Source organism: Fundulus heteroclitus, chromosome 6 (genome assembly GCF_011125445.2).
Source record: "Fundulus heteroclitus isolate FHET01 chromosome 6, MU-UCD_Fhet_4.1, whole genome shotgun sequence".
Lineage (NCBI taxonomy): Eukaryota > Metazoa > Chordata > Actinopteri > Cyprinodontiformes > Fundulidae > Fundulus > Fundulus heteroclitus.
Genome location: NC_046366.1, coordinates 10,635,520 through 10,707,394, shown reverse-complemented (window position 1 = coordinate 10,707,394; position 71,875 = coordinate 10,635,520). Strand labels below are relative to the sequence as shown.

General features: G+C 37.8%; 1 protein-coding gene across 1 annotated transcript; it reads left to right on the top strand.

Moving 5' to 3' along the window:
* Positions 1 to 11,153: 11,153 nt before the first annotated feature.
* On the top strand, positions 11,154 to 65,751 carry slc6a9 (solute carrier family 6 member 9). Its single transcript, XM_012877330.3, has 13 exons — positions 11,154 to 11,460; positions 45,183 to 45,339; positions 49,914 to 50,045; positions 50,251 to 50,527; positions 52,684 to 52,816; positions 52,925 to 53,059; positions 53,154 to 53,257; positions 56,595 to 56,832; positions 58,900 to 59,034; positions 59,130 to 59,229; positions 61,182 to 61,282; positions 62,996 to 63,166; positions 64,711 to 65,751. The coding sequence occupies exons 1-13, from the start codon at positions 11,419 to 11,421 to the stop codon at positions 64,963 to 64,965; spliced, it is 1,980 nt and encodes a 659-aa protein (XP_012732784.1). The 5' UTR covers positions 11,154 to 11,418; the 3' UTR covers positions 64,966 to 65,751.
* The last annotated feature ends 6,124 nt before the right edge of the window (positions 65,752 to 71,875 follow it).

The window sequence follows — 71,875 nt, the reverse complement described above, 5'->3', positions numbered from 1 at the left end:
GGTTGACGACGATCGGCGGGGAAGAACTAACTGAGGAGGGTTTATATGGAGAGGCTGGCAAGTGGAAAGAGTCCGAGCTGATTAGGAACTGACAGGTGTAGATGATTAGGCAGAGTGGAGTCGGAGCTGGGCAGGAGGAGGAAGGTGCTGGAAAGTTTCTGACAGGTAGGCCAGGGGTCCGTTCTTCGTACGTTGCTTAAACATCCAGATCAAACGAGGACATCCAAGATGATTTCATCCGGCTAATCATGATCGGCTAATTGGGTTCTTCAAAACACACTGTTATTTATGATTAGTATGGCTGGATTGAGTTATCTGAGAACTGCACGTTCATGCGTTGTTTTAAAAGGGGAAATGTATCGATAGTAGAAACATTGATCAGCAGCGCTGCTATGGCTGTTCAGCATGGCCAAAGAACGCCCACAGTTTTTTCTCCCAAGCAGAAACACGAGCTTGGAAGGTTATGCCAAATTTGTGTAATTAATTAAAACGAACACCTCAAAGTCTGCTAAAGCCAGGAGAGAGGGCTGGCAAAAGTAGTAGCAAACAAATTAATGTGTAAATACTGTCCAGGTAGATGTTTCTATCACTTTCTACAGTATGAATTTTTGCATTTTAATAATTTGATATTAACTTTGTTCTTTTATATCAGAGCCTCCACGGGAGCCACTAGAACATGGGGACAAGTAAAAGCGAAATACAATAATATTCTACAAAATGGTAGCCTTTAATTATTATACTTTATTTTAAAAAGGCACTTGTTATGTCAAGAGATCCAAATTTCAGTGTCATTCCTTAGACACGGGAAGTAAAGGACACGTGCAAATGGGAATTTTAACAAAAAAAAAAAAATTTATCCATATTAAATGAAAATCTTCTATTTCAAGTCATCCACAGTTTACACGGTAAAACTGTATTGCTCCGTGTTTAGATAATCCATCCATAGTTTTTTCTAATACAATGTACGACTCGACAGGAAGCAAGCCTTTCAAAGTAAAACTAAACTTCACAATAAAATTGCCGCCGAACAACTCTTCTTACTGAACATGATAAAAATAAAAAGCAAACTATCATACAAATAACTGAAATATTTTAGATTATGGCTCCAACATCACGTTTTCCTCTTTAAAAAGCCATGTTAAATGATGTGTTGTCTGTTTATAACAGCCACCAAGAAAAATCTCTCTACAATACACTGTTTCGCTGCGCTAAAGGATCCTGTCTATTGCACAATACGCAATTAATTTGAAAACTCTGCAAAATTATCTTGCAAATTCCGCAACAGGTTGCTGTCGTAAAAATGGACATGGCTACGGCAGACTTCCCTATTTCCTCCGCTTATACAGCCGTGATCTAATACTGTTTACATGAAATACTGCTCTGGAGCAGGCTTAAGCTGGCGCACATTTGCTATGACAACAAGTGCAGGATGAGTTTCGAAAGAACCAAACGATCCAAGATCATGCCAAATCGTCAACAATGAAATCCTGCTAACTGAGTTAGCGACGTACGAAGAACGGGCCCCATGGGTCCGTTCTTCGTACGTTGCTTAAACATTCGAGACACACCTGTTGTTTACGATTAGTATGGCTGGATTGAGTTATCTGAGACAACTGCGCGTTCATGCATTTGTTTAAAAGGGGAAATGTATCGATAGTAGAAACATTGATCAGCACGCTGCTATTGGCTGTTCAGCATGGCCAAAGAACGCCCACAGTTTTTCTTCCAAGCAGAACACGAGCTTGGAAGGTTATGCCGAATTTGAGTCATTAATTAAAACGACAGGGAACACCTCAAAGTCTGCTAAAGCCAGGAGAGAGGGCTGGCAAAAAGTAGCAGACAAATTAATGCGTAAATACTGTACATGGTAAATGTTTCTATCACTTTCTACAGTATGTATTTTTGCATTTTAATAATCTCATATTTACTTTGTTCTTTTATATCAGAGCCTCCACGGGACCCACTAGAACATGGGGACAAGTAAAAGTGAAATAAAATAATATTCTACAAAATAGTAGCCTTTTATTATTATACTTTATTTAAAAAGGCACTTTTTTTTAATTCAACAATTGCACAGTTTACATGAACGTTCCTCTCCAATGTAAAAATAATACATTGTGCAGTTTCCACCAATTGCGGGTATAAAACATAAATGAAGCACAAAACATAAATTAAAAAGCACTTGTTATGTCAAGTGATCCAAATTTCAGTGTCATTCCTTAGACACAGGAAGTAAAGGCCACGTGCAAATTGTGAATTTAACTAAAAAATTCTTTATACTATATAAAAAACGAAAATCTTCCTTTTCCAAGTCATACACAGTTTACACAGTAAAACTGTATTGCTCTGTGTCTAAATAATCCATCCATAGTTTTTTTTGAATACAATATACGGCTCGACAGGAAGCAAGCCTTTCAAAGTAAACTAAACTTCACAAATAAAATGGCCTGAACAAATCTTCTTACTGAATATGATAAAAAATAAAAAGCAAACCATCATACAAAATACTTAAATATTTTCTATTTATGATCTAACACCACTTTTTCCCTTTAAAAAGCTACTGTTAAATGATGTGTTTGTCTGTTTATAACAGCCACCAAGAAAAATCTCTCTACAATTACACTGTCGCGCTGCACTAAAGGATCCTGTCTATTGCGCAATACGCGATTAATTCGAGAAGCTCTGAAATTATTCTTGCACCTTCCGCAACAGGTTGCAGTCGTAAAAATGGACATGGCTACGGCAGACTTCCCATCTCCTCTGCTTATAAAGCTGCGATTTAATCCTGTTTACATGAAATAAGCCTGATCACGAGCAGGCTTAAGCTGGCGCACATGTTGCTATGACAACAAGTCCAGGATGAGTTTTGAAGAACCAAACGATCCAAGATCATGCCAAATCGTCAACAATCAAATCCAGCTAACTGAGTTAGCGACGTACGAAGAACGGGCCAATGGCGTCTCTTTGAAATGTACATAGTGTTTTTTTTTATTTCTAGGGGTACATCTGACTTGACACATACTGCTTAAATCCAGTATTGTTTTTGCTGACAATATTTTCATGTGGAGAAGATGCTAAAGTGCTAAGCTAACATTAGTGTATTTGCTTTAAGTTTTATTTTATGAGTTGTTGATCATTTGAAGCATGTTTCACTTTGGTTTTAAGGTGTGTGTTATCGAAACTTACAGAAAAAGTGATTTGCCTTTTAAATTTTGTGCTTTGCCTTGATCGACATATGTTAATTTTATTGACTTAAAATTCAACTACTTTCTGCACTTCTCCCCCAGGACAGCTAGAATATTAGACCTGCAGAAAACAGGTTGAGTGAAAAAAAAACACAGCAGAAAATGCAAGAGTCTCTCTTTCATCATCGATGATGCAATTGTAAAGGATAAAATAAACTGTGTGGACTCTTGGCAAAACCCCAGATTTGTTGGTTTCAACCAAACAACGTCTTAAACCTATGATGCAGTTTTTGAATTAAAATGTATGCACACAAAATAGGCCATAAATCTGTTAAGTTAGCAGCGCAAATTGGGGAACAGCACGGCTGCAACCAATAAAACCAACGGAAGTAAACCGGGCACAGGTATTGTGGGGTTTATTTCCAGGACTACAGTCATTTTAAAAAGCCTGGTTCAATACCTGGAACATGCTACATTTTTAAGGTTGAGTTAGAACATCTGGTTTCAACTGTAAAGCCATGGATGCCTTTCCTTCATTGCCAAAGTGATGTCATGTCATTTCTCCTCTGTTGTGAGCAAATTTGTGAATTGTAGACTTATTGTTTCTCATTCCTGCTGGAAAGTGAGGAAAAACATCGTCACAATGCAATACTTACACTGACAGTTGTTCACATGCCGTAAGCACTGACCTTAGGTTTATAATAGAAAATACAAACAAACTTTCACTAAAATTGAATATTTGCAACATATCACTCAATTGTTTTTTTATACTTGTTGGCCTTTAAAATCCCAAAAGCTATTTTTGCAACAGTGACAGAAGGGCATTGGAGAGATACTGTTTATGTGTCAATTATACAGTGATATTTGAAACTGTGTTAATGCGGATATGAATACTTTGAAAACAAGAGAAGAAAACATGAAAGTGGAAATGAAATTGAAATAAGCCTGGAAGAACAAGCCTCTATACTTCTTATCCCAAAGTGGTTTTCCTTATCCTCTCCTCTGGCACTGAAATGTTAATCTGATATGAAATATCATATATGTCATTGATTGACAAGTTTTCCTACTCTCAAAAGCCCTTTGAACAAAAAAGGATGGTGACTGATGTATGTTTTACTTCATGTTTCACAATCAGTTACTCATAGCATTTTTCTGAGGACAAATCTCAGTCCCAGACACAGACAGGACCCACAAATGTGATGTCCAAAATACTTTACCAGATCAGTTTTGTTTTTGGTAGAAATTATATTTTTTATTTATGGAATTCACAAATAGTGAGCTTATTCATTTTTGAAACAAAGGTGTCAAAAAGGGAGCTCTGGTGTAAGGAAGAAATAAATGCTATTTATGCTGGTCACGAAGCGTTCCAATCTGAAAATCTGATTGAAATTGGTTTTTGTCAGACATTGTTAAACATGTCCATTAAACATTGATAAAAAAAAAATAATGAGAAAAACATTTTAACAAGGGCAAATTATTTTAAAGAAACCAAAATCAGAAAGACAGAATAAAATGGGGAAAAAAACATTGGAATGGAACAAAGAATAGGCAAACACAAGCAAACTCACTCAGATATCAGTTGTATTACCTGCTAGGACTGTAACAATTACAAGGACACATATGTAAGGCCAAGCTCCTGACAAGTAGCCTTCACAAAGTTCCAAAGTTTTATTTATTAACTTTTATTTAGCAAGGTGAAAACACTGAAATTGAAACTCAAGATGTCTTTTATAAGGGTGACATTGTCATGAGTCAGCAACATGTGTCATGATTATTTAACATTTCCAAAGGAAAAATTACAAAATATATGTTTAAAAAGTTTTTTTATTGGTCAATAATTTAAGAACTCCAGACAGTGCCTGTCAGTGCATATTAGCAGATAGTTATTTGTAGCAAAGAGCATAAATACAGTGAAGCTAATCCAAGAAGAATCTTGTAAATCTGGTTACAGTTTGCTAAAGAAAACATTGACTGGTGAAAAGAGAAATATTGCAACATGTAAGAGGTTAACAAAGCCAAGTCTTTTCTTTTGTGAATCTAGAAGCCACCAATAGTTTGTCCGGGAAGCCCCAAATTCTGAAGCATGGTGGTTTAGGCATCGTGGACCTTGGATCCCTGGTATAAATATGTCAGGATACTCAAAACGGTCCTGTTATCTTATGCAGAACAGAAAATACAGTTGAAAGCCAGCAGGAGTTTGAAAGCAACATCCCCAGAGACAGGCGCTCTGTCTTGGCATGGCAAGTCTTCGACCCACCCGGTCGATCAGCCGCAAGCCAGCAAGGCAAGCTGGCTGTGTAGGAAGGGGGGGATGTTCAACCGCGTCCGAAGCACTTTTAAAACTAAGCGAATGTTAATACACCGAGCCGATATTTCAGGTTTCCACACCTAACTTCTCATCTAAAAACTTTTTTAAAAGTCAATTTATGTCACAGAAAGCATAATATATTCAACTTATTCACAGCTTTTCACGCCTCTCCACCATTGCTGTGTCCGATTTAAACAATCCTCCTCAAAAAAACAATGAATCATGGATAGGAATTAGCCACAAAGGATATGCCGGACCCATACTTCAAATGTGGAGAAAAGAAGCCAATATTTGTGGGCCGTATTTAAAGGATCCTTTGAATTTGGACAGCCTTCTGCGATTGCCGTGACCTAACCTGCCTTCATATTCGGTCTAAGAAGGACTCAGCCCCTGAATTTGGACAGACCCAATGAAGTTGAGCTTCTTTTAAACACCATATTAGAATATAAAATTAATAAAAATCAAGACAATGTCAATTGGGAAGCATGTCAAACCGACGGTGGCAGCATTGAATGGCATTGCGCCTCTGTAGTGAGAGAGAGGACTGTTTATTCTCTTCTGCCCCTCACTGTATTGCAGCAGTCGGGCTTGTACAAAAATACAAACAAAAAGTGTCTGAAGCAATATAAAAATGGGCATCTCTCAGACAAAATTCATTTTTAACTCCACAGTGGCCAAGTGTATAAACAATGGTCGCAGATGTGTGACGCAAAGCAGAAACATCCGTCGCAGACCGTGATGCACCGGACATTAGTATCCGTCTTTTCATGTACACACGTAGGCTCAAAACCGAAGGGTTTATTAATCACCACTTTGTCGGGAGTTTTTAGGATCATTCATTATAAGGGATGTGCTATAATCCAGTTTATGTGTGGCTAAAAGGCATAACTGCGTAATTTTGTTTTCTTTTTTCACCAGATATCCTGCTTTGTGTGGACCTGAGATTATTTTGAGCACACCTGAACATACTGTGCACAACTGTTATATAGTTTGAGTTACCTGAAATTTACCTCCCTTAATGGATAGCAAGCATGCTATCTCTAATCTGCTTTTTAAATTTCTCAGATAATGCTGGTTACTATTCTGATAATGTTTAGAGTCTGAAGGCATTACATTTGCTGAACTACAATAAATCAAATGGGTGCAAATGGAGAAAGGGAATAGAAACTAAACAGTTTTTCAGTGTTTCTAATATTCATGAGAACAAGTATAATAAAGGACGTAGGGTAGTCTGCATCCATTTGTGAAGCTCTGCTCATTGATTACCCTTCTTTGGCACAGTTAAGAAAAGCAGTTCCAGTGGTTTACACATTTCCAAAGGTTTTAACAAATTTAGTGTCATATAATGGATTATATAACCAAATACTGTTTGCCCTTTTGCCAGTTAATAGTTGTTGGCAAGGGTTTTGAACTTAACTGAAAAGAAAATTGTTTCTGACCTTATTGATAGGCTCAGAGAAAATATGAGAAAAATTCTCAATTCATTGCATTGCACTTTAACAACAGAAATAAAATTTTATAAATAATCTGACCATATGAACAAAATAAACACCAGAAACAAATTAATAAGGGTTTTGGGTTAAAATTAAATGATATGCTTTTGCTTTCTGTTTGACTTCTAATAGTTTGGAAAGTCCAGCCTGCTCAGCACTATTAAAATGATTTCAGCACTTTTAAATGTTAGAATAAAAGGTTCTGATTGTGCACATCTTTCTCCATGTCCCAGAAATTCTACAACTGTAACAAAAAGCATTACAAGTGAGACAAAAAACTGTCCCTTGATGATAGCAATAGCATCTGTGCATCTTTAATTAGACTTAAATGAAATAACATAGTGACACAATGGTTAACATAACAGTGCCCCCCCCCCCCCCTTCACAGGCAAAATGCATCAGTCACAAGTGACTATTATGTTTGTCATAAGCTGATTATGAATACAAAGTAAATTCTCCTTGATTTCCACTGATAGTTAAAGTCTATTTGCCTAAACCAATAGAACTTCCACCAAAGCTTCAACCAAATTAAGTTTTTTTTCTTCTTTTCATTGCACTGTATAGTAGGCCATACTGTCTACTATACAGTGCTGTTATAAAAGTTTGCTTTCTGCAGATCAACAAACACCCCTGGATATCAGTAACCTGACCCTCGCCAGATGAATTTCGTTTATCTCCGCCTAGCTTCACTCACGTCCATCTGGGACATCTTCCATAGAAAGTGATTTCTTCAACCAATTTTATTGTCTAGCCAATCAGGACGCAGGGCTGGAGTTTCATAGATGTGACGTAGTGGAGAAGCGACCGTGACGTGAGACTGTTTTGATTCAGATAGCAATGGCGGCTCTCATTGAGGAAGCAAGAGCTAACATTGATGCTGCTATTTCTTCCGTGTTGTCCAATCTACCTAATATTGTTTCATTAAAAGAACATCAGAGAACGGCTCTGAAGGCTTTTGTTTGTGGAAACGATGTTTTCGCCCTTCTCCCGACTGGATTTGGCAAGTTTGTTTTCTGAGGCGCGTGCCCGCAAACCATATTAGGAGGCTTTTAGTCCTCGACGCGGTCGGCCCGGGGTTGACTCCGACCCGCAGCGCTTTGCCACCTATCTTCCCCCTTCTTCCATTCAGCTCACTGTCAATAAAACGTGTGCCACTAGAGCTGCAAACACATTTAAAAAAGTTTAGTTTTTTCCTGCGTCGCTCTCACAGCGTCACGGGTTGGCTTCGGTGTGAGTGGTTGAAATTGCACGTCAATAAAGATGACAGACAAGTGGCTTATCCAATCATATGCAAGGATTTTTGATAAGGCCCAGCCTTGAATAAAGGCAATTCCTATGGATCAGTCCCAGATGGATGTGAGTGGAGCTAGGCGGAGCGAAATACATCTGGCTAGAGTCAGGTTAGGATATCAGACCAAGATAATCAAAGTAGAATAAAAGAAAGTTATTCAAATGATTTATTCATTTATCAAAGGGGAAAAAATATCCGAACCAACCTGGCCCTATGTGAAAATGTATTTTCTTCACTTGTTATTGTGACTTAACTCTTCAATTCCCATGTCAGAAAACTCAGTTTTAGAATCAAGAGATCATTATACAGAACCTGTCAGAAAAAAAACATGAAAAAGGCCAAATATCTTGAAACAATGTAACTGATATCTATCAGTCTGGTTTACAAACCCATTTTTATGGTTTTGAGACGCCAGTGAGCCACAGTTAGAGTCAATATCCATAAATGGTGAAAACATGGAACAGTGGAAAGCCTTACCAGGAGTGGCCAAAACCCTAATTATTTCAAGAGTGCATTGATGACTGATCCAGAATGTCACAAGTTAACGCAACGTTTGCGTTCATTATTCAACAATAAGAAACAGACAAGACAAAATTGCCTCCTTGGTGTCATTTCCAAGGCCAAAACTACTGCTTATGAGAATAAACGGCAAGGCTTCTCTCACATCTGCCAGAAAACATCTTAATACACTTGAAGACCTTTGGGAAAGTATTACATGGAATGAACAAACAAAAGTAGAACTTTTTTGGAAGTTCTACAGCCAATTACATCTGGTATAAAACTACCACAATATGTCTAAAAAAGAATAGTGTCTTAAGATTGGGACTTTACGTAAGCTCAAGAGCACTTGGGCTGTGCAATGAGACAATTATGAATTAAATCGAAATGAGATGCTTTAGCAAGACCTTCATGCTCAAAGATCCTCCAGTGTCTGAATTAAGACAATTCTGCAAAGAAGAGTGGGCAATAATTCTGCCAATGCAATGTGAAATATTAATTGCCAGTTATCACAAACACTTGATGGCAGTAGTTGTTGCCAAAGGTGGCACAGCTAGTTATTAGATGTATAGCCAACAAGGAAACCACAATGTGAGTTAAATGTGCAGTATTTTAAATCTTATAGTTCAGAAGCTTTTGCCCATCAGTTTAAGTTAAAACATATTTGAACCAAACACAGATGAATAAATATTTCTCATCAAACCAAATAGCTCTCACTTGTATTCTTAATCAGAGACTGTGGGTTTGCAGTTGTACATTGTATGTCTAAATCTTTTTATTTTATTCAACATATTTTACTAATTGAGAAAAAACAATATAGCGATATTGGTATTGCTCAGACAGACCATCTCACATTTTTTGATAGATCAATACTATTTTCCTAACTGTCATTACAGATTGCCTTTTCTCACCAAAAGAGAGTATAGTTATATTAATCAATTAAAGTACTGCAAAAATAACTAATATTTCTTGCCTTCAATGTATAACCTACAAACATGAAATATGTCATTGCCAAAACACATTATTCCCCCTGTTGAACAGTTTATGTTTACAATGTATCAACATATGCAGCCGTCTGAAGAGAGCGTTTCTTTTCTTTGCCCTTCAGTGCTTCCTCTCAGCACTCTGAATAGGGCGGGTAAATGTTAATGAATCTTTTATTGCATCCCTGTGAGATTCCGTCACTTTTAATTGATGGACAAATGAATAGTATCCTGTCTGTGTTGCTTGTCTCATGTTAAACATAACTGGAGGGCCTCCACTCAAGCGGCAGCAGCTATTGTCCAAAGCTATCAAACACCCATTAGGCCAGGTGCCAATTGCTTGTCAACTTTGGACATAGTTCACAGCCACATTCACTTTCACAATTAATGCTAAGTGACTTATTGAGTGATGGCATCTCATACTGCCCCATGAGTGATGTTTTTGTTGATTATCTCAATCACTCCTCAATTAAGAATGCAGTTTTACCCTTCAGCCTCTTTGCTCTTTTTTTGTTGTGGGCGGCCATTAGCCATACGGTGGCAAACAGACACAAAAATGTTGGCACCCAAACGGCGGCTCAGGAGGGAAGAGCTTAAATTTGAAAGGGTGGTCACTCTGTGCACACATTGCTGATGAGGCGAAGGAGGTGGGCTTTGGCGTAGGCCGGCCTCTCGGTGTGAAATGGTGGGCGAGTGGAGGGCACTGGCAATGTCAGGGTGTAAAGACGGACGAGGATTTGGAAGAGTCAAGTACTGCTGAAAGGGAAGTTGTTGGTGGTCTGCAGAGTTGCAGCAGCTGCCCCTGAAAACAAATGGAAGAAATAAGGGAGACAGAAAAAAAAGGGGGATAGGGGGGCAGTAGAGTCCGGTGGAAGGCGTGCAGACTCCTAACTTTTTTTTGTCTGTTTGCGTTAATTTGCTGAGAAAAAGAGTGAGGAAACTTGGCCAAGGCCTGAGGGTCCCCCAGACCTCCCCCCATTTTACGCTGGCCAGCTAAAACTTGAAGTTGAACACCCCCGCCATCACCACCACCATGGGTCCTCCTTTCTCCCACTTACTTGTTCTGTATTCTGTCTAGGTGCTGGAGTGACAACGAGCCATTCATTGTGGAGGTAGAGCAAAAAGACTCTGGATCTTGCCTGTGTCTTTTTTTGGGAGACGGTGGAAGTAGGGGGGTGGTGAAGTGGGAGGTGGAGAGCTGTAGAGAAGGAGAGCAAGAGTATACTCCTGAAATGGAGAAATGTGAAAGATAAATGGCAACGTAATGAGTTTGAAGAAAAAATAAGGGAGGGTAGAGTAAAAAGTAAGGTGCAGAGGGAGTGAGAGATGGAGGAACAGACGGAGGGAGGGAGGTTGGGATTGAGGTTTGAGGCAGAACTGGAAGCACAGAGGGAAGGGAGGGGGGTGAGAGAGGGATGGGAGAGAGAGTGGACTACCATGCCGAATGAGCAAGAGAGGCGGAGAGGAAGCAGAGCTCCATCAGATGAAATGAGGTGAAAGTAATTCAGGCATTAATCAAGCCAGGGCAAAAGGGAGGGTATACTGTGTTTCCCCCCCCCCCCCCCCCCCTTTCTTTCGCTGCGGAACTGAAAGACAAGGTGTGAATGAAGGAGCCTACAGTGGCCAGCAGAGAAGCACCACTGGGTCACAGCATCAAATCATGTCTGAGTCGAACACCATCACTGCTTCCACTGCAGACCAGGTCAGTCTAAGCTGTCTTCATAATTTTATCTTGTCTTTTAGTTGCAAGTGTGTAAATATTCATCCAGCATTAGCTGTACCCTCACACCAGGTTGAGGTCCGAGAAACATCTTCTTTAAAGTCTTTGAAGAAGTAAAGGGAAAAAAAGTCCCTAGTTCCGGTGGGATGTATATCATCTTTAGATCCTAAATCGGAAGTTGTTAAGAGGAGTTTCCAAGAGCAACTGAGTTAGTGTGTGTTTCTTGGACTTTCAAAGCAACGATTGTTTTGCTCGGAGCTGCCTGGACAACGGTACAGGGTCCTGAAAGAATTGAATTCATCAAGACGAGCTATTGTCTACGTCGCCTTATTTTTCGGTGATCATTCAGGGGGTCGGTGACGACTCAATACCCCCAACACCACGTGAGGGGGGGAACGCAGCTCTTTAAAACCCCGACCACGTGTGGCGGCCCTGAAAAGTTTCATAAGTAATTGCAGTGGGAAGTCCGGGCAGTGCTGTGAGAGATGGGGTTGGTAAGGAAGTGGGCTGGCCTGCCGTGTGTTTGAAAAAGACCAATTGGGTTTAAAAGAGAGAAGAGAAGCAAAGGTTTCAAGAAAAGGCAGATATTTATACCCCCCCACCACCGCCACCTCTAGACGGCGCTTTAATTGCATGCTTTGGCACATCATCCCTCGCTCCGCTTTCTTTTATTAACAGTCAACTGACTGAAACAATTAAATCCTGTGATCTGTCTAAGATAAGATGTACAGTAATTTCCATTATAGCAAGTAAAGACAAAAAGGACTGTGTGCATACTGCTGCGTGTGTTTGCATCCGACCTCGCTGCCGGCATACATTGTTAGCCAAGTCCTTGTCTCCTGTTTCCGTCTGCTACTCTCAAGGCTGAGTCAGCTTGCTGTAGTTTTGTAGGCACTCACACACACACACATCCTTACCTACAAGCATTTACACAAACGCTTTGAGCTCTTTCTGTGCTCACACAACAAATACAATAGTACAACAGATGCCCCAATTGCTTACACACACAAATTTAGGGGATAACAAAGCTGTTGTGGGTGGAAGGATGAATTTATTTAGAATTACAGTGTGTGACAATCTTAGTGTTTGTGTGTGTGTGTGTGTGTGTGTGTGGGGGGGGGGGGGGGGGTTGGATCGTGTGTGTTAGTTTCAGTGTGCTAATGCAATAAATGTAGACAATTTTGATCTGTTAGCTGGCGGGTACCATATTTGACCAAAAGCTTTGACTGACAGGACTTCAAGTCTTTCAGAGTACTGTTGCCTGTCCATATGGATCCAAATTTAGGTTTGTAATGACTAACTTCCTTTACTTAGTCTTCTGTCTAAAACATACAAACAAACAAGAGGATGGATATTCCTACCTTACTCGTCTCTTTATATCATTTTTAATTTAAAATCATTCCTGTCTTTGAAAGTTAAATGACAGCTATGGACCTCCAAATATGTTCACATTTTGATAATAATAAATCATATTTTTCTCTACATGAATATTGTTACTGAAACTTTGAATCTATCGCCTGTCTTATATGCAACTTTCATATAGTTCTTATAGAAGCACCAGTCAAAGTTCTGTGGTCGATCTCCAAGAAGAACAAATATCATATAAGAAGATAAAAAAAACACTCAAAATTATTTTTTAAGCATTGTTACTGAGAATTACCATTCATTTCATTAAGAATTAAGCTGATGTCATGTCGCGGCATAAGAGAGCAATCATTGTAAAACTAGGTTTACCTGTTATTCTAAAACAAAGAGAAAATAATAATAGATGTTACATTTTTAACTGGCTTTATAATCCTATATTAGCTGTTAGTGCAGTCGGCATGGCTAGCATCATTACAACAAGAGTGTGTTTCCTGGAAAATACTGCACTAAAAAAAATCATTCAATAAGTTAAAAATGTTTCAGACAACCGCTACGTTTGAAGTGTTCTTCACAATCTCCACCTGAAAGTGTTGTCAGCGTGACCTGGTAGCTTTTGTGTGTACACTGATCAAAGAAAGTTGCTTAGTTGCAATTTCTGACCGACTCCTAAACAATCAGGGCTGGTAAAATTGTATGATTCTGGTCAAAAGTCAGCTTCTTGGTCTGTCACTAATATTTTTTTGTTCCCCTGCAAGTTACTTACATCTAAAATATGTTAGTGTTAAAACATCAAACTTTCATCAGTTAATTTGTTTTGCCAGTTCCTGAATTCATCACATTTTCCTTTATGTAGATATCTGTTCTATAAAGTACAAACCAGCTGTAGGAATGAAACATTTGGTTTTCACTAGTTCAGTTTGTGTATTGTGATATATTGATGTTATTTTAATGTCATATGTAAGCCCTTTGGTTAGTAAGATATTTTTTCATGCTGAGTCAAAATAGGCTTTGCTAATATATTAAAATTGTAGTAACCTCAGAATCTAAAGTTATATCTGGTGTAAATGTAGCCATATGTGTCATGTTTGAGTGTAACATTTGTTTCCCTCACCACCAAATCAGCACTAAGTAATAGTTTGGTCTCATCGGTCTTAGATTGTTGGAAAGAAAGAAAATGCAGGGTATTTTTAATCCCCATGATTTGGTCATAAATATTTGTGATGGTACTGGTTGGGATGGATGCAGTGACAGTGAAACTGTGAGGATAATAACTGCTCATAGCCAAGTGTAGTTTTAAAATAGCTTTACCTTGAAAAGAGTCATGGCTGTTATGAGAAATGTATAGTTCTTTTCAGCCAGCTGAGAAGCAATGAACTGCATGGCAAAAATGCTGGTCTCTCTTGTACTTTGCTGTCTCATCAAGAGGACTGTAAGTCATAGCAAAGGTATGATGGGAAAGTTTAGAGCTTAAAATAACTTTTTTTTAAAAACCTTCACATACCTTGATACAGCTAACCAGCCTACAGGTAAAACTCCTTTACATAAAAGTACAATATTTTTTTTCCGTCAATTATCATTATACATATACTGATATATTCCAAACCTTTGTTTCCTGTAATTTTGATGATTATGGCTTACAGAATGAAAAATCAATCAAATTTCATTGTCTCAGAAAATTAGCATACTGTCAAAATGTTCATCATTAGAAAATCATGGTACCATACCCTAATCAGCTAATTAAAGCAGATTCCACAATTTTTCTGGAAGTTTCTCCCAGTCCCTTTTTGAATAACTGCACATGCGCACAACCATCTTACCTTGCTCTTTCGCTCCTGGGGATTGCGTGAAAGAAATCTCTCAAACCTCTCTGGTCCTATTTATTTCTCCAGAGGCCTTCCTCTTCTTCTCATAAACTTGTACGAGGTTTATTTCTCGTGACTGTCAGCCATGTTCAAAGTATACAGTGAGATTAATGGAGCTACAATGAATGGCCAACACCAAAGCTAACTGCTAAATTAACCGCTACGTTAACCGGATACATAAACACTAGAAGTGCACATGCACAGACAGGAAGCGGAAACTAGCAAGGAACGTAGACACACACTGACGTTACGTGAGCGCATTAGAATGATTGGCATGTGGTGGAAAGACGATTTTACGCAGTACAACGAAAAGTGTTTCTGAGCAAGATTACCAACTATAGCTTTACCTCAAAACACATGCAAAGATTTCCTGAGCTTTTAAACAGTCTCTCGCTCTAGGTCTGTGGGCTACACAATCACGGGAAAGACTGCAAGTGGAAAAATGTCCAGAAGACAGTCATTGATGAAGGTTATCGCTGACGAAGCTGGTTGTTCACAAAGTTCTGTATCCAAACATATTAACAGACAATTGAGTGGAAGGAAGAAGTGTGGTTGAAAAAAGGGCACCACCGACAGAGAGAACTACTGCCTTGTCCTTGAGGATTGTCAAGCAAAATCCATTCAAGAATTTGGGGGAACTTCACAAGAAGTGGACTGAGGCTGGAGTTAGGGCATCAAGAGCCACCACACACAGACGAATACTAGACATGAGTTACAAATGTCCTCATGTGAACCAGAGACTGGACTCTTGCACAGTGGTTGAAAGTCCTGCTTTCAGATGAAAGTAAAATTTACATCTCATTTGAAAATCCTGGTCCAAGAGTCTGGAAGAATAGTGGAGAGGCACAGAATTCACATTTGGGATGCCATGCCATCTGCTGCTGTTGGTCCACTTTGTTTTCTGAGGTCCACAGTCAACACATCCATCTACCAGGATATTCTAGAGCACTTCTTGCTTCCCTGTGCAGATAAGCTGCATTGTTTTATTTTCCAGCCGGACTTGGCACATGCCCACTCTGCCAAAGGTACCAAAAGCCAATGACCATGGTGTTCCTGTGCTTGACAGACCAGCAAAGTCCCCTGAGCTGAATCCCATAGAAAATCTGTGGGCTGTTGTCAAAAGAAAGATAACAGACAAGGAGACCGAAAAAAACAGATGATCTGAAGGCATCTATTAAAGCAATCCAGGCTTCCATTACACCTACGTAGGGCCACAGGCTGACTGCCTCTATGCCACGGCGCATCAATGCTTTTTGCAAGAGGATGCCCAACCAAGTATTCAGTGCATAGAAATGGACAGACTTTTCAGAAGCCTGACATTTGTGATGTGATTAATCATTTCAGAAACCATCTATTGTGAACAGATTTGTGATAACCATTGAAATAAATGCTATGAGTCAAACTGCTTTAATTATTTATTTTTCCATGTTGAAGGAGCTGCTTGATAGAATCTGAAAAATGTTTGGATTTTAATTGCATCATCATATTTTATTGTAACTCAATAAGTCAGTTTCAGAAGCAGTATTCTTTGGCATGTTTGCAGAGAAAGCTGAATACTTTGGCTTTTCTTTCTTTTTTCTTTGGGGTTTATTCTTGTTGTCACAGCAAAGTAGCTCAGTTACTCAGCAAATGCTCCAAATCAAACAGCAAACGAATGCCACTAGTGCAAGAAGCAATGAATGAAAAAACATGATTTTAAAATGCTTCAAAACTTATCTTAAAGAGTCGGTAAAAAATAATATAAGCCTATTTAAGACATTTTAAGGCCTGAAATTAATACAAATAAATATGTTTTGTTCCCTTTTTAAGTCATTGTAGAAGCCTAGATAGTAGATGTATTGATCTTTTTTTAATTTTATTTAAATCTATACCATAATTTCTTCAATAAACTTTACCAACATCTTCAAATACCCCCAAAATAGTTAGGATTCATGTCTCAGGAGGAGTGACCGAGCTACTGTATAGTCCTAAACATGTTCCAACATTTCTTTTATCATTTTGCCGCTCACAGCTGTAGCCGGATCTCAGAATGTGGAGACAATAGTCTGAGGTCATGTGCATGATTTCAATATATGCTTGACTAGTAATTGGAGTAATAAGAAGCTCGGACGGATCCAGTAATTGCTGACTGAATGCCAGTGATTGGCTTTGATGTGCTTTTACTGAAAAACGGGAAAAAAAACAGACAAGCTGTAATTACCCTGTCATTAGTTTAAATTGGTGTCATTTAGAAAAAAAAAAAAAAAACTTGTCATCAACTTACATGGACATTTACATGAACGTTTCATACTCTGAATTTCAGAGTGATGCAAGCTGGTAGATTACACATCAAATAAAGTAGTTTCAGGAACTTAACTGATTGTTGTCTGTACTTAAATAGATTTTCTGGATAACAGAATGGCAACAAAATTAATACGACATGTTGTGTAGAAATGACCCATTCTTTCACTTTAGATGCTTTCACGTAGAGTGTTACAGCACTGCAACTCTTGCCTTTTTTGGTAATGTCATTTTACAAGAGTGTACTTCAGACATATTTAGCCTATCTGTGCTGCAGGCTGTCACACTTTTAGTGAGGAATGGTATAGATCCTCCTATATTCCATTTTAACCTAAACATGATGAACAGAGCATAGACTGATAATCTGGCAGGGATATTTTAAATAAACATAGCCAGAAAAGTGATATGACTAATCAAATGTGAAGCCACCATGAACATCTTATATAAATTTACGCTATTTTCTGCTCATTTTCAGTTCAACACATTACATCTGGCATGGGAAGCCAGCAGGGGCCAACACACAGACAGACACACAGAATGACATATTTCCCTCATCTGGGGGCAGGTGTTGCAGTTTATGGAGCGCAGTAAAGTAGCTGTATTTACTCTGAGCCAAGGTTTGGCAAGCAGGAGGGAACCAACACATGTGGAAAAAGGAAACAGAAATAGACTGAATAAAGTGTTTGTGTGTGGCTGTGCATGTAGGTGCCCTGTGTCCATGTCCCTGCGGTGGCTCCAACCTCAGGTTTGCCTGCGTACTTTGCTTAGTTTGGTTTCGGGGCTCACAGCTGCCCTGCTAAAGTGTTCAGTCATACACAACACAAACTGATGATACATGCTCTCTGTGGATAAACAGTGTTTTCCTTTGCTACTTTTTATATGCCATGTTCCCAAAACTCAAGTTTCAAGTTTAGGAGCACTAGATCTTTGGATTCAGTTTTAATTTGAGTGAGCATGTCATAATCTGCAGCAAGGTTGAACGTGGTTGGAGTTTTTCCATTCGACTGCGGACTGGGAAAGCTTTGTGACTGCCAGTTTTCACCAGATATTATTTTAGAATTGTAATTATTTCTTCACTTAGATACTTTTATGTTCAATGAGCAAAAATGGCTGATTGGCATCTCTAATAAAGTTAAGAGAAATAGCCTTAAAGTAATATATTTATAGCAGTAGTATAATCTTACACAGAAAAGGAAAACTGAATCCAGCTTTTAATGTGAACAGATATTCAGTATGGGGGAAATACATTGTTAAGAATTAACTGTTAAAATAAAAATCTGTGATTTCTCAATTAAAGGAGATAGCTACAAGTTTAACTCCTCCCGGCCAGGAGCAGCAAACTCCAAGTGGCATTTGAGCCCCTTTGCTCCCACCAATGCTCAAAGGCTTGACCAATGTTTACCCTCATTTGGCATCCTTTATTGTCTGCTTGATTCTGAGAAATGTAACGCTGAGACGAAGCCATTTCTTTAGTATAATATTTATATACTATATAAATATTTATCACTAAAATTAATACTTTTATTCAGCACCACTCTAGATGTTCTGTGGATGTAGTATTTTTGAAAAAAAAAAATCGTTTTGATGAAAAAGTTGTAGCTATGACCTTTAAGATGTCTAGAAAATAAATAGAATGGAGGCATTCGTTCTATTCGTTCTAACAGTACATTATTTACAATGTACTGTTTTTATATTTGTGTGTTTATTAGTGTTTGTATCAAAGTGTCTAGGAAGTTACCTTCTGTTTCCCAGGGTAAAAATATCTTGTTACACAAAAGCCAATTTCTGGTAGGCACGCTTTAATATAGAAAAGACAAGTTATTCAAGTAAGGCATTAGTAGCTACTTATCAAACTTGGCCCTGTGGTTATGGTATATTGTCAGAGCAATAATTAAAAAAGTTTAAAGCAACTGGAACTGGGGCAAATAATGTTATTTTCTTATCACGTACATTAAGTAAGTTTGCTGTTAGTTTGTTACTGTTAGTGAACTGCAGCAAAGAGTGGTACCTTGGCATCACCAAGCCTCCATAGCAACAATTAGCAACAATTTATTTTTAGGCCTTTGCACATGTTACCAGGGCTGCCAATAATGGTGGGGGCCCCTGTATACTTGTTCACTTTAATACCCCAAGGGAATGGATAATGTGCTTGCGTTTAATAGTCTAAGCAAAGTTCAGCCTGTAATGAAATGTTGGGGCACCAGATATTAAATTTCTATAATATTTCTTGTCTAAGTGAAGTCTGTTTAAAAAACAGAGTTGTGTCTCTCACTAGCTTGTTAAAAACTTTGTATGTTACATAAACATATTATTTTGAGCTATGGATTTGTAGGTGTGTGCCTATAAATTCTAACTGGATGTATGCAGAGTTTAACACTCTGTATCTATTTTAGGAATGCTCATTTGTGGTAAGAAAGGAAGCAGTTTTTTTATTTGCCCTGTAGTATTGACAGAGTTTTCTTGGTGGGTGAAGGACAACACCTACTTACAAAAGCAATGAAGAAATCTCCATCACTTACACATGATTCTAATGGCAGCGGTAAGCATAGTTGGTACAAAACTTTCATTTGCCAGGTTTCATTCAAGGATTCTATGCGTATTATGAAAAGAATTATGGAAATGGCAAAATTTGAAATAACTCCCTCAATTTTACAAAAAAATAAATAAACTAAAACACTGTAGTACCAAATCACTGCCAGCACTGTCCCTTTGCTTTTTCTGATGGACTACTTAGATTTCTGTCTTTTCTGTGTACACTGAGACAGAATTAGCTTTAAGTTTAATTTATATAAACATTCATGTAGAACATGTTTATCTTCTTGTTTCTACTATTCAAAAACAGTAGATCCCTAAGCAAATTTTATCTACTGATGCATGGATTTAACTACAACTAGTAATGCTTTATCTTATGTGGTCTTCTATTTTGAATCATCCTCAAGGGTCACAGGCTGCAAGCCTAAAATATATTTTGTTGTTGTTGTTTTAGCAAGATTTGGTGAAGTTTAAACAAGCACATATCTCCCACATGTCTTAAAATTAACCAAATGTTTGGCAGAGAAAAGAATACCTTTTTTGTCTGATTGAATATTTAGTCGTACTTCTCCATTAAATACGTTTGTAAGGCAATGTATACATTTAGACAAACTATTCTGTCTAAAATGAGAAATGATGGTTAAGTAGATAAATTACATAGTTTCAGATATCAGCTAGTGATAGCAGGAAAGACACTGAATGGTTTTGGGATGGGTTAAAAAGGTAAGGCCTTTAACTGGATCAAAGGTACATTCCGTAGGCTTATTACAGGTCTTTATTTACATCAGTGGTTGTTATTTACCAATTTGCAATAGCATTAGGTACAGTTTGATTTCTGTGTCTTAAAAAATCTAAATGTTATATAAGCTTCTTGTCTTCCATTACCTACTCCCCACTTCCTTGTTTGTCTTACCCTAAAACAGTAAAATAAAGGATAAAGAAGAAAAAGGCAGACTCAAGACTGGGTTTGCTTGCTTTGTCTATTCTAAATCTGTATGTTAGAGTTACATTGCAGCAAGGTCAGTAATACTGCTTATACTTTCCTCAAGCAAAGACACTCCCATCAGTTCAGGTTATTTTTATTTATCTATAGTAATTTACAACACTATGGAATTCCAAGACAACTCCTGGTTTATAAAACTGAGGTCATAGCAAGGGTGAATGTCATCAGGTACTGTCATCATGGTACACAGTCATGGACAAAATTGTTGGTAGTTCTTTGTTGATGAAAGAAAATCCCACAATGATCACTGAAATAACTGAAAACTAACAAAAGTAATAATAAATAACAAAAATAATACTGAAACTCAACCAATAAAATCAGATATTGCTTTTGAATTGTGGCTAAACAAAACCACAGAAAAAAACAATGAAACTGGCTTGGACAAAAGTCATGTAGCCCAAGAAAAGATTGAAAATAATTTGACCGTAGTGACATGTTAAACTGAGGTGTGTCCTCTAATTAGCATTATAGAAGTCTTCAAGCTTGTAACCAGTCAGTCTGTCTATTTGGTGACATGGCGTGTACCAACATGGATCACAGGAAGCGAAGGGTAGAACAAACATTATAGACGGTTATGTTAAAGATAAAGGCAATCTCCAAGCACATGACTGTAGCCAACCTCCCTGGATTTGGCTGCACAAACAAAATGGATGATATCTGAAGAAAAAGATAATACAAGTGGTAACCAAAGAGCCCAGAGAAAACTCCAAATAAATTAAAGGTGACATCCAAGGTCAATGACAGTGTCAGATTGCACCACCCATCACTGTTTGATCCAAAGTGGACGTTATGGGAGACATCACCATTTAAAACAAATCATAAAAAAGCAAGATTGGAATTTGCCACATTGTATTTGGTAAAGCCACAAGCTTCTGGGAGAATTCCCTTTGTTGAAAGTTACAACTGTGTCCTCATGCTTGACCGGCTCGGTCCCTCACAGACATATACGACCAAACTGGAGCTTTTGGGCAAGGCGCATCAGCTCCATGTTCGCAGACACAAAAATAAAGCATACTAAGAAAAGAACACTTTCCCTACTGTGAAGGGTCGATGTCACCCAATTGTACCTTTCTAAAATCATCAGACTGTTAAAGCAGAAATATACTGAGGGAGAAGTGAGAATTGTGTACACTGATTTAAAACAAAGAGGCCCCTTTCACATCAGCCCTACTGTAATTTTCTTACTTGCAGGGGAGATGAGACTGCCTGATCTGCTTCAAAGGTTGCCTTACAGAAAAGGGCTTTTTGAGGAATTTTTTTCCTCAGCCATGGCGAGAATGACGATACAGACTTCAAAGCGCAAAACCACAGACATTTGACTGCAGTGAAATTATTTTTATAGGTTCTCTCACACACAGTAGTTTGATCAGGGGCTGTGAACAAATTTGGTAAACCAAACACTCTTTAGTGACAGAGCTTTCAGTATATGTAAAATAAGAGAAAGCTTCACTAAATCCACGACCTGATTTAGGTTATCAAATACAGCACATTTGTCTCCATATAAAGATTAAGTGTTTTTTTCATTATCTTTTGTTTCCTTCAGGCGTTTCTAAATAGTAAAATTACACTACGGCTTGACCCACTCTGTCCATGGTGGTCCTTAATATTAATGTTGTCACAGTTTGAGAATTAACTTTTCCCTTTACTTCCTCTAAGAAAACCTTCTTGTTTCCCCCGCATCCATCCAGAGTAGCATCCATCTTTCTGTCTGAAAGATGGATGCTACTCTTCCTCCTCGTGCCATATATCTGGGAATGTGAAATTTGAAATAATCAGAAGGAGTTGACTTTTATAATAACATAGTCCTCTTGCAGCCAGGTTTCTGTGAGACAAAATAAATCAATGTGATTATCACAAATCTATTCATTAACTAACACCATGTTTGAATAGGGATACCTTATGTTCAGTTTCAGCTTTAATAGTTTTTTTAGTTCAAGTTGAGTCTTAGGAATTTTTAATAAATTCCTATGATTTGCTAACCTGACGCCGCCAGATAGATTTGCTTCGCATATCCATCTGGAAACCTTCCGTTGAAGTAATTTTGGGAAGGGGCGAAAATACTGGTTAGCTGATTGGCCTATGTTGGTGATAGACAAGCCAAATAAACCAATCAGATCAACGAAGCATATGACGTACTCGTCAACATGCTTCGTCGTCGCTCTGTTGCGAGCGACGACGAAAACACAACCACAAGCCAAGCTACTGTTGCTGCTGCAGGTAAAGGCTCGTTAGCTCAGCAAAGAAATACTCTGTAATTCCGATAAAACTTGCTCGATAGCCACGCTAACGCTAGTTTCATCGGCTGAAGCCGCCATGTTCTTTAGACTGAACTGTCGCGCTTCTTGTTGCGTCACACCTTAACCCACCTCAAAGCCAACGCTGATTGGACGTTCGTTTGGTGAACGGCTCCAAATTTTCTTTAACGGAGAGTAGCCAGACTGATCTGCGAGTGAAACCTTGAAAGCTCGCGAGATCAGGATGGTCTCACGAGGCTAATGATTTGCTGCTTTTAAATCAGTTTTTAATGTATTTGGTTTTGACCATGGGCAAGACACTGTCTCAATGGGTTGGTAACAGTACAGAACCTGCAGAGAGGTGTGTTAAAGTATGGCTCTGCTTCTTGTAGTCCGTGAGGCAGAATCTGTAGGATGACCTTTCGTATGAACTGTCAGGGGGCAACTTTCTTCCACCAGGATAAGTTGCTACACATAGTAGTGATCTCAAAACACCAATGTTCCCACATTTTCACTTGCACATTAATAAGAAATTAATGTGCAAGTCTCCTTAAGGAGACGTCTTACAGATTCTGGGCCACGGACTATTGGTCTAGACCAGGGGTGTCAAACTCATTTTGGTTTAGGGGCCGCATACAGCTTAATCTGATCTCAAGAGGGCCACACGAGTTAACTCATTGCAAGATTAAATAGAACTAATAAATGTGGACTTGTTGTTTTTTATATTAAGTTAATTTCACTTTTACACAATATATTATGAATAACCTTAGCGTTTTTAAGAAAAGTGTGTGCAATTTCAACAATACTTTTACTCAGTTAAACATTTACTTGTGCATTATGCATAAGAACTGATCACAGTGATTATACAATGTTGAAAAACATTTATTCACATTTTTTGGAACTTAAAAACACTGTCCTGCATGACAAAATACATCAAACGGATAAAAATTAAGAAATTATTTTAATTTTTCCACACCTGAAGCTTAATCTGCTAATTAAAACACAGCGCCCCTCATGGACAATATAGGAACTGCATATTTTCAATTAAACAAAGTACATGTTTTTTTTTCAATAATTGTTTTATCATTCTCTTCCTTTTATCTTGTCCACTTGTGAAAGTCAAATCTGATGAGCTCTTTGTGGCATCTTATTGCCACATTGCCAGACAGGACACTGGAAAAAAAAAAAAAAAATATATATTATTTTTTTTATGATGATAATGCATTTAGCCACAGGGCCGGACTAAATTGTTCGGCGGGCCGGATCCGGCCCGCGGGCCGTATGTTTGACACCCCTGGTCTAGACCCTGGGTTGTTGGCATTGTCTGTGGTTGTCTATGGAAGATTGAAACTGAAAGAACTAAAAATAAAAGCAGAAATATATAGGATCAAATAAATATATCACCAAAATTATTTAAAAACAGTGATTTAAAAATGCTTTAATACATTTGTTGGAAATAAACAGAAAAACAAAACATACGAAGTTCGATTAAAAAACATGGTAAAGTAAATAAATTAGATAAGTTTTAACAAAGACAATAAATTACATTATATTTTTGAAAATTCTTAAAAATGAATTGGTACATTTTAAGTGTATTGGTTTATTTATTGGACAATTTACATATCTCTGCTTTGATTTTTAATTCTGTCAGAGTGTAAATTGCTGATCTTTAATATGTTACTGTATGCTTAAATTTTGCCTGTCAATTAGTTCATGATAAAGATAAATCTTTCTACAGTGACAATTAAAAATGATTTTATACAAAAAAACAAATGGGTCTCTGGTGCATACAAAATTTATATTTTTACAGTGTAACTAAGTATCTGGTTATTTAGTGGCGGCTGGTTTATTTCATTGCCTGATTGTTTATTAGCTGACTGAGCCATCAGCTCATTGATATTCTCCTGCACTGACTTGTACCGCAGAAAAATAAACAAACGTTGCGTGGCGCAGAATTGTGCAGCTAGAAGGGGGAACTCGGACCGACAGAACCCTGTCACTGGGCTGTTCAGCAAGCAAATAACAGCTGGCAAATAACAGCTGGCAAAAGCTTGCTGTTTGGGGGTTTATTCACTGCCGACAGGAGCTTGACATTTTTACATTGCTCTCAAACATTCGTTTCGTACTGTTAGCTTAGCATGTAGCACTGTTAAGCATGTTTTTCTTTTTGAGGAAAATTCCTCTGATCAATATATTTTTACTCAAATAAAAGTAAAAAGCCAAGAAATTACTCAAGAGTAAAAAAGTATTCAGTAAGAAAGCTACTCAAGTACTGAGTAACTAATTATAATAGCTGATGATTTGATATTTAAAATGTATGTGATAGACAAACAAAAATATAAGGTTATGTGCAAAGTCTGGTATTTTAAAGACAAAAATGAAAAAATATACAAATAATAACATAATTGCAAAGTAAATACAGGCAGAAGAAACGTTTGTAAATATTTTTGTCTCTGGTGCCTTTTTGGTCAAAACAAGTATTGTTTATTCATGAAGTTACTCGCAATAGGTAGAGTAGCCAGAAAACTTTACTCCAGTAAGAGTAGCGATACCTGAGTTATAATATGATTCAAGTAAAAGTATAAAGTAGAGTGCAGTAAAACTACTCCTAAATGTACATTTGGTTCAAAAATTTACTCAAGTAAATGTAACTAGTTTCTAGCCTCCTCTGGTCAGTTTATATTGATTTTGACACAAATCAATACCATTGAATAATATATATTTTTTTTGGTATTGATTATATTGAGGGTGCTTTGACGACCTTAGGTACAAGTAAGAAGAAAGGAATTAGATAAGGAAGAAAGGAATGAACAAAATAAGGAAGGAACAATGCATGGATGGGATTGAAAACAAGGAATGAAAGGCTAGAAGGAGGGACACAAGGAATAAAGGAAGGGGCACCAAGACACCAGATTTGAAGGACACAAGAAAGGTAAGAACGTGGGAAAGAGGGAGGTTACTGGGAAAGAAATGACAGTCAAAAAAGGACAAAATGAAAGACAAAAAGAACTAACACAGGGCACAAAGTTTGGAAAGGCAAAAAGGAGGAAGCAGAGAAAGAAAGACATGTTGACTGAAACAAGAAAGGGTACAGGGAGGAATGAAAGGGAAAAAAGAAAGAAATGGAAAAAAAGAAGAAAAAATGTATACAGGGGATGAATGAAGAACATAGGGGACTGTTAGAGATAAGGAGGAATGAGGGAAGGACACAGAAGGAAAGACAGATTTTAGACATTGGGAGAAGAAATAAACTTAGGAATTCTGAAAATGTATAGGTGTGGAAACCACTAAAACCTAATCTAACGCTTTTCCAAATAAGTAAATACTATTTAAAATTTGAAGGAAAAATAAATGATAAATGAATGTGAAATTGTTTTCAAAACAGTCATTGCAAGATCTGGGTCCTTTGTATGATTTAATTTATAGTATAATCAAACATTATACAATTATATGGATACTTCATTTTTACATGGAGACAACAGTTTAAACTCGGCAGTATGCAATGAGGGCTAAACTAAACAGTGAGAAAAGAAAAACCTCATATCAGCATTTAATTTGGTAACTATGTATTTGGAAACCTAACGTTTATTTAATGAACTTTGTGGCTGCACAGAGCAAAGCTTAAATCAATTCCAATTATATCAACATCACAACAACCAACCTCCCTCCACAGCTAAAATGATACACGGCCCTGATCTGCATGTATCACATTTACATTTCGTTGTGCTGCAAGTTTTCGAAACAAGAATAAGTTTAGGCAGAACTCTGAAACTGGGTGAGGAGAAAAAGGCTGATGAGGCTTATTCATCAGCTTTGTCATGGATTTATAGGAGGCAAACACCAGGGGAGAAAAGGAGCTGATGACGAGGCTCGGCGAGGCAGCATGTTCACCGTGTTAGCAAGGAAATACAGAGGGGGTTAGGGCTGATAATGCTTATTGAGGCTGCGTGTGTGAATGTGTGTGTGTGCTCTGGGTTAGGCTGCACATTTGCTTTGCAGTATGAGGGATTAGTGGTGGCTTCATAGACAAGATATTTGTTAACACTGGCTCCAGGGGAGAAGGCAGGGAGGGGAGCTAACAAGAAGGATGTCACAATGCTGTAAATTTATTAGGTAGCATACCAGCAGCAGTAACAGATCACTTTGATTAAATCTAGGATGCTGTATTTCTATAAACAAAAAAGAGACATACAGTTGAATTGGTAACAAAAATCACCAACAACAGAAATGTTTTTCAAAGCTGGCTCATCTGCCTTTCTTATTTTTGGAATAATTGTTTAATCTTAAATCTTTGACTTTAGACAATGTAACTTTGACAAAAAGTTCTTCAGTTCATTGCTTTTCCTAGATGTGCTATATTGTCTTCCCACTACTCTTATTTCAGAGAATTTATCTAGAATTTATTCAATTGTTTACATAAATCGCTGCTGCATCTTTATCCTTTATCCTGAAATTTACTGCAATTTACTGTGATTTTTCAAGCTGTATGCAAACGAAATTCCGTTCTGTACGCACTTTGTGCATACAAAAAGCTGTCTAAGTCTAAGTCTAATATAGTCCGAGGAAGAGCATTTATACTATTCATACAATTTTAGGGGACAAACCAACACAAAGTAGCATATCATTTAGAAGTGGAAGGAAAAAGATACCTGGATTTCAACTTTTTATTAAAATGAGCATGATGCTGCCACCACCATGTTTCAATGTGTGGTGGCAAGTGTGTTGGGGTGATGCGTAGTGTTACAGTACTTTTCCTCCACACATAGGGTTTTGCATGTTGGACAAAAAGTTATATTTTGATTTAATCTGAGCAGAGCACATTCTCCAACATGTTTGCTACTGTGTGTTTTGGGATAAACCGAGGTACACTGAATAAGGGACTTCTTATTATTTGTTTCCACAATAGCTTTTTATCTTGCTGCTCTTCCATAAAGCCCAGATTAGGGGTACGCAGCTAATAGTTGCCCTATCTTTGTAAGAAATTTGAAAACCATTTATCTTTCTTCCGCATTACAATTATGTAGATGCTAGATTGTATCAAGCAATCCAATAACATCCCAAATGAAGAATGAATACCTTTGCAAGGAACTGTCACTCCTCTCTGTAGATGCTCTTTGTTGCTTTGGTGGCCATGTTTTAGAGTTGGATGCTTCTTGTTCATCTCATCTTAGTCAACTCATGAATATTTCCTTGTACCTTGTGCTTGATTCGTAGCCTTTGGGTCAGCAGTAATTGCAGCACCTTTATTTGTTTCGTATCATATCTGATGGAACATGGCAAAAGCTTGCTGAAAAAAATCTTAAGTTTATCAGCTCCAAATGATGAAATGTGGTAAACTAAACTTTGATTTTAAAACAACAACAACCAGGCATTACTATTTGGAGAAATATTTGGAAACAAACTAGAGATCTAGCACGATCCAGTTTTTTCCAATCCAATCCGATACCAATACCTGGGCTAAACATATCGGCCGTTACTAATCTGATACTAGTGTTGAATGAATAAACCGTGTACTGTGCCATGCGAGTGAAGTTATCTGGCTTGAAATAAACATTGTTAAAAAAAGTTCCTTAATATAGAATTTACTAACCCGCAACTTACGCATTGCAGATGCTGCACGTTGTTGGTGTATCAAGTTTGAAATGTTTCCAAATAGTAGACTTGGCCTTGCTCCATGTTGCTCTGTGTTTGCTCATCGCTAGCTGCTTTGCATGCTCCGCGAAACCGCTGTTGCAAGCATACAATAGAAGTGACTAGATTGCAATATCTGTATTGCTGTGCATGATATTAATAAAAAAAGAAATGACTGGATCAGAATGTTAGATTGTTATCAATCATCCGATACCCAATCCCACTAATTAGTCAATATTGGACCCGATATCCGATCTGGGTATCGGATCGGTACATCTCTAAAAAATGTAATAATATAAATCTGTTTTTATCCTTAACTGAAAAGATTGCACATGCTCTCAGAGAGTGCTAAATGCTACATCTTGCTGCTATCAGACTATACAATGCTGCACTATATCTGTAACTATAACTGTAACAACTAATGTGCAATTCTATTTAATACACTGTGCAATAACCTGTGCGATAATCCTGAAAAGAAGGGACTTCTGCTGTTATTACCACTTTAATGTACGTCAATACATATGTATATAGTCACCGTGAATGTACATATTTTCTAAGGCTTTATTTCCTTTTTGTATTTTTATTTTTCTCATTTTTTGATCCACTGTATATATGTGGACACACTGTATATACCTGATGCACCTTTTCCTCCTTTTGGCACCTTCTTTTGATTATTGATTACTGAGTCGATGTGACAGGTGAATTTCTCCAATGTGAGATCAATAAAGCCTATCTTATCTTATGTTATCTTATCATCATCAGGATTTTGTCTGACACGTTGTCATGTGATAAAAGACCTTCATTGCAACCTAAAAGAGGAAAGTAATTTCTTTAGGTTTACATTTTTTTAAATAATCCCCCCATTTTTGCTGCAGTTAAAGGCTGGTATTCCTTTGGAAATGCTGGAGAAATGCAGGAAATCGTCATGTTTTAGGAGAAACTAGATCAGAACTTTTTTTTTTCCTTGGAAAGTTTTTTTAGGAATGACTCAGTTGTCAAAACTGTCATAGTGCAGTAATTAAGCACTTTTGAACTGTTGCTTTATTCAGCACATCGTGTCAGCTTTATAATCATACCAAGTCTGCTACTTGAATTCTCCGTCTACAATTTATGGTATGGAAATACTACTGCTTGAAGACTATTTACACAGCATTTGCTAAGGCTTCTGGCGATTCCGGATGCAGTGTCTGAGCCCTGCACTAAAATAAACAGGCTGTGAATGTCTGGGAGACTCTGTGTGTTTGTGAGTGCTGTGTTGTGTCAAGGAGAGGAGGGGTGCAGGTGAACAGCTTGCGAGGGCCAACAGTTCCGCGGGCCAGTCTCGCGCATCACTTGACTGCCATACGATGAAGGCCTATGCACAAATGAACTTGTTAAGCAAATGAGTGAACAAGCAAGAGAGGTTGGGGAATGGAAGAGGGTGTATTCAGCATTGGATGGGTGCACAGTTCCTGCTAAACCTGCCTGCTTGTCTGCACATATCAGCCGTCCCCGGCCCTTGGCCCCCCGTCTCCAACTCTCTTTCTGTCACATCTTCTCTGAACCTCTCAGTGTCTGTCTCTATTTTAGTCAGCCACTCCCCAGTCTCCCAATCTTTTCTGCTGAGGCTCATGTAACATCATTGTTTAATCCAAGAACAACCTATTTCTGAGGCTTTACAATGTCTTGACAGGGTACTGTCATCCCACACTTGTAAATGAGGAGCTGAGCACAAAGATCTGGTATCTGCAAATAATAGCGGTCACCAAAACTGTATCTGCTTGTTTAAGGCTTGTTTACCTTACATACACATGGGTCTGGAAATTTAATGTTCTTTTTAGGTAATCTGATTTTATCATTAAAATACAGTATGGCTTACATATAGAGAGATTCTAATGCTATGGAGACTTTGACTGAAACTACAACAATAATAAAACAAAATATACATAAAAATGTTTAGCAGCAATTTGCTGAAAGAACAACCCACTTAGAACAGTAATTATGCTTTTACATCACCCCAATGTGAAGCGTAATTCTGCCCCCAGATAAATTTTGAAAAATGCTACCAACGTGGGGATGAGCGGTGGGGGTTAAACCTGGCTGTGGTCAGGACAAGGGAAAGTGACATGTTGAGACATGAAGTGACGAGGTCAACACTGGTGGTTTCACCACAAATCGGTCTCTTGAGTTGGAGGATTTCTCACCCCCCTCATTACCAGAGGTTGAGGGAGGCTTTGTGGAGCCAAGCAAACCTGAGCATTATCAGTTTGAGCTGCAGTCTCAGGGTGCTGATTCAGCAATGTTTGAAGCTGGCATTGCTGAGGCAGTGGAGGACAGAATGGTGGCAGATTCTGAATAGTAGTGGTGTTAGCAGCATCATTGCTAACATGGGATACTGTTCAAAACTAGTAACAAATGGTAAATACTATCTATCAATGCTCGCAATTCAAACTCCTGTGTCTAACTCACCACGGGGCATTTCTGACTGAGATGCTTTTAAACCTGAATGCAGGGCTATGATGACAAAAACATGTACCATTTGAAGCAATTGGAAAAATCAACTGCATGTTTTGCTATGTTTCTGCTATGTTTTTTTCAGAACACACAAACACACACACACACACACACACACACACATATATATATATATATATATATATATATATATATATATATATATATATAGAGAGAGAGAGAGAGAGAGAGAGAGAGAGAGAGATAATGTGTGTGTGTGTGTGTGTGTGTGTTTGTGTACTATAGCTGATGGAACTTAACATCTGCTCATGCAAGAGTGCATAAACTAAACATCAACCTTTAGTGTGAGCGGGTTGTTTTTGTGTTTATGGGCCAAATAGAGCAAACCGCAATGATGATGTAAATACATGTAGAGATTCAGATACATCTTTGATTCTCAGTACTTCTCAGTACATGATCAAGTCTAAAGGTTTTATCAGCGTATCATTTCAGAGGATATGCATCTGTTAACGTACCTTTGGTACAGATTTTAGACAAGTAATCCTTACCTAATAATCGTAATGCAAGGCTCATCATGTGCCTTATTTTGCCGTGAATGCATAATTTAGCTCACATTATGCTCAAGTAGTTTTGTCCCCATATCTTCATTCACAAACTGCTGAAAATACAGTGCTTCAGATGGACTTCCAGGTTAATTCAGATCTTGCATCCCTAATTATATTTCTACCTACTTTTTAATCCCATATATTGTTGTTATTGTTTCTGAGTAACCAAAAAAACTATATAAGGGCAGCAGAGGTTAATATGACAGTATATTTATATATTCTTCTTCAAGTGGAAGATGAAAGTGTTCTAATATACAGCTTATTTTTAAGGTGAGGTTAATTACGCTGTTGAATTTGCATGAATTATGGTTTCCTAATTAAACTGCTTCACAGATGGGTTGTATATTATCTTGCATTGTGAATATTTGTAGTTTTCATTTCAAAATCTGGCTTTTGACGTCTGCTTTCACTTATTTTATCACTGCTGTGACACATGTTACTGCTGTGACAATATTAGAGACAAGAACATTCCACCAGGACATTTTACCGCGTTGCTGCTGTGAATAATTAGAGTAGTATTAATGTTGACAGCTTCAATGTATTAAACTAAATTTTGGATATATTTAAAAGTTTTTTTTTGTTAAACAATTTTCTAACCTGTTTTGATATTTAAACTAGTCTTAATCTGTTGTGGATAGAATTACCTGGATTTAGACATTTCAACTCCCTTTTATCAGTTAGTTCATAACTAGAGATGCACCAATCGGAAGCTCCAACCGAATACCCTCAGTAATAGCTTCCAACTCCTGTTCCTAGTTCCTGTTCCTTGACCTTTCATGGGGTCAACAGTAAAAACTGTTATCGTGTGGAGGAAAGGTGCTTTGGACTGCTGTGCTACCAAGTGTGTGATCTCTTCTCTTCGGACATTTTCATTAATTTCCGTGAGGTGGAAGTGCTGATATGTCGTGTCAAGCAAAGAATTGTGGGATACCTAAAGGGTTCTTAGCACTGGTAAGGGGCGTTCGGGGTTCCTAGGCAAAACTAACCTCGGGAGGGAGCATACAGACTACTTTCCCTACCTCCTTCCTTACAGACTGCATTATTTGGACGGCACTTATCATGGCGACCGCTGATGCACTTCAGCTTTGGCTAAAGAGTCCTTGCTCTATAAGGGTATTCGTATTGAGCCTGAATTTTGCAGCTAATATCCAATCTACGCATTTTGTAAAGGTTGTCCTGCTGATACATATTTTATCCGTTACTTCCATTACAATTGTTACAATTTGCACACCAAGGATTTTTGTTGTCCTGGTAGTTTCAGATTATTTTCCAAAAAAATTGGGTCTTTGGGTTTCCAACTGACCTGTCACCTGTTAGAGCAAGCTAAACTGAAAATCAGCTAGTCCAATTTCTCTGTATTCAAGTCATCGTTTATCGTCCCAATTAGCAATCAAACAGGCCAGCACTAACTCATACAGATATTTGCAGACAAAATACAGTTTAAAATGGCACTGTTGCTGTTCATGATCCCCTACAAACATTTCAAAACATTGTGGCGGGTTGCCGGTTTGATCCCCCGATCCGACTGGTGGTGGTCAGACATTGGCCTGCCATACATCGGCCATACATCGGTCTTGATCATGTCAGCACTTTTGACATGGTCAAGTCTTACAGTTTTATCAGCATATAATTTGGGAGGATATGAAATGTATGGCAGCCTCGCCTCTGTCAGTCTGCCCTCAGGGTGTGAATGTGTGTTTGAATGGGTGAATGACTGTAGTGTAAAGCGCTTTGGGGTTGTCGGACTAGTTAAAGTGCTATACAAGTACAAGCCATTTACCATGTTTACCATTTCTCCTTGTTACCTGTTATTCAGAGTTATTCAAGATTTAAATACATCTGTATTGTAAGATTCTTTTTTCACTAAAGATGTTTGTTTCGCTGACTGACTCAGTGCTTGAAGAAATGTATCTTGTAAGTGACCCTTAGCTGAGTCTTTTCCACCTTTTATCTAACAGCATCCGTCTCTCTCTCATCTTGCTCCTGACACCCAAGCCATTGGACTCAATTAATCAACCATGGAAGGGGATTTATTCATTCGCTGCCCAATGGCATCCTTTGGTATGTGGCCCCAGTGGTAGCAGGTTGAGAAGCTACGGTCCACACTGTCTTTAGGCCTATTACTCACACCTCACAGCCCCCTGATAAAAGATGCTTTCAGCTGCCCAGTTTTGGGGGGATCCGGTAGGCTTTTTGAGCCATAATAGCCAAGTGGATTCAGTCAGCACAGACAGACATGTTTACTAAACTCTGCATAGGTGCAGCAGGGGAGATTATGTGTGCCATTTGGAATAAGTGGAAGGGAGACCATTGGCTGAGAATCCTGGACTAAATGGCAACATGTTGTGTTGTCTGTTTGACAGGAATCTTTTCAGCTCTTTGCACTGGCTGTAATGTTGGACTTAACATAACAGGGAGAAGAGAAACCTAATGTGAGAATAGATCCAAAGCTACTTATGTGAATCAGACCATTGTCATCTCGCTCAGCCATGAAATGTAATCACCTCCTTTACACCAACATATCTGATATTCCTCCTATTCCTGAATATCTCAGTATACCATATAAATGATGATCTAATAGCATGTATGTTTATTTACATTTATATAGCTAACTTTATAAAAGCTGCTTTATAAAAGCAGGGTTCCTCCATAGTTTAAAAAAGTCTGGTAACATATAGAGTTTGATTTATGTATTTAAAATAAATGAAAATGTAGGGGGAAAAAAACTTCTGTTGTAAAACTGTATTGCTTATCCCATTCTTTAGTTTTAACCGTCCTTTCACCCATTCATCTGGACTATGTCTGAAAGCTGTAAGGGATTTTTGTTGGGAATTTAAAAAAAATTATATTACCTTTTTTCATATCTAGAGTTTGAACTGGTGAGATAAGCCCTACAGATGTTTGTTCTTGATAACGTCTTAATTAAAAAATAATAATAATAGTGAGGACTGAGAATGGGTCATAGTTGCAACTGAATTTCCTGTTTGTCCTGTCGTTACATAACATTTGTCTCTATTTATAATAAAAAAAAACAATGAGAAAAGCTCAAGGGTAACCAACAGACTATTTACTAGACGTCTGTGCTGAGAGAATGTCCCGAGTTCAGAAACAAGGTCCACAGCTGTGTAGTCAGTGGCTTGACAAAAATATCCACAACAAACAATTGAAACTGAAAGATATGAACAAAACAGTTTTCAACATGGTGATGACAAAAATATCATGATTAAAGACAAAATCATTGAGTTACAACTATTAAAGCCTACACTTATATTTCAGCTTCTCTATTTTCCACTGGAGAAAAACTGGTGAAATGTCTGCACTGTACTAATAGTGTGCTCTGATCCTGCATATGTATGTGCAGAACATATGATTTGCCTTGAGCGAAAGTAAAAAACTTCCATGACCATGACTCTACACCAACATCACTGCTATCACATCTAAAGATGCCCTGTACAATTAGATTGGGAATCTCCGATTGGTGAAAACACCATGTTCCAGCACATCCAGGTTGTGCTCACAACACTTTTTAGTGTGAATGCTGTTACTGAATGAAGAAGACTGAGGGTGTTTTACATTAGACCATGTAATTCAAAGATGTGAATGTGCCTGCAATCACACTGCTCCTAGGAAAACAACGGCTAGCTACGGCTCCGGCTGCGTAAAATGACGCTCGCAAGAACAGAAGTTTATATCACCCTTTCTGTTGCTATCCCTCATAAATGATAAAAAATCAGCTATGGTTTTTGTTTTCCAGAACATAAACTGTTATCCATGCGCATAAATATCTTATTTCATTTGCCAATAGCCCCACTGTTTCCTCTGGTTTCCATTTTGCCTTTTTGCTTTCACTCAAGTTAGCGTAAATTGGCGGGTGGAATATATTCTGAAATTCACCGGAACTCTCTCATGTCTGGCGCCTGACTTTTCTTGTTTGGCTTGTGAAAACGGGACCGCTACGGCGTCCGGCATAAGTCAAAACCTTGGGGAATTTTCTGCAGAATTTACTGCAGAGCCGCACTGTGCCTGATGTGACTGTACACACTGATTTTAACAATTCGGGTTCCTTGCAGCACCCGGACCGAATCTGTGGACTCAGTGTGAGCCCGGCGAGAGGCTAGCTCTCCAGAAGCTGCTAGAAACCATTTTAAATATTAATTGAAAGTCATGTTTTTTCTATTAAAAATAGTAAAACCCTATATTACAGGAAGTGATCTCTCAAATACCTGCTCCTAATGTTAATCATCCATAACCGCTCTTGGCAAGAAGGCTTGAGGATGAATATATTGAGTGCTGTTCTTATCTTTTTATATATTAAAGCTCCTAAAGGAAAATCAGGATTGGTTACAACTGGTATAAGGAGGTAAACGAAAATCGGAGAACCAGAACAGGGTACACAGTTCTGATTGGTACATCTCTGCAAACAACACAAACCTGCATTTGTTTGCTCAGACAAGCTGTGTGAACCTTCACAGCACACATTTTCAACCAAGATAGCTTCCCGTGAGAGAGAAACGAGAAGGCTGGTCGTGTCAGTAAAATAGCATCCATCCACAGGAGGAGCATTTAATAAAATTCTTTCAGACAGCAAATGACATGCACAGTGAGCAGTTGCACAATTTTAACAAGTCACGTTTCTGTTGCGATTATCAGGCTTCTGCAGAGCATCACACGTTACCGACTGCTTTCAGTTGGCAATTGTACGAGACGACGGTACTAATGGGTCGCGTTGAAGGTGGAAGTATTACAAGAATCTGTCAAATAAGAATAAGAAGTGCAAATAATGCTGCGTGGTAATATTGTCTGGAGGGGGAGCTTGGGAGGTGTATGTGTAATTTTTTTTTATTTTTTTTTTTGCACTACCTGTAAGGAACTTTGCTTGTTCTGCTATGATCCAGCATATTTTTCTACTTACAAGAGTTGACTTCATCTGGTTAAGGAATGTCTCACAAGTTTGTTCTGTTTTCTTTCAAACATGCCTGCTGGGTCCTTAATTTTCTGCTTTCGGAAGGTTGTTTTTCTCTTTTGTTAAATTAAAATCTCAATTTAAAGTAGCTGCCACGCTTTTCTTTTTTGGCTTGTTTTAAAAACAGATTTTTAAATCTGTTTTTATTGAAGAAAGAAGACAATCATGGTGGGAGTACTATGCTGCTTGGAATTTTTTATTTGCTACATGTCTATGAATAAAGATATGTGGGGAGAACCATGAGGAATACGTAGAGGAAACAAATGACAAATGTTAATAATAATGAAATTCTTCATAAATAATATGCACTGGATTAACTTTGTGATTAACATTTTTTTATACTGCTGAGAAGACTGTACGCAGATATCTAAATCAAATATCCAAGAACCTTCGGAAACAGGTGCAGGAAAACTGAAATCTAAAAAGTCTTGCACTGATTGACCTTAACCTTTTTGCAATGAACCAAGGGATAAAGTCTCAAAATTAACACCAAATAAGCTTGTTACTGTGGCCAAAAAAGCTTTAACTTTTCACTTTTTTGAATAGTGGATAGCATTGTGTTTGGGCCACTGTTCTGTTGTGCTCCATCTGAGCTGTGAGGGAAGGGAAGAGATGACGCCGCTGTAGAAAGAGAAAATATGAAACACATTAAAGAACAGCTAACTACTACGACTTCAATACAACCAGTGTGTTCATAAGTTAAATTCCACCAACCTGTTTGAAAACACTTCATGGATCTGATATTAAGTATTTATATTAGTTGTGTCACCTGGTAGTAGGGTTAGGGGAATCAAGAATCAAGTGTAGTATTTTAGGAAGCTTAGTTAAAGCATTGGAGCAGATATTGAAAGCAAAGCAGAGGTATACATTAGAATCACCTAATCTACATAGAAGGAAGCATTTATTCTGTTTGCATTATAACTGTGGATATTTGAAAATGACGTGCGTCTGGATAAACCGCTCTGATCCCAACTCATGTCACACCTAGCACATAGAGTCTGAGTCTGCACGGAGCCGATCAGCAGCTTTGCTGGTATTTCCATCTGAAGCACTGAGCTGGCATTCTTTTTCAGATCAGCTCAGCAGGGAGAACAGTTCGTAACAGGAGATTTGACAGACTGCTGATCACAAACCTGTGTGAATGTTTTTGCCCAAAGCCAATGAAAAAACCCCAGCTTTGATCAACACATAAATATTTTTAAAGTCAGGATATATATATATGTGTGTGTGTGTGTGTGTGTGTGTGTTACCATTTCTGCCGGATTTATCTAGTTGGTACTGATCTTGCAGAACTTTGCAAAAGCATTCATACCCTCTGAATCTTCATATATTATTTCAGTAGAAGTAGAGACGTTGTACTAATTGAGGGAAATATGGATGGAGCTAAATCAGTATAATCCTATAGGAAAACTTACCTCCTCCCCTATTTATACCACTGATTTTATCTCTCTCTATGTTGGATCCTCTGTTTTGTTACCTCCCATTTTCTCCCCGTATTTCTGGTGAGCTTGCACTCTTTGACTTTTGGTCACTTAAGAAACTATTGTTCACCCTTTTATGAGACTCCTGTATGCTGGTTTGGGTTGGTTAAGTTTTTTTAATGAAGGAGCAAAAATAATAGCCTCTTGATGAGCAAACCTGGTATAGACAAATCATAAAAGTCCTGCAGCTGTAATCACAAAGTTGTATTGCTCTGCAAAGTATTGACTTATTGAAGGCTGAATATATGCATGCCACACTTTTCAGATGTATTTGTAGAAAATCTTAAAAAGCATGTATGATTTTCATTAATTTGGCACAATTTTGCATTAATTTGATAAAATCCCCCATAAAAATCTATTCACGTTTCTTGACAATATTCTAAATAGTGGAAATGTGTTGATTGCTTTACAAAGAATTATAAGTGATGATATAACAAAGAAATAAGCTGGTCAGCTCTTAACTTTGATTGGCTGTTCTTATATTCAGTCTGTTATCCTCTTATAAAAACAGCAGAAGTAAGTAAAATTGATATGAGTTTTAGCAAGGTCAGAGCTGTAACTTCAAAGAGATCTGGGGGGAAATGCTGGAAACTAAAAAGATAGCCCAGGAGAATCATGTGACACATGAACAGACGACAGAGGAAAGAGGAGGATCTGTATGTCTGACCAGCTGACAGACAGATAGACAGACTAAGAGGTCCAGGGAGCTAACACCGCAGGCTATAACACCTTCACAAAGAGAGACACTGTGGTCAGACAATGATGTCATGAAACAAATTAGTATTTACCCGTGGGGTTCGGCTGGTTAGCATGACACAGTGTTAGTCATCACTTCGAGTTCATCATAATGAGGTTTATTAAACATTTCCCGCAGGTTTCAACATGTACCACCATTCCACCATTTAATAACAGCCCATCAATCATGTAAAAACTACAATTATTGCCAATTAATTACCGAAGAATGAGTCATACTTGTTTAAAGAAAGTGGTTTCTCTTCTTGACGCCACAGCAGCAGAGTACATATGCATAACTTAAGGCCACCTTGTTCAAAATATGTCTGCTTCCAGTAGACTCCTGTTCAGAAATCATTTATTTGTCTATACTAAGCCAGTCTTAATCTCATAACTAGTTTCCTTTCTTCCCCTTTGTATTTCAAAGTCTACCATAGATAAAACTACAGTAGGATCTTAATTCTATATATATATATATATATATATATATATATATATATATATATATATATATATATATATATATATATATATATATATATATATATATATATATTAATAAGAATATCCCTGTCAGGTTTTTTTCATCCCTTAATCCAAACTGAGTCATTAACCAAAAGGCATTTGTTAACAGAGTCCTTGTACAGTATTATAGTCCTAATTTCAAGTTACCAAAAACAGTTATTTTCATCAAAACTTTATTTATACAGGTTGTCTTATGGATACACGAGTTCACATTTACAAGTGAGACCTGTTAGCATATATTTCAAACATATAGGACAATTTAATATGTATGCCTTTAAGCTTGCTGAATAACAAAAATAAATAATTGCGTTCCAGATGCTGCAGTAAACATTTTTTTGAAAGCGATGGTTGTTTTGTTTCACGCTGAATAAAGTGGCTGAACACATGCTATTCCAACTTCCGTTAACATGATCGAGGTGGCTGGCAAAATATTCTGATAATACATCACCTATGGCTTTATTTTCTGTTTTTAAACACGTAAAAAACATGATGCAGTATTGCAAGCCTTCCACATTAAAAGGATGGGCAGAAACATTGTCAAGTATAAGGAGTTGAGTTTGACTCGGGACTACATATAATCTGACGTGATTGGCCAATTACTATGCTAATTACTGGGATTGAATCAGAACAGTCCTAGTATGTATCACCAGGTTTCTAGTTTCACAATTCATCTTTTGCCCAAATATGGCAACTTTTCAAGAAGAGTGTGTTAGTGAAGATAGTCTGATGTTTCTAATGTAGAGTTTTTGTTCATGTTATGAAGCGGTTTAATATTTTTGTGCCTGGTTGATGTGAGGCACTAAGGCTCAGCACAAAGACTCATGCTTAAGTATAATTTTGATAATGCTGATGCTACTTTGTGGTTAATTATAAAAAGAAAATTGATTTTGATTTTGATTGATATCGATTTGCCTCAGAATTATTTCTACACAGACAAATGCTTTTAGGGACAGAGGTGGATGCGTTTTAAGAATAGGTTAGGAGAGTTATTACAGGGTAATAAAACAGGATTCCTCCCGAACAAATGGAACTGTTCTTGCTTTTCTGTCACATGCTTCAGATCATCAGACAAATATTGATATCAAATAACCAGCTTTAGATGATCTTTTAATTTGTTATAAGAAAAGCTATCCAAACCAATCACCATGTGTGAAAAAGTTACCACCCCTCAAAGCCAAAATATGGCTGTGCCACTCTTTACAGCAACAACTGTCATCAAACATTTCTTTACATCATTCTGGAGTTTTGGTCAAATCTTATTTGCAGCTCCATATATAATTCAGTCACATCAGCTGTTTTTTAAGCATGAATGCCTTTTTTAAGTTTGCTACACGTTAACTGAAATGGACTTAATTCCTGACTCTTATCAAGCCTTTATTTTTTTCACCATTTAGATATAGATTTGCATTTCCTGGAAGAAAGGGAATGAGAGAAGAATTCATGGTACCATTCATTAGTCTACTTTGTGTTGTCTGACAAGTTCCTTTTACGTGATTCCTTTATTCTACAGTTCTTCTAGGAATCAGACTTTTGTTTGGCTAGTGTAATGGAAGCAAAAATTATAAGGTTACCCACCCATCCATCGTCTACTGTATTCCTGCCAATCCAATTGGGGGGGGGGGGGTCCAGTCACTGAGCGAGAGACAGGGTGCCAGTCTATCACAGGGCAACACAGAGTCACACAGGACAAACAACCGTGCGCACTCACACCTAAGGGCAATTTGTAGAGACCAATTAACCTAATTAAGCTTTTTGGACTGTGGGGGAAGCCATAGTACCTAAAGAAAACCCATGCATGTCTAGGAAAATAAAGATTTGAACATAGACCTTCTTGCTGCGAGGCAACAGCGCTACGAGCTGAGCCACCATGCAGCCGTAATGAGGTTAATCACAGTTAATTTAAAAAATTTACAAAAAGGGTAATTACTTTTACATATAGGGCCATGTTGCTTTTGATAGCTTTTTCTCTTAAGGGATGTTTGGAAACTGCATTTCGTGTTTACTCAGCTTATTCGTCTGATATCAACATTAGTTTGAGGACCTGAAACATTTAGTGTGACAAAAAAAACCTGAAGAAGTTTTTAAGAATCAAATACTTTTTCACAGCATTTTCGTAAGGCGAGGCTCTGTTTTTCTGTGTCAGTGTGTGTGTAAGCTCAACTGTCACTGCGTCAGGACACAGTGTCCTGTAAGATACCTGAATATAGTCAACATTTCCTTTCAATTCACTGACAGTGCTACTCGCTTCAGACCCCACACACGTTGTGTGTGTCTGCCTGCCTTGAGCACATCAGGCTGATCTTCGGAGAACGAACACCAGAGATCCGAGGGTCATTGCTATTCCTGGGGTTTCGTCTCCTGCTCTTGTTTGTCTTGTTGCAGAGCTGAGGTTCAACCAGCCAAGCTGTGTGTTTGTGCATGTGTGTGTGTGTGTGTGTGTGTGTCTGTGTTTTCTGCACACACCCACACCTGGTTGCTCATACGGAGATGTCGGCACAAGAAGTACTGTTGATATGAGCAGGAACAAGCGCACAGCTGCACACTGGCTCCGCTGCTTCTTGTTCTTCCAAAGTCAACTCCGGACAAAGATGTTGTAAGGGCCGACCCGCTGTGACGGCGGGATCTCTGCTGGTGGCTCAAACCCACGCACTGCTGCGGCCGCTGGTTCACTCGGAGGCTCCCCTCGGCGGCAGAGCTTGTTTGCTGATCTTCCTGTCTGTCACACCTGCAGCACGAAGACCCGTGGAAAGAAAGGTCAAGGATGCTGGAGAAATTCTGTTTGTTTTCCCTCCTGACATCCTCGCACAGCTAGACTCACAGACAAGAGCTTTGCGGAGAATATGGCAGCTGTTTACGTGGTTGTTGCTATTTTTCCGGATGCTTTTGTGCTCATGACCATGATGCCTGTGTAGGAGCCGTGTTCATTAGGAAGATTTGGTCTTCAGAGAAACTGTAGTACTTGATTATAAGCCTACATTGTTCACGGTACAATAACATTGAATATAGTATATCATATTCTCACAAAACTTGAAACAAAAACTGCTTTATTTATAACGGCAAGACAGCATATATGCTGATATAATATTCTGATTATTATAGTGACGTTAATGTTATTTCTAATCTTTCTTTATTGCTTTTTTTGATTAGAACACAGGTTTAAGCAGAAATACAGAGTAGAAACCCGCTTTAATGCGTGTTCATGAGTACTTGCTGTGCCGAATCTTAAACCTTTTTCATTATTCTGCTCTTGACAGAGTAACGCTGGCGTAACCCAGTCAATTTGCCGGGTGATTCAGTTAAAGCTCATCACTATCTGCTCAGGCTAACACCTTACCAACTGTGGTTTTAAAAGCGTGCTACTTTTACAAAGGCGATGAGAGGTGCTCCTTTTTTTTTTTTCCACCCAAGTTGTCCACCGATCTGCTTATCGGTGTATGAATGTGTGCGCGTTAGTGAGTGCGACTGGGTGAATGTGGCTCTAGTGTAAAGCGCTTTTAGTGGTCAGTATGACTGGAAAGGCGCTATATAAGTTCAGTCCATTTACCCAATAACTGTCTTTTGCCATCAGCAATAAAAGCCACATTTGTCTCTCTTGTAAGCAAAGGGGAAGTGTAGGACCCCCCCCCTCCCCTTTTAGCCAGCAGACACACAGTACAGAGTGACAAGTAAGGGGGAGCTGCAATGCATTGATTTATGCTCCATACACCCAGAGAAAAGTCACTATGGCGCTCACTTTGATACTCGTATCTGGCCCAATTCAACTCCTGCCATACTTTTAAGTAGTTTGTGAATTTCATTATTATTCCTTTGTACATTTGATAATGGATATGCTTTGGCTGGACAGCCGGATTAAAAGTTTGTAGTTTCAAAGATTTGGTCTTTTATTAAAATCTATCAAACAGTAGAAAGTTGTGTCACGCATATAGATAACAAAATTAATCAAAGTCCAATATCCCAATCCTGATTGCTGCAAACATGTAGATTTCTATAATTCAAAGTCATTTTAATGAAATTACAGAAAAGTATTGAATTAAATAAGTTTTCTGTGGTGAGCATAGAGTATTGCAGCACCGTCCTCCACCTTCTTGTTGCTGCACACTGCTGGTCAGCTAAATTAAAAAGTACTACAACTTTAAGGAATACTTTTAGCTATGTTATTCTTTTAACTTGGAATATTATGTAGCAGCTTTGGGGACTTTGCATCATTTCAATATGTTCTCAACTAACACCCCATTGTTACCATATTTTGTTACGTCTATTCTGATTGCAGCAGATCAGAGTTTCTACACAGTCGAAAGGTTGGAAATTCCATCATTTTATTTTTCAAGTCTGGAAATATATTGCAGTTTTCTGACTTTCTTCTCCGTTCAATGATCTACAAGATAAAACCAAAGTCTGAAAAAAGTTGGAATTTTTTAAACGGAAAATTTGCTGGATTGCTCTGGAACCACGTACAGACAGTCATGGCATGGTAACTAAAGAAGGGCCACCTATCATATCTATTAAGATGCCAGTGTTTAACAGCATCTGGCAAGCAACTAATAACATATATGTTAAATTAAAATGAGATTAGGTAAAATCAGCTTGTGTTATTCTCTGAAGAGCGGAAAATAAACTAGTTACCTTACTCTTCACTGCAGGGTGCCTTGCAAAATTATTTAGTTTACTGCTTATATGCTGACAAGACTGACTTTGGCTAGATTGTATTCAGGGGTATCAAATTCAAAGGTGCTGAATACATATGCACACTACATTTATTACTCATTTGTTGAAAAAAAATGATAAAACCAAGCCTTGTTTTTCTTTAAAACCATAATATTGTCCAACTTAAAGAAGCTTTCATGAATTTTCTATAACAGTCTGGATGTCTTTGATTGTAATGTGATGGAAAGTGAAAATGTTCAATTGGTTTTGCGAGGCACTTTAAGCCCTTGACAACTACTGCATTTTAAATATCTATGCTCTGTTTGCTTCCTTGCTCTAGTTTAAAATCGAAGTAATACAAAATGAAAATTATGGATAACAATATACTTGTAATAAGTAATGTCAATCATAAAATGATTTTATAAATGCTATTTAAAAAGTTTGTATAAATTCCATGATAGGATGCTATTTTTACTCAGTGTCATGATACCTTGACAACACTGACACCTCTGCATTGCAGCTGCAGCCTGACAACGGCTGAAAGCTGCACATCCAAGTGTGCTCTCAGTAATTTTCCTAGACAGACTGGTGATGCTAACATCAAATCGATATGAAAACCTTAAAAAAAACCAAAGGGCATTTAAAGATTTACACCTTTCTTGTCCTTAAATACTAAACTAAAACATTCTGCTCACATGCCCTGGCTTATCAGTTGGATAATTTCACCTTTGTGCCATTTCGCTCCAGCTTTGGCTCAACTGAATCGGCAGAATTCAGTCAGACGATATCGGATTACTTCCAGCTTGTGCATGACACCTCGAGCTCTACCTCAGTGCTCTGAGTTAGCATTATTTATTTGTCAGCAGCGGCACAAGGGCCATCATGTGAGCCCTCACGGACACAAACAGGGCCGACAGACACAGCTGAGGGTGTAGAGGAGGTCACGGGAGAGGGACCATCTGATGCCAGCAGATGGAGTGATGGAGGGAGGAGGGCAGAGGAGAAACTGGGAATCAGGGCGGCACAAAGCGAATGCTGGGAGGCTTTTCTGAAGGCACTGATTTCACTTCCCATCCTTTCTGCTCCGGCGAGCCCACCTTATGCTACACTTTGGGGCAGAGGTGGTAAAAATATGCGATAATCCGTACACTTAAATAACTGAACTTATTCAGTCAACTTAGCAATGAGAAAAGTCATTAAATTGTTATTTAGATGCACCCAAATGAAATTCTGAACTATCAAAAGTAAGAAGGATTCCCATTTACTGGATCAGTGTGGTTTATTATGTGAATTGTGAAGCTGTCGGACCTACCGCAGCAGCGCTGTCTTGGAAAGACGCTCGCTTTCCTGTCAGCTAATGTCACCTCTGTGTCTTTCTCTGTCTCTGTTGAAGAATGGAGCAGTTCCAGGGGAGTCTGTGAAGAAAGATGAAAACTCTCGGAGGGGAAACTGGGGCAACCAGATCGAGTTTGTCCTCACAAGTGTGGGCTATGCAGTGGGCCTGGGCAACGTCTGGAGGTTTCCCTACCTGTGCTACAGAAATGGAGGAGGTACGCATTTACCCTTCGATAAAACTGTAGCGGTGTTACAGTACACCTGTGTTACCGATAGGTTGGATACTTAGAAAGTAATTTGGTTTCATTTTATACATTTGTCAAAGATGGTAAGGACACAGTTCAGTGAAAAAACTGGTAGTGGCAGCATTATGCTGTGTGGTGGTTTTATTTTTCAGCAGTGACAAGGAAACTTAAATTTTCAGGGAACTGTCAGGCCTGGAAGAAATCCTGTTAGAGGCTGCAAAAGATTTCAGACTGGAGCGGTTGTTCAGTTTCTAGCAGAACAACAACCCCAAAACATACACCCAGAGCTGCGGGGAAACAGTTTAGATGAAATCATATTCAAACTTAAAAGGGTCCAATCAAATCTAAGACCCAAAAGACTTTAATTTGATTTTCAGGGATTATCTCCATGCAGCCTGACTGAGTTTGAGCTATTAAAGAAATGACAAATTGGGAAAAATGTCAGCATGATTTTAAAATTTGGTAAAACGTATCCTTATAGACTTCTGACTGTATTTTCTCATCAGAAGGTGTCTCAAGGAACTAATGATGCAAGGGGGCTGGATATCTAAGCAACATTGTTTTTTTTTCAGATTTTTATGCTATTAAAGAATAATAGACAGTTGGGGAAGCTAATTTATGCTTCAGACTCGGATATGAGGGATTTTTTTATGGTAGAAATAGTGTCAGTAAGATTTTGGACCTGAAGGACCTGGTTACCTTTATCGCATATTTTATTTTTATTATTATAATTTTTTTTTTTATTGAAAGCACAAGTACTTCAGATAAAAGAAGAGATTAACTTCAGTCATTAATGTCATTAAAATGTCACAAGTTAGCAACGACACAGATTTACGTCTGAGACTAATGTTTGCTTTTTTTTATTTTATCCCATATGGCAGAGACATGCCCCTGAAACAACAAAAGGCCAGATTTAAAGTAATCTGAGAATCCATGTAATCCCGAGAAACTGGAGCAGCAAAACAGTCCTTCGCTAATGACCCATATTTATAGAAAAAAAAACAAGACTAGTGGCTTCAACTGTTGCAAACAAAGTCTCTATTGTTTATTTTTTAATCTTGCATATTAGCCAGGGGCCTTTGATCCTAATGTCACATTTAGTGTGTTTAGTGTAGGGCCAAACTGCAGACAAGAGGTAGGGATAAGAATAGAAGGTTTAATAATCAAAGTAACAGAAAACAAAAGGCATTTTTCATGAGGACAACAGAACAGAAAGCACAGGCAGAGCGATGAAGGAACCAACAATGAGCAATGAAAAAACCAGGGAGCTTATATATTGAAGCAAGGAGGAGAAGTGCCACAAATTCTTATTATTTTTCTGACATTAAAAGGTGAGCTTGACTATGGTTATATGGAAAAGCTGTGGCAGAGAAAGAGTAGGGAGTCTGAGGGAGAGACTCTAATTTACCACAGAAAATTCAAAAGGAGCTTAACTAAACACAGAGAACTAACCTTACACTCGACAGAATATTATAGGGCACGATCTGAACACAAGCAACACATTTCTGAACACCTCTCTCCTTTTTCTTTTTTCAGGCTCGTGATCCATGGTAGTTTGCAACCTCAACTTCCTGTTTATTATGGCCATGATAACCTCTGATGAAATTACGCTTTGCATAGCCTGGTTAATTCACTCTAAACCAGTGCATGGAAACATGCCAAATTTGCATTTTCTGTTTTCCGTCATTTTAAAAGTTCACTCAAAATTAGCAAGACAAATGGATGAAAATGGGGCTACTGAGAACACAAGCTAAACAAAAATGAAATAACTAATAAGACATCATTTAACGACAATAAAGAACAGAGAAGAAGAACTGATAATTAAAACCCCTATTGACAATATTCAAGAAGACAAACAATGAGTGAACAACACAAATGAAAACCAAAGCCTAAATGTCCAAGGATTATGACACCTAGATTTGTTTCCATTCATAAATAATTGCAAAGTAGACATGGATGCAACTCTTGTGCATTTCTCCACTTATACTGGAGCAAAATTTGACTAAATATTGGGAGGTTATGCTGACATCCAGTTAACGTAGTCAGAAAGTAATAGAGAAATGCTCAATCCTGGTAACGGAGTTTCCGCTTTGATTTAATTTCAGAATCTTCTTGGTGTTCCTTGCTTCTCAGGGTTAGCAGATTGCATTTGAACTTGAGACTCACTCTTTGCCCATAATCATGTGTAAATTAAAGTATTTGCATGGCAGGATTATGTTAAGATGCTGGCCAATTAATTTGATAATTTCAGTAATACTGTGTATTTTCTTCCCATTCAGTTTAGTGAGAGAAAAATGGTACCTTTTTAGCAAACAAAAAGCTTTTGAAAAGCGTGTTGTACATGCGTTACTTGCCCCCTTTATACTGACACCCGGGGATAGAGTTCACATGTATGCAATTTTAACATCATTATAAATTCAGGTGTTCCACAAACTGCCACCCAAATCTTTGCAGAGCTGTTTTGCTGTTTAGTAGTGGGACGGTATGGGTCTGATACGCAGGAAGGTCCCTGGTGGTGCTGCTGTGCTGATGACAACTTGTCTTTACCATGCTGCAGATGGGTATAAAGGGCAAGACTGATAAAAAAAAAATAATAATCAGGTCCATAAGAAGATGTGTTCTGAAAGTGCTGATCAAACCTCTGTTTTATGTTCTTTTCAGTAAAGCTTTGTTCATGTTATAGAGGATGAGCAAACAATGAGGTGTAGCTAATTTGTAAGACTATAACCTTTTGTTAGGATGTGTGTAGGATACAAACATTTAGAGTATGCTCAACTTGTGATGGAGAGTTGCATTTCCATGTTCTGACTCTGCATCTGTCGTCCATTTATGTGCGAATACACGCCTGTAGGAGCCATGCAGTGGCATGCAGAAGGATCCTGACTTTCAACAGCCGTGACGAGGTTTTAACATTGCACTGGATCAGCTGATTTGATAAATGAAACCCGGAAAAGACATGTACAGATGTTTCTCACAAATCACCATCTGATTTGAGCTTGAGCCTGAAAAGCCATTGTTGCAGCACCACTGATCAGCCTCAGCTGGGCATTTGCTAACCTGTCAGCTAACACACAACTAGTTCTTATCACAGATGAGGTTTTTCTTTTCTTACTTTTTTCTGTTTTCCCAAATGTTGCGTGCAATATATTTCTCTCAAGTCACTGATGCGGGTTGGGTTTCTTTTCAGAAATAGAGCTGCAGAATTAACATATATCCTGTTTTTAAATCTGAAGAAATTCAGGGATAACATCAAGTAAAAAAAAAAAAAGTGTTTTCATTCAGATCCTGTTAAATTTAATGTGAAGAAAGTGTCTCCGAAATATTTACAGGAACAGAGTTAAAAGGATATTACAACCTCCAGAAATGAAATGTGTTAGTCTGGTAAATGTCAAGAATTGCGCCAAAGGCCAATATTGAATTTTATTATTAATTAAGTGGACAAGCAGAAACATTGTTTCAAATTCATAGAGATGTGCTGTTAACTCTTTTTCACCCATCTTCTGCTCCATCTCTGTTTTCACAAAGCACATTGCTCTATTTATACGAGGAAACAAATGGCCATCAAGTTGTTGAGGTTTTTCCAATTCTAGGAATGGATCTACTGTGGTGTGGAAGCACAAAATGTGGCTCATGTGATCATGTTTCTTTAATTATTTTATGCAACAACACAGTGATTAATATAGTTTGTAAAGAGACTATGTGAATTTTTGGACTTGGATACGGGTCTTGATCCTAAAGAGTATTTGCACGCTTTAAGCTTTTTAGAAGCAGCAACTGATTTAATTAAAAAAACTATGTGGAAATGATGAAGACATACAACAGCCATGTCGCAATAGAGCATATGATATTGGTAATTTTATCATCTTTGAACTCTGCCCTAAAGCTGAATGATATTTACAGATTATGGAGAAACATGCTGTTTCCCAGAGATCCCCATGTTCAAAGAAAGTCTCACTTATTTTAGAAACCAAGTGTAAAACCAGCATTGGTCATAAGGCAACAATAGGTTTTTGTCATGGAGGAGTGGAAGAAAATCCCGGTGAACTCAATGCTCAGGAGAGTTGAGGCAGTGCTAGACAATATTGGTGGCCACGCAAAATATTGACACTTTGCGCACAATTTGGATATCTTCACTTAGGTATTTATTCATCTTTCTTGCCAGCGGTTTAGACAATAATGGCTGTGTGTTGAGTTATTTTAAGAGGACAGCAAATTTATACTGTTATACAAGCTGTACACCGACTACTTTACATTGTATTAAAGTGCAATATCTTTAGTGCTGTCCCATTAAAAAAAAAAAAATGTTTACTAAAGTGTGACAAATGTACTCACTTTTGTGAGATATTGGCTCACTTATGCAACATTTTATGATGCTGTGGTGCTGAATTGCTTCTCATGGTTCTGGACCTTTATTTTTCAGACAGGAATAACTTGTAGATGAAAAATACCTTTACAGCAATCAATGACGCCTTGTTAATTATCTGTGATAAATAAATAAATAAACATTGGACCTGAGTTTTGCCTTCGTATGTCTCTCTCCCCAGGTGCCTTCATGCTGCCATACTTTATCATGTTGGTATTCTGCGGCATCCCTCTCTTCTTTCTTGAGCTGTCCTTTGGTCAGTTTGCCAGCCTTGGGTGTCTGGGTGTCTGGAAGATAAGCCCTATGTTCAAAGGTAAGTGTTCCATGTGCAAATTTATTTTTTGTCTTCCTAAGGTTTGTGAATGAACTAAGCAAATATATGGAAATAAAGATGTGAATATGTAACATTTCTAGTCATTACCAAAATGCCATTTAGTATTTTACTTGCAAACATTTAGACAAAATGTTTCACACTTGCAGGACATTTCCCACCTTCATATTCTGCTGTCTCTCTTCAGGTGTTGGTTATGGCATGATGGTGGTGTCCACCTACATCGGCATTTATTACAATGTGGTCATTTGCATTGCCTTCTACTACTTCTTCATGTCCATGACAAACCTGCTACCCTGGACGTACTGCAACAACCCCTGGAACACTCCGGACTGCAGCGGGGTGGTTGGCGGTGCCACCCAGCTGAACGGCAGCCTGGTAAACGCTACTACCAGCCTGCTAGCAGGGGCAACGGAGGTAGTCAACCGCACCAAGAGGACCAGCCCCAGTGAGGAGTACTGGAAGTAAGATCAAGAGGAATTTTCATGTTAGCAATAATATTTTAAGAGGATGCTAGTAAAATCAAATGTGTATGATTAAGATTCCAGCATTTATTTTAACTTTATATTCTTCTTGTCTAAGTAAAATGGCAAAAAAGCCCTTCTAAGCTAAGCACAGTTTATATGCTTAAGTAGGCATGACAATATTTCTTGTTAAATGACCAACAGTCATCCGTCTGTTTCACTACAGCCTATAGCATTCTTGGAACTACGGAAGGCGCCGAGGAAAAAAAAAAAACAAAAAAAAAAAAAAAACACAGTCCGGAGAGCGCTGCGGGGAGAAAACACATTAACGCGATTAACACGCATAAAAAAAATGTGGCTGTTATGGTCTAACAAACTTTGTTAGAACATACATATATGTTATATTATATATGTATATATATATATATATATATATATATATATATATGTTATATTATATATGTATATATATATATATATATATATTAGGGCTGGGCAACGATTAAAATATTTAATCGCGATTAATCGCACTGATTAATCGCGATTAATCGCGATTAATCGCATTGTATTTACAAACTCCAAGAATGAATTCAAAAGTAGTGTAAAGAGCACTTTTATTTTAATGTTCTGCTGCCATATGAACAAAAGTGTTGTAACATTTGTAGCACTTATCAGTAACACATATTTAGTGTAAAGCTCAACTTAAACATGTAAAACAAAAAATAGCAATAATAATAAATTAAAGCTTATTGCCACTGACAGGGAATTCTCTTTATGGGGAAAAAATCTACCAAAAACAGGCAATTTCTGAGGTAACAGCAGGGAGCAGCATTACCATTTTATGTTCAATACCAAAGTTTAACTTGGCAGTGGTTCCAACTAACTTGTTTCTGTCATATTCCATGCTGGAAGAACTTTAAACTGAAATGCTTGCTAACTCGATATGCTTGCGTTTATTTGACGTTGACACGCGGTTTTTTGTTGTTGCTTTCTCGCGCGCATATAGTGAATGGCAGGGGGAAAACAGGCAAAAATACATGGATACTTTGAAGCGAGAAGCGACTTCACCGACGGCGTCGATGCAGACCCCCCCGCTCCGCTCCGCACAAAACTTGTTCCGTTCGCCAACTCACTGCCTCGCCTCGCCTAAGCTCGCTCGCGGTACCTGCGGGAAACACCGCCTTCCGCATGTCAGCTGTGTTTTTTTCCGGCCAGCACCTTTCTTCCTCTTTGAATCTGAGGCTGGGCTGACAGCGAGGTTATTGGCGCATTATCGCCACCTACTGTTCTGATTCAAACCCCTACACCGCAGCAACAGACCTTCACAAAATAAAAGCATGTGACCAACATGCGTTAACGCGCGTTAAAGAAAATATCGCCGTTAATAGTCTAATGAGTTAACGCGAAATTAACGCGTTAACTTGCCCAGCCCTAATATATATATATATATATATATATATATATATATATATATATATATATATATATATATATATATATATATATATAGACATATATATGTCTACATATATGTATATATAACCAACTTTTTACCAAAACTGCAAGTTTTTAAAAAAGAAAAAAAAGAATGCCTGCTCTCTGAACTCTTTGAAGGGGGCGGAGCTTGGTTCCTAAGTCTGCATTTGCGATTGGCTGGGAGGATGTAATAAGTGTAATAGCAACCTGCATGGCTAGGATGCAAAAGGAAGGAAAACTGTTATTCTATTGAACTTTTTATTGACCCTTTTTTTCTATCGATATACATCTATGTATCGCTATACATATTGTTATTGAATTATCGTCCAGCCCTTATTTATTTATATATATATATATATATATATATATATATATATATATATATATATATATATATATATATATATATATATACACAATGTCAACGACAATAAAATGAATGAAAACACATCTCTGTTACTGCTTGCTATATGACAAAATGTGGAAAAAATTTGGATATTGATAGGGATGGATAGGTCTACATGGCATTGTAGATCAGCATACTTGTAAATCTTCAGAACTGGTAGCTTCTTTTCTTGTTCTGCAATAGAGGAATATCAACTTCTGACAAACCCATATTTGTGTGTAAGTGAAATGTGAAGACTATCGGATAATTTCTTTTTCTTCACTGTTTCTTTCAGGCACTATGTATTGAACATCTCCGATGATATTGGAAACTTCGGAGAGGTCCGCCTCCCCATCCTGGGCTGCCTGGCTATATCCTGGTTTGTGGTCTTCCTCTGTCTCATCAGAGGTGTGAAGTCTTCAGGAAAGGTCAGGTTGCAAATACAAATTTACAGTGTTTTGCGTATTTGCAGATGAAGCACTCTAGGTTCTCCAGACTGATTTTAACAGCCTTTCATGATCATTATATGTGTCCAGGTGGTATATTTCACAGCCACATTCCCTTATGTCGTTTTGACCATTCTGTTCATCCGTGGCATCACTTTGGATGGAGCCATAAATGGCATCAAGTACTACCTGACTCCACAGTGGCAGAAGGTTCTTGATGCAAAAGTACGTACTGATGTAACCTGGTTAATACATGTTTAAACTTGAACATTTTTCCCCCTAACATTCCCTTTGTTTATTTGTGGTTTACTTCCTCTAGGTGTGGGGAGATGCTGCCTCACAGATCTTCTACTCCCTGGGCTGTGCCTGGGGCGGTCTCATTACTATGGCTTCTTATAACAAGTTCCACAACAACTGTTTTAGGTTAGTTCTAAAGGCTGATGAAAAGCATGGGAAACCTGGATTTAGAGCAGTGCTGCATTACATTTAAAAAAAAATCCACTGTACCTACTAAGTTTGTGATGGAAAAAAAGATTTGCTAAACTCAAAATGGTGATTATAAATGTACTCTTATGATGCAATGTATATGCACATGCTCATCTGATTCTATCATGGACTTATGGCCTGTCCAAAGTGCCCCTTAAGGGAGTTTGAACAGAATTAAGTCAGAACAAAAAGTGAGGGAAATAGGGAGTGGATTTGAGCAATCATTTGATGAGTTTCATAGTAACAGAGGTCTGAAGTTATAAGCTGTAATTTTATAAATATGTGAACTGATGCATGATACTAACTTGCTGAGTTGCAAAACTACTTTTCATCTCTCTGATATCCTAACCTTATGGAACAGTTTATTATATATATTATTACTTTCTCTGTAACTGGGTATTAAATGTTTGTTTCTAAGAAGACACAAATCGTATTTTACATTTGTGTTTTCTACGAGAGCCTGGAGTAATCCTCTTTTATTCATAGTGCCAAATTGTTACTGATGTTGCCGTGGTGACAGGCGTAAATTTAGGGAACATAGCTTCTGAATAAATACTGTAGGAAATGGTGCATTTATTCAGTTTTTGAGTTCAAAAAGTAAGTTTTCTCCTAAGTAAGACCTTCCATTTGTAATTGCATTCCGCTACATAATAAGTAAGTAATTGATAGTTGTCAAGGTAAATAATCCCTGGTGGTCATCAACATTTAACCTGTCAAAAGTATTCAATACCTTTGGATGTTTGATTTTGTCACACTACAACCACAAACTTCAATGTGTTTTATTTAGGTTTTATGCGATGGATCAACAGCATGTAGTCCATAATCGTGAAATGGAAAGATAGTGATACATGGTTCCCACTATCATTTTACAATTAGAATTTTTAAATGTTTTGTGTGCACTGGTATTAATGGCCCCCTTTACTCCCTAAATAATTTGAATCAAAATCAACCAATTGACTTCAGTTAATCAGTAAATAGAATAAACCTATGCTTAATTTGTTGTTAGTATAAAGACAAGGTCTTGAAAGTTTGTTAGAGAACATTAGTGAACAAACAGCATCTGGTGATTAAGGAGCGCTTTAATTAGAGTAGCAAGGAGCGCCACGGTAACTCTGGGGGAGCTGCAGAGCTCACAACAGTAGTAGTGGTGCACAGGACAAATCAGTCGCTGTGGAAGAGTAATGAGAAGACAGCTGTTGCTGACAGAGGACGGCTCTGTTCAGTTTGTCACTTGCCCTACAGGAGACATAGCAAGCATGTCACTAGATGAGATCTGAACTGAAGATTTTTACCTATGCTAAATGCTATATGTTGCTAAACGTTAACTGCACATTACTCTAAACTTGCCAATCCCATGGCAAAACATGGCAGTGGCATTGCCCTTCTGTGGGGATTTATTTCTTTAAGATGTCCTGGGCAGTTGGTAAGAGTTGGGATGATGAATTGAGCTAAATAGAGGACAACTGTGAAAGAACAACTATTTGACTCTGCACAAGAATTGAGACTTGTGGAGATTTACTTTCCACCAAGAAAGCAACCCTTAATATACAGCCAGAGCTACAATGGAATGCTTTAAATCAGAACACATCCATGTGTTTAAATTATATAAAGTCCAGAGCCTAATGAAACAAAAACTGCTGTTCTCAGATTTTCCCCATGAAACTTTAATTGAAGCAAAGGTGTTTCTACACAATAATTAACATGAGGGTAAAATGCAAATGCACACCACAACTTTAGGATTTTAAAACACCACCCTATGTTGTGTTGGTGTACTATCCCATCAAATTCCAATAAAATACAGTATTGGGTTACAACGTGAGAAATGCTAAGGGGTAAGAAGAAAGGGGAAAACATTAATGGAAAAAAAAATCTGGTGATTTTGAAGCTGCCATGGTTCAGTCCATAAGAACGTAAAAAAAAGCTTTGAAACTGCTTGACGGAACAAGGTAAAAAGATAAAGCTTTTTCGACAGATGCTAAGAGGCTGTTTGCAATGTGTTTGGCCAACTGGAGAGCGAACAGCCTTGGAGAAGGTTCAAACGTAGAAAGTGGGAGATAAAAGGAACAAAACGTGTTATTTATTTCCCAAGATTGTCCCCTCATGTTGTCGGTGATGGTGGCAGGTATTTCCAGAGGGCAAAGAGGGAGGTTGAAGATATAATTTGCTCCTTAACTAGGAGCTTGAGATAACACTATCTGTCCAGGCAGCTGCATGGAGGTGCCAATGAGCCTGTGTTCTGCAGCTCAGTGCCCGCAGAGACACCTCCTTCTCTCCTGTAACACCACCAGTCGGTGCACAGACAGAAGTACAGAGTGTAGGAGAGAGGACAAGTCTCAGGGGAGAGAAAAAAAGCAGGATCTATTTTACCAGAGACATCAGCCTCAATAACCCTAACAGGAAATCTAAGGGAGGAAAGCACAATTATCGTATTCTACCTGAACCAGTGAAATGTTTGAGCTGACTACTGGCTGGTTTCAAGGCAAGGCAAGTTTGTTTGTATAGCACATTTCAATAACAATACAAATCAAAATGCTGTACCTAAACAGAACAAATAAATGAAAAGCAGCAGGTCGAGATAGGTTGGACTACAAAACAATCTAATGATGTTTAAGTGAACTACAAAGATTCAAAGGCAACACTAAGCAAACTTAAATTTAAATTTAAAGGAACTCTGGGTTTCAGCACTTTTACAGTCTTCTGTGAGTTTGTTCCAGATAAGTGGAGCATAACAACTAAATGCTCCTTCCCCGTGTTTGGTTCTGATTATGCAGAGTAGTCTGGAGCCAGAAGAGTTCAGTGGTTTGAACGGCTGGTACACTGACAACAAGCCTGTAATGTATTTTGGTGCTAAGACATTCAGTGATTCATAGACCAGCAGATGTGTTTTAAAGTCTATTCTCTGAGATACAGGGAGCCCGTGTAAGGACTTTATAACTTGCTCACTACTCAAATAGTCTTCACACAGAATAAACTCAGATATAGTATGCCAAGAATCACAGAATTATTAAGTCTAAAAAGGCTATGATCAATACCTATTAAGTATTTTTCTGGTCATAATTTCATTTTAAAAGATGCACAAATTTAATGAACAAACAAGTTCTTAAAAAACTTCTAGGTGTTGAGCAATTTCAGTCAGTTTCTTGATGCATCCTTAGTGTGTAGCTTGTACAACAGAACTGCTAATGATGATATTATTGTGAGTACAAATGTGTCCCATTGATTTGCAGCCGTTCACCAAAGGCTCTCTGTCTTATCCCTCCTTTCCAATGTACAGAGACAGCATCATCATCAGCATAACTAACTGTGCCACCAGTGTGTATGCCGGCTTTGTCATTTTCTCCATCCTGGGCTTCATGGCGCACAACCTGAACGTTCCAGTGTCTGAAGTGGCTGACCATGGCCCTGGACTGGCCTTCGTGGCCTACCCTGAAGCTCTCACCCTGCTGCCAATCTCACCTCTGTGGTCACTGCTGTTCTTCTTCATGCTCATCCTTTTGGGGCTAGGAACTCAGGTGATAACAGGACACTGTGCTTGTAATTCAAAATTAAGACATAAGGTGCATATGCTAAGGGTATTTTATTTACAAAGAGTACTGCTTTAAAACACCTGATTGTATTTTTTATGTAAAGCAACAACATGGTTACCACCAAAGGTAGCCATGGTGTTGTTAAACCAACATATTAGTTTAAGGTATTTTAATTTGAGACTCAAGCTATCCCTTTTTCTTTGAAAAAGATTGTTTACTTCGTCTTACAGTATTTTTTAGAACTTTTTTTTGTCATACAGTGTTAACAACGATGTTTCTTTTTTTATGTTTCACTTTTTTATATTGATTAGGGTATATAAACATATTGTGACATACAGTCACACTTCTATTTCACTCTGTTTAAAACGGGACAACAAGAGAGCATGCCATTCAAGTAAGTCAGATGTGGCTACAAGACGAAACTTGCCATATTTACAGCCAGAACAATAATGAAAATGTTGAAAAAACACCTTGGACTATGACAAACATGGCTCTATGAGGACCCAGGTTTAAGATCCAACAGTGGCCCAGGAGCTAGGAGTTAATCCTGTAACTGGTGGATTACCGGTTTGAACACCTGCCCCATCCGTCTCAGTTGTTGTGTTCTGGACAAGGCACTTCACCCGCTTTACCTGCTGCCATTGGTCAGAAGGTCCTGTGGTGCTGATGCATGGCATCCCCGCTTTGTAGCCACAGCTGCCTGGGGCAGCTTACCACCATCAGCGTGTGAATGGGTGAATGACTGATTGTAGTGAGTTTAAAGCATTTTGGGGGTTCTCAGACTTAATGAAAGCACTATACAAGTCCAGGCCATTTACCATCTACCATCTACAGCCAGAACAATAACGAAACAGTTTAAAACAGGTTTGTCTTGCTACTACACACTGATTATATTAAGGCTTTTATACACATTTACCAGGGGTGGCAGTAATTGCAAAGAGTGCTGTACTGTATGCATCCTGTCCAATGATTGTCCATTGTAACCGGATTGTGATTATGACTTCTCTTGTTAGACAAGAAATGTTGATGCCCTCTAGCTTGTCAGGTTAGGTCATGGTGGGCTATAGTCGAGGTCCCCTTTTAAAGATTTCCCAAAGCCTTACAATACATGATAAAGCTAGATCCCCCTTAAGATCTGTGCTTGACTTTTTCTCTTTCTTTGTAGCTCTTTGAACCCCGTTGTAAGATTCTTGTTATTTTCCTTTACTGCTGTGTTTTTAGCAGTGTGCAAGTGTAGATCTTAATTCATTTAGATTTCAAGTTCAGTTCAACTGAAGTTGTGGATATGATATTTTACAAATCCTAACATCTTTTTTTGTATTATTTAAACTAGTATGTGTGTTTGACTAGTTTGAAGACTAGTTGTGTCCAGTCTTTAAGTTTTTCACTAATGGTTTGGATGAAAATTGTTGAAACATTTATTTGGCTCAGATTAAACCAGTCTCGCATCATGAAGCTGCCATCTCTTAGCTACTGTGATTCTTAGTACATTAATAATACCTCATTCTTTCATCTGATTTATTTATTTATCATTTTTACATTATTGTATTAGAATATGGTATATGCATTCTTTCATCTGTTGTCCAGAGACAACAGATAAAAAACAGCCTTTTGGCTAATTATGGTACATTTACAGAATGCTAATTAATGTTTATTGTCCCTACCAAAAAAAGAAATCGAAATATTCATATTGTACTTCTTATCAGTATAATATTCTGCACAGGAATTTTTTTTAATATATTTAAATTAAAATGATTTATAATCATGTTTTTTGTGTTTTGTTTTTTTACTAACAGTTAATAGTGATCTCTGTTGCCAAACTTGTGTATTAAATACACAAGTTTGACAACAAGTTTGGATTCTCCCTCCAAAATAACGTTTCAATTCTTCCTCTCAGTGGTCATAGAAAAAGTCTCTGTATGAGGGCTGTCCATGAACTGCTGAGAATCATTTTGATTTGTTCTCATTATGTTAGGGATGAATTGAAGTGGCCAGTCTAATCCACAGTTTGAATTTAACCCCCAAAACTTGTTCTTCCCTGTTTTTCTGTAGTTCTGCCTGCTGGAGACGTTGGTTACGGCCATTGTGGATGAGATCGGCACAGACTGGATTATCAAAAATAAGACCATAATTACACTCTCAGTGGCCGTAGCTGGTTTCCTGCTGGGCGTTCCACTGACCACACAGGTAAGTCATGCAGCCATCTGAGGAAATGCAGCCTGTTTGCTAATGTCCATAACACATTTTAGTTCATTATTTTTTATTTGTTATTTTGCTTGCAGGCAGGAATCTATTGGCTGTTACTCATGGACAACTATGCTGCCAGCTTTTCTTTGGTCGTCATCTCTTGCATCATGTGTATATGCGTCATGTATATTTATGGTAAGTGTATGGTAACACTATAAACACATCTAATTGACAATAGGCATATCAAGCCTAATATTGTTAGCAATGTTTTTGATGCAAAAAAAAATATGAGCTTTGTTTTATGTTTGCTATACCCACACTTAAACAAGATTTGTAGAGAAAATGTTTAACAAGTACTGGTGGAAAAGTGTCTACATCAGTGCACCCACAGGGATAAATTAAGCTAATTGTTGCTCCTTAGGCCTGAAACATTGGAGAACAGCTGGAAACGTGTCGCAACGAGCACACCACCAAAAGCACACAGGCAGGAATACCCTGTGATGTTACAACAGAGCCTCATTTTCTTACTGCTATATTAAGGTTATAAAGGATGGCGCTGATTATGTAAATAAAGTCATTCTATTCAAACTTAGTGTATTTTATATTTGCATATTTCCAGGCCAGTGGTCTTCAAAATTATTTTCCTTAGTAAAAGCAGCAAAGATGAAATTTGTTAAGTGTAAAGCATTTTACTGAAACTTAATGGAGCTCACAATTATATAGTGCTATATTAGGGATGTATCCCAATACACAATTATCTGACAAGCTTTTAAAAGCCATTGTTATATAATGTCTTATTGTTACATAGTTATTAGGCAAACTCTGAACGTTCATTAACCAGTACCGATACACTGAATACTGGCAGCGACTCTGTGGCTGGTGAAGCTATAAGTGATACATTAGAAAGAAATAAGAAAACTCCCAATCTCTTACATGCAGATGGAAATTTAGACCGTTCTTTTCTTCTATCTGTGTTTTTACATAATAATTTTATACACCTCACAGGGGGCAACAGTCAATATGTTAAGCTTATTTAATGTATTGATTAATCCAGCATTTACAAAAGTATGAGCTTTGAACATAATACGGAAGAAAAACAGCACAACAGTAAATCTACCAAGACATGTGCGTCCATCTAAACTGACAGCAGCCGCTCAAAGACAGCAATCATTTGAATACTATATATATATATATATATATATATATATATATATATATATATATATATATATATACACTCTGGTCAGATGACACCAAATCTGTACGGTGATACATGATGGTGGCAGCAGACAGTGAAGCTTGTGGGAGGACGTTCAAGAGATGAAGATACTTTTGCAAGACACTATATCCCATTAAGACCAGAGCCACTATGCGGCCAAGTTGTGAGTAGCAAAGTCACCGAATACAACAAAGAAAATGGAGAAACATCTTCGGTTATTCCAAAAATGCACAGACCGTGAAGTTCCATGGAGTTTTCATTTTAATCTGACCATGAAAAATAATGTGATAGTGGGATTCCTGGAACAAAAGCACTACTATCGTACAAAGAGTTCCAACTCATAAACTGTTAAGACTCGTTTAAATATGTCAGATTGTGTGTTGAGTTCTTGTCCCTAATCAAACTGAACCAAATTACATCCTCTGTCTTTCAATAAAATGCCAAATGTCATAATGTCACCAATCGTAGCCGCATTAAAAGAATTAATCAGCTCATCAGAGCCTTGTGCGCGCAAATTAACCTGCAGTCACTGTTCAGTTGTTTTTAAAGATGACTCATCCTCCGGTTTCCAGCAGGGCATTTCCCTCTAATTAGGACCTCGATTCCAGTAAACCTGTCAGCTGAACTAAGCAGAACTGTCAGGAGAGTCATTGTTATTCTGAGCAAGGAAGGTTTTTTTTTTTTCAGAGTCAAAACAAGAACACCCTGAAGGTTTCAAACACTTTGATGAATATAGATTAGTTACATACGGAGGATTAATGCATCAAGCTTTTTGTTGTTTTAAAAGAAACAACAAAGAAACAATGGGATGTAATAGGTTTCGGTGGGGTCCCCCCCTCCCACCACCACCACTGTCCTACTATAACAAAGCAAAGACTTTTGCAGCCTAAGACTCACCATCCTGGACCAATCTGTTGTCCCCTTACAGGTCACAGGAACTACTTCAAGGATGTTGAGATGATGCTGGGCTTCCCTCCTCCTCTCTTCTTCAAAGTCTGCTGGCGATTCATCTCACCTGTCATTATCTCTGTAAGTTAACGCACACACCTCGACACACCTTGTGATCTGCCACCAGGAATTCTCTGGTTCATAGGTGTAGCTGTTTTGAGGAAATATTTCTGGACATTGTTTATAGGAACCTGACCTACATTTCAGCTGCTTTTACAGCTGATGTCCTTGCCCACCGCTTTTCTTTGCAGAATAAATCTCTCAAAGCTAATCTGTTGGAGTGGGAAATGAACGCATGAAGCTACGGTCAATAGTAATTCCCAAACAGCCAAATTAGTCCTTTCATGCCTGCTCTCTCAACTGAGAAATGTATTGTTGTGGATTACTGGTCACATCTTGGGCTCTTTTGTTCTCTTTTGCATTTCACTACACAATAGGCTGCCTGAAGTACAATATCCATGTTAAAACTGCCACTGAACTCAGTGCTGTTAGACACATTAGGGACTTTTGATTTGAACTGTCTGGATTTGTTGAGCGAGTGAAACGCTTTCCTTGATAAGATAAGAAATACCTTTGTTGTCCAACAATGGGGAAATTTTGCTGTGACAGAGGCAAAAACACATAGACAGAATTATACTAGATTGTATGAATTGCAAGCTAATTTAAGTTCTAAAGAAAAAGAGAATGAACTTATCAGAAAGACCAAAAAGATAATATTGTTCAATCATTGATAATACAGCATATTCGGATAAAAGTGGTTTAAGAAGGTCTTTGAAAGGAAATTATATTTTTTAAGACATGTTACCTGTCTATAGGCAGGTAACATGAAACGGGGTTTGATTAATGTTACATATCAATGAAACACTGTTTTAAAGCAACAGATCTCTTACAAATGTGATGTTGTCTCTCTTTCTGTTATTGATAATGAATTACCACCAATAGGAGGAAAGATAGAATGCTGTTTTTGAAACAGCGGATTCCAATGTTTTTTTCTAAAAATTCCAACATGACAACATATAATAGCACAGATTTTACTTTTTTACAGTGATCAGTGAATTTCTCAGCACACATCTTATTCCAAGTGAAAATTCTGTAACCTGGCCAGCCATATTGATAATGTGTAGCACTCCAAGCTCTGCAAATTATCAATTTAGGACTGCTCCTATGGAATCCCTTTCGGGAATGACGGGACATTCAGCAGAACTTTCTGAGCTGATTGGGCAAAGCGACACCTAGTGCCCATAGCAGGAGCTATGAGAAACCACAACAAGTTACGCTGCTGTTGCTTCTGTTGCTGTTTTTATTTCAAAGAACAAATTGTGGATTCTGAATCAAACAGACGTGATAGCAGCAGCAATGCGTGCGTCCTTCTGCGCTGCCATATTTATTTTGGTTTGGCTGTGGTCTCAGTAGCTCTTGCTTTTGTCATACTGTATGTCCCGCCTTAAACTATAATACTGCAAAGTGATTGGCCCGAACCGTTTTTGGTTCTGACACAAACAGTTGAAGCAGGAGTGGTAAAAGATGGATTCTCGTATGTTTGTGAACGCAAAATTACCAAAATAATTCATCTTGCAGGCAAGGTTAAAAATTCTGCCAGACAATTTAGATAATTCAGTGTGTGTATATTGTTCAGAGCATTTAACAAAAAAAAAAAAGCCATCTGTAGTTTTTTTTTTTTTTTTTTACATTTCTTTAAAATTTTTCTAATTGTAAAGATACTGGGGGTAATATGCTAAGAGAAATGTAGTCAATAAATGTGCTAAATCTTTTTTTTTTTCTGTGTACCTGCAGTTCATCCTGATCTTCACAGTGATCCAGTACAAGCCCATCACTTATAATGAATACGTGTATCCTGGCTGGTCCCTGGCTATTGGCTTTGCCATGGCCCTGTCCTCAGTGATCTGCATACCCATTTATGCCCTGTACAAGATCTCCAGGTCCCCAGGGGCCACCTTTAGAGAGGTACAGTATGGACAAGACAAGCTCCCTCAACACATCCCTGCTCTAAGAGAAACCAGTGTTTGAACATGAATAACTAGAAAAACACCTCTTTTTAAGATTAGGAGGATTAAAGTGTCCCAGGTACTATTTTCTTCAGCTGTGTGGTTAGTAATGTTGCCTCAAACTGAAAGTTACTTTTAAAATGTAAAAATTTAAAATTTGTAATGCAAAACTAATAGAAAGACACTATCGCAGCTATACAAGAAAGACATAAAGACCACCTAGATGTTATTGTCATGGCCTTTGTTCAGCTTTAAATGAACCATTTTAGTGTTTATAACCTTCACTGAGCAGACTCGTCCAGAACAGGACCTTAGGCTCTGTAGAAAGAGTGGGATGCCTTGTTGCTGCACAGCTTTGTCAATCCAGCATTATCCAAAGAAAAAGTTAGTTTCCTTGAGAAGTGCTGTGATCTTATCAGTTTGAGCCATAACGCTGAAGGTGTGGCAGTGACCACAGTGAGCTTAAGTCCATGGTTGTGATGCCATCAGAGCTTTCTCTGAGCAGCATAATGTTGTTGAAAAATATAAATTTAAATTCAGTATGGGCTTTTTTGTTCTGAAAGGGGCTCAACAGAAACTAGAGTAAACCCCTGCACAAAACCTTTCAATTCCCTCAAACCTTTTCCAACTTTTAAATATTTTATATACCAGACCTGCACAATGTAACACAGGTGATGTGAAAAGAACAAGAAATGTGTTCGTTTGTTGTTGTTTTTTCAGATTTTTTACAAATCAAATAAGAAAAAATATCTTACAATTATTTTCAACCTTACTGAATCAATACCAGCATTGCACATCTAGAATGATTTTTTTTCTCCAATTCATCTTTGTAAAATAGCTCAAGTTTATTCCGATTAGATGAGGAGCATCTGTAAATAACAATTTTCAAGTCTTGCCCCAAATGCTCAACTGGATTTGGGTCTAGACTTCGACCCTTAACACTTGGTTCGACCTAAGCTGTTGCATTGCAGCTCTGGCCTGTTTGTCTAAGTCCGTTGCTCTGCTGTAAGATGAATCCAGGGTGCAGATTTCTGCAGTTTTCCTTCCCAAAATGTCCTGCTTTCTGCATCCATATTCTCATCTACTCTGACCAGTCTCCTTGTACTGGTAGCAGAAGTAGTGTGTTCAAGATCATCTTATTTTCTTATTACTTTGTGGAGTACACAAATAATAGTTGCCCTGTTGATAGGTTGTCCCACCTGAGTTGTGGATGTCTGCTGCTCCTCCATGGCTACTTCCCTGAAAAAAAAGAAAACAATTAGAAGCAAAATGGAAAGAAAGAGACATTAATTAAAAGAAAAGATTTATGCAAAATAGAGATAAATACAAATACATTGAAAAGCATGTGTGGATTTGGGCTGGGAAAATGTTCATCCTCCATGCATTGATGGATCATTTGTGTTTATATATTTTTTTCTGATTCAGATTTTTATTTATTTTTCTGTTTGCTGCCCAAATCTCTTCTCCACATGACTTGTCCCTCTCCTGCCTTTCTCTCTTCAGCGGTTGAAGCACGCATGCCAACCACACCCAAAGTGGGGCCCGGCCCTGGCCGAGCACAGGACGGGCCGCTACGCCCCCATGGCTTCTGCTGACACCGTGGAGGCCCGGCCCCTGAAGGAGAAGGAGGAGCTAAGAGAAGAGCACAAGGAAGAGGATAAAGCAAAGGAGACAGAGAAGAAGGAAGAGATCAGCCTCACCATCCAGGGAAGCAACGGCTCCACCAACACACACAACAACCCTAACCCCAGCGCATAGACGCCACCCCTCTCTGTCAGCGCTACTGGGCATGGCCTCCGCGGCCCACCGTGTCCTCCTTCTCTTCCACCCTTTTCCTCACTTCTCCTCCATCCTCACCCTTACTTTCCCACAGTCCTCTGTGGGGGAGATCCCATTCGCTGGAGACCTTTACATATTGTAAGGGCTTATTATATCTATCCTAACCTCTTCTATCTGTCTGCGTGTTATCTCTAGATAAATGAAGAAGAGAAAAAAAAAAAAATGAAAGGAGAAAAGAAACGGGTTCATCGCCCAAAAGATCCGTGCGTATGTTAGCATGTAAGTGTGTGTATATGTGTGTGGGAGTGAGTTGTTAATTTGTTCCGCATATTTAAAAAAAAAAAAAAAAATGCCGTTTGTTTTTCCTTTCATTTTTTTTGTTGTAAATGTCATCCTCATCAGCAGTTAGAGGTACAGTAGATTGTGAAGCTGCATGTGCTTGTTTTGTGCATGCAGTCGCAAAGAGACACGCGCTGTTCTCCTGTATTCAGTTCGCTGGGTCCGTTTGGGATGGATGACTTCGTAGTGGCAGCAGTCGGACAGCCGGAAACCTGTTGTGGTGCTGTAGCGTAGAGGGGGGACGGCCAACCGTGTCGGCACTGGCCATCTGATACGGAAGAATGAAAATAGGCTTCATTTTGCAGTCAGAAAAGGAGGCGGATACGCTGTATCATGGTCATAGGAGAAAAGGATCAGACCTGCTTTACTCAAAAATAAAGACAGAAATAAACTAATGGCTCAAAAAGTAAGTTTGCCAAAAAAAAATAAAAAAAAAAATCCAAATATATTATTACAACATGGCATAAAATTGTAAATTGTATTTTATTTTCAACTGTTTATAATTTATCAATTTGTCATCATCCCAAGTTATTTTATTTATTATTTTAATAATTCAGGTTATTTTTATTTAGTGATTTTGTATATTTATTTGAATACTTACTAATGTTTTGTTTTTGTTGATTTTTGTTCATTTTACTGAGTTAATTTACTTAATTTTCCCCCTAAAATATTTCAATATTTTTTTTATGAATTTTGTTTTAGTTATTTTTACTTACGTTACCATCTTTATTCTTCATTGAATTTATGCTTTCGTACGTAACCATTATTTCCTTATTTTTGTCTCATTAGAACATATTGTTTAAAATTTAGATGAACAATAAAATAAAGAAAATAGAAATATATTTTTTCTCAAAAATAAGAACAAATAACCAAATTCGGAAACAAATAAATAACAAGGATATAAAAAAAGTATTACAAAGTGAAAAAAGTAGAGACGGCAACACAGATGAGATGTTATAGCTTAAAGTAAAAACAAATATAATGTTTGCCACTTTGCTCTTCTGTAGTAATTTTCTAAGATACGTCTCTCATTGTTGGCCTATTAATTACTTTATTGAGCTATTTATGTATTTCTGTTTTTGTTGACTATGGCAGGTTTGGCCATCCATACGTAGTCTCTGAATACAGTATTATCCAGAGCACACAGTAAACTCTGACTTAGTTGACCTCAGCTTAGGACTAAGACTCTTGTTTTCTTATGCTGCTTATTCTTCAAATGAACCATACAGAGCACAGACGTTTAACTGTTCACAAGAATTTGAATGGCACTTGATGCTGATTTTCTGCAGTACTTCCCCCGTTTGGTATTTGTTTTCACTAAAGCTGCTTAGAGTTTAACTTTTACAGAAACAGAAAACATTAATGAAGTATACTGTCACTCTCTCTTTGCATTCTCACACTTGTATACATATGAAGCATTATTTTTTTTTTTGTTATTTTTGACAGAAGCGGTCCTATTGCCCATTTCTCAGGGTCCAAGTGAAGTTAAACTCTGCGGTTCCTTGCCTGTGGAAGCTGTTACAGGGACTGAAACCACCAAACTTTGCTCATTGTCTGAGAACACCCACATATGCACACAATGCAGGTGGATGCAACTCAGAATATATATTGAAGTGCCATCTCTTCTTAAGTCTTCCAAGCATTATTTTTGAGTTGAGTGTGTCTTGGGATGTGGTCTCTGAAGGAGAATCCGTGTATTATAGTCGTCTCTAATAGGTTGTCGTGGTCTAGCCCCATCTGGCATGCAACCTGAGTTACATGGGTGTTGAACATCTTTTTGGTAACATATACGATTAAGAAACTGACGCAGTGTCTGTGCTTTACTGTCTGTGGAACCTTAAAATGTTTTACCAGACTCTTGTTTTCAAGCTCTGAGCCAATCTGTTGGAGAGACAAAAAGCAGAGAGATGCTGCTTATTTCCAGAGGAACACTGAATAAAACTCTGCGATGAATTCTGTAGTTTTATATGTACCTGCAATAGTATTGCTTTCTGTAGATGTCGTCTTTTTACCTCTCATTGTAAAGTAACTTGGTAAATAATGATAAAGACAGGATATGTTTATTTTGTACAAAACGTAAAAGCTATAGATTTGTGATTAACCATGTTTACCATTCCTCTTCTGAGGCTGGAGGGGCTTCTTTAGGCTGAAGGTTGGCTTGGGTGTTGCACTGGAAAATGTCTGGTGTTGTTGTGTGAAGGTATAAGGACAGAACCGAGCATTGTGAAGAGTTTAGTTACACCCCATCCAAATATCTTCAAAATGTAATTTTGTGACCTTTTGTGGTGAAATTATTTTAGTTTCATATCTTTTTTATAGATTCAATTAACCAAGGCGTTGTTTCATCGGGTTCATACACTCACTGTTTGCTCAGAATAGAAACATCTGTGCTGTGCTCCAGTGATCATTGAGAGCATGTTTTTACTTAAAGTGCTGAATTGAGTATCCAATATAGTTCCTTCCTATGTGCACATATTTTTACTTACTTATTAAAATAAGCTGGAAAGATCATACCACCAGCTTACGTAACTTAGCATAAAAAGTAGATATTATTGTCAAGTTTCCAGTTGGAAAAGTCTAACGGAGGACTCCATAAAGTTGGATTTCTGACTTTAAATAAATAAATCCCCAGCCAACCACAGGTTTATTATGGCTGCTGTTCATATAAAACACTGTAGCTACATGTTGTCGGAATAAACAATTAATTAGTATTTCTAAGAATGAATCCACAGCACATTTATTACTTTTAGCACTTAAAAGTGTAGATTGGAGAGATATTTGCTGGTATTTTGCTAATAGAAGTTGCACCACAACAATTTGGATAACCCATAAGTAGAGGCTCAACTGGATCATGACCACATTCCCAGATATAAATGTCAAGTTCTGCAGCAAAAAGAACCCAGCATAAGTGCTGCTTTTTATCTTGTTATAACTATGCATGGGCCGTTCACAATAATAATAAAAAAATACTTCATCATACCATTCCTACAGTTAAAATATGTTTGACCGGAATTTTCTCAGACTGTATGAAGCCTACAATAACGCAGAGCCAAACAGGTACCAGCTAGCTGGAAGAAAAACTAGCACATTTTTCCATTGGTCACAAGACCAAAAAACAAAAAAACGTTGAGAAAACATGGACGGTTGAGATGAAGAAACTAGAAGCACACCATACATTTCTTTTGTTAAAGTTTTAAAACTGCACTTGGTGAGTCAGCATCTTTGCGAAGCAGCCAACTGCAGGCTAGTTATCTCAGCAGATAGCTAATTAATGGCTAATATCAGCTTGCTGTACTCATGGGACTATTTGAACTGCAAAATGCAAAAAAGGTATAGTGTTCTAGTCAGTGGAAAAGAAATACAAATACTACAAAATTTGAAAATAGCTGAGAGTCACAAGAAGCAAATCGTCTTACAAGTTTATGAGAAGAAAGAAATAAGTCCAGAGTGTATTTGGGAAATTATTTTATGCGATCCCCTTGAGAAGAGGAAGAGCAGGTATGATGGCTCCACAGAAACGCAGTTAATCGAAAAGGTACTTGGGCGTTTCTTAGCTACATTTCTGGGAAAATCGTCCACTCTACCTTTTAAGAATAGATCTCAGCATTTATTTGTTTCGCAGTCAAAAAGATTGTGCCTTTTATGTTTGAAATGAAAGCTCATAGTAGAGTCTTATTTTTGGGGGGGAGGGGATTAATACCATGAAACTGTGGCATCGTCAGGTTATGGTTATCATACCGGGAGAATCACATACCGGCCTATGCCTAGTTACAACTTTTCTTTTCTTTGGTAAGTTAAAAAAAAAAACAGTGTCCCTTGTTGCTGGGCAGAACCAACAGTCGAGCACATAACATACACTAGCTAACAGTGTATGAAACAAAGAATATAACATAAAATATGAACATTTGTTAAGGTTTTGTGGACAAAAGTGTTACGCCTGCTGTTAATCTTTATGCAAAGCTAAAATAGGCTAATATAAGCTGTAACTCATTAGAAAGAGAGTCATATTAATCTTTAAAAAAAAAAAAAGATTGAGACAATTAAGCACACTTCCAGAAATGGTGAGCCTTTCTTTGAAAGTTGTATGCTACATCTTTTCTTAGCATAAAGCACTTATTTGAAGAAGCACTTGTTTGGACTACATCTGCACATATTCTAATGGTACTTTATTGGGAATGCAATTACTCCAACAGTCCACAAGATGGAGTTATGCTGACATTTTAAGGCATGGAGACACAATGCTTAGATGGCCAACCAAAAACAAAAAAGGGTTACGGAGCACCAATAAGAAAATCCAGAGTTAAGCACAGAAAGTTGAAAGAAAAGAAGCACAGAAAACATTCAGAAACAAGCACACATTGAGATCCAGCTTTTTACCTTCCTTCTGTACAGAAAAGATACAAATGTGTTCTAGTTAACCTCCAAGATTGAATAACTGTAGCAATTCTAACACGCATCATTCCTTATATTTCTATGTATTTTTTTCTACAATAAATCAAAACAAAAGCAGGTGCTCTTTGACGGCAAGAACCATCTTTCTACATTTAGCTTCACAGGCATTTTAAGATAGGGTTTTGTTTGCTGAAAGATGAAAGGAGAATGCATATTGCTCAGCTTGGTGGGACAAGATGTATCTCAGACAGTGTTCTGTTCGTGATTGCCTGTTTTGTATATTCATGTAGTATTAAGTGACCACCATGACAACATCTCTCCATGCATTCCAACCCTTACTAACGCCACTGGACCCTTATCTATTCCTGGGATTGTATATATATATATATATATATATATATATATATATATATATATATATATATATATATATATATATATATATATATATATATATATATAATCAGCCTGTATATGTGTCTGCTTTTACTTTAAGGCAGGTGGATTTGTGTTTTTGTGGGTCCGAGAAAGAGAAGGCTTAGATTGGTTTTCATTTGTCATTTTTCTGGTAGTGTAAAGTCAACATTGTCAGGTGTATTGTGTATTACATGTGTAATAGATTAGCTCTTACTATGGGACCTGCATGTAAAGCAGGTTGTAGTGTCAGTATTGATGTCCTTTAATCCACAAGAACTAGCTCTGTGCTACTCTACTAATCATACCCAGTTATATCTTTTTAGGGGGAAAAAAAATAAACTGATTTTGTACTAGAAGTTGAGAAAGAAGACCATTATCCTCATATTTTAATGATTGTTTATCCATCTTTGATGACACTGCTCTCTGGTTGTTTTTGAACTTGTTTCCATTGAAGATAAAAAAAAAAAAACATTGCCAAACGAAAACTCTTTGGGTCGAAACTTGAACTACAAAGAATGGAGCCCTGGCGCAGACACAGGCTGCAGCTATGCCACAATACTTTGTTGTTGTACTTTGTTTGTTTTTAACAGTATTACATCTTTAAGCTGTTTTACACTGTGCAGTGCCAACAGTCATATATTAGTGTTTACCTTGGATATCGTGTGGCCCCCTAATTTTGAGGCGTCTGGCTGTTTCTGTCGATGTGATTGTGTGAAAAGCAGAGTAACACCAAAAGGAATCTACAACCAAGACTGGATCACCACTCTGAACTCACATTCTTATTTCTGTGCTTATTGTAATCAGAAAATATTGCTTTTGGTAACACTGCAGTAAAGTAATATGTTACATGTATCAGATATGTTAAAATTCATTAATTTTATACGGAGAAACAAACCTGCCATAATCAAGAATAGGTACAAAAATAAATGGAAAGCCCAGTGAGGTCATTAATGTGACTACGAAAGCACACACAATGATAAAAATAAGGTTTTAAACAATTTATATGCAGTATGTAAACCTGATATTTGTATTTTAGTATTTAACTGTGCTACTTCATCTTTGCAACACTATTCCTATTTATTTAGTTTTTCATCATAAATATGTATTTAGTTTCTTTCATTTTTATTTTTTTAAATAATAATAATCAGCTTTACTTGTGATTGTAACATACAGTACATTCCAATGAAAGTCGCCCTCTGCATTTAACCCAGCCCTTTCAGGGAGCAGTGGGCTGCCACTCCGAGGCACCTGGGGATCATTTTGGGGGTAAGGGTCTTGCTCAGGGACCCAGAGTGGCAGTCTTTGGGATTTGAACCAGGGAACTTATGGCATCTCCAGGACACAAGCGTCCTGCTCCAACCACAAGGCCACTGCTCCCACATTTAAAGACATATGTATTATGTGTTTTACTTTTATTAATTCTTTTCATATTTTCCCCAAAACCTTCTAATATTATGTTTATTTTTATAATATTTTGAATATTTGTATTTCTGATCAGTTACGTAAAAATTGAAAGAAAAGAAAGTACTAAATTTAAATGTGAAAGACGTAGAGAAGTGTAACCTAAATTAAAATCCAATATTGAAGAATCAAGAAGGGTTGAACAAGATAAATAAATATGTAAATAAATAAATTGGAAGTGCGTACATTTTTTTTATTATTCAGTTAATAAATAAAAGAAATAAGATTACTAAAAGTTTGAAGTTACTGAAGTTACTCTTAAAAATAAAATAAAATAATA

Excerpts from the sequence above, each read along its gene's own strand:
- slc6a9 (XM_012877330.3), top strand. The coding sequence starts at position 11,419 with ATGTCTGAGTCGAACACCATCACTGCTTCCACTGCAGACCAG. Across the intron at positions 50,528-52,683 it reads CCCAGTGAGGAGTACTGGAA|GCACTATGTATTGAACATCT; the intron begins GTAAGATCAAGA and ends TGTTTCTTTCAG. Across the intron at positions 63,167-64,710 it reads CAGGGGCCACCTTTAGAGAG|CGGTTGAAGCACGCATGCCA; the intron begins GTACAGTATGGA and ends TTCTCTCTTCAG.